This window comes from Rhipicephalus sanguineus, chromosome 9 (genome assembly GCF_013339695.2).
Source record: "Rhipicephalus sanguineus isolate Rsan-2018 chromosome 9, BIME_Rsan_1.4, whole genome shotgun sequence".
In the NCBI taxonomy this organism is placed as follows: domain Eukaryota; kingdom Metazoa; phylum Arthropoda; class Arachnida; order Ixodida; family Ixodidae; genus Rhipicephalus; species Rhipicephalus sanguineus.
In genome coordinates, this window is record NC_051184.2 from 101902159 (window position 1) to 101974247 (window position 72089).

The 72089-nt window shown below is 46.0% G+C and overlaps 1 protein-coding gene and 1 long non-coding RNA gene across 2 annotated transcripts; one reads left to right on the forward strand and one right to left on the reverse strand.

The window, feature by feature from the left end:
• Positions 1 to 8553: 8553 nt before the first annotated feature.
• Positions 8554 to 16439, reverse strand: LOC125759859 (uncharacterized). Its single transcript, XR_007417566.1, has 3 exons — positions 15635 to 16439; positions 13201 to 13301; positions 8554 to 8674 (listed from the first exon to the last, which is right to left on the reverse strand). It is a non-coding gene; the product is annotated as an uncharacterized LOC125759859 (long non-coding RNA).
• Positions 16440 to 26494: 10055 nt separating this feature from the next.
• On the forward strand, positions 26495 to 27139 carry LOC119405771 (trithorax group protein osa-like). The gene is given in 1 exon segment (XM_049419289.1): positions 26495 to 27139. A coding segment is annotated over 1 exon segment (645 nt).
• Positions 27140 to 72089: the final 44950 nt, after the last annotated feature.

Below are 72089 nucleotides of genomic sequence, written 5' to 3' on the forward strand. Positions count from 1 at the left end.
GCACGCACGTTTCACGAACCCGTGTGCAAGAAGTTCTTGACAGTTCTTGAACGAGGTCATCATCACCGTGGTCAGTGAGCACCAGCAGCTGGTCATGACTTGTTATAGGATCCGGTCGTGATCGTGGTGACGAGGGGTCCATGTGTAGTGAAATATGTGGTATAGTAGAGCTGTTGGAATTCGTGGATGCCTTGGTTATTTCGTCGACAAATAATCTGTCGACAGAGCCGGTGACATGTCGGAACCTGAAGCCACCCTTCGCGTTGGTGAGGTATAGGCCGTCGAGGCTGGTAGGCCTGGATAGTGCTACGTAGACCAACATCAGTGGATGGTGTTTGTCGTATTCGTAGACTACCTGGGCGTATGTGGCCTACGTAGCGTAGTTTACAAAGCGGCTGTCAATCAATCTGGCATCATCCTCGGTCAGCATGAGGCCATCGCCCAGCGTCGTAAGAAATGAAGAGGACACTGCGGCGTTCTGGTGGACGAAGTGGACCTTACGGTGCGGTGATGTGGATATATGTAACTTTCGTTAATGTATTCCTCCGAGGTCGAGCAATGCTTCATTATAGCTTGCTGAGTAATAGAAATACAAAAATGATGTTTATTAGACTGCTATAAAAGCGGAGCCACCACTGGAACTACAGATGTTAATCTGATATGACGCCTGTACCGTGGGAGTACACATCGTAGGAGTATCATGTTGTGTTTATTGCTTCCTTGTAAAATTAGATAGCCAGCACCACAACCACAATTCACGTTGCACCGCTATTATGCCTGCGTATGCTGTTTTTCCAAAGCAGTTTATAGACCTGGCGTGGCTCAGTGGTTGAATACCTGTTTGCCACGTAAAATGCTTGGGTTAGATTCCTGCTGGGATCCTAAATTTCATTCTTTCCATTCGTTGAGTCAACGCTGCCGATGTTGGTTTTCCTTAACGCTCTAGCATTTAAGTTACCAATGTCTGTTCTCGCCGTTCCTGGGTAGATATAAACTATCAATCACCTGTGGCGCGTACCCGTACACCGCGGCCCGTGGTCAACGGGTATGTGCTACACGTGTCTAGTGGAAAGGGTTTGACGACGTACGCGAGAGGATTTTAATGTTATTCATGTCATGACCCGGCAATCATATTTGTGAAATCCTCTTACCCTCTCTTGCAAATTTTGGTCTACACCAAGTTAAGGAGGCGATCATGAGAGCACCCAGACGTAGGCGGCTAGATAGATAGATAGATAGATAGATAGATAGATAGATAGATAGATAGATAGATAGATAGATAGATAGATAGATAGATAGATAGATAGATAGATAGATAGATAGATAGATAGATAGATAGATAGATAGATAGATAGATAGATAGATAGATAGATAGATAGATAGATAGATAGATAGAAACGCTCAAAGTGCCAGAGGTTCCCTAAGAAATGCTTCGCATTTAAAATGCCGCCGGCGCTGACGTAACTCTTCGGCGCCTCCTCGCACCTCCGTCCTCCCTCCATTCACGCCCCGCGCAGCTTTCCGCGCGCTCGCGGCATTGAGTCGAGGGAGAAAGCTGCGGAACGTGATCTCTATAATTTGGTAACACCACTTAGACTTGACGGAATCGAAAAATTTTTGCGGCATATGACTCGTCAAGAGTCATACGTCAATAATGAGACAATTCCAATATAACTAAGAAAGGTGTCGCATGGCCCCTTTATCGAGCTGTCACGTTTATGCTTATATTATCGTGGCATAAGTGCGAAATCGCAGCAGGCATCGCAACATGTGCACTGCGCAACGAGTGGGTTCTTTGTAGGACCACCATTTACAGAGCGTTCAGGCATAATTGATGGTCGTCATCATATGCAACAACAACAACAAAGTGTGCAGCGACGTTGGTGCGCGTACTGCTATGCACACGCGTACTGGGTACTTTTCCACTTACAAAAATAAAAACTTTCGACGTAGCGCGCACTGTCCGACTGCACTTGAACGAGGCTTTCTTAGAGAGTTTAAAACAAACAACGTCACGAGGCCAGATGCTCCTGTTCTCGCGGTACAGCCGAGGTGTGCACCGAGGAGCGCAACTTGGCAAGGAAATGAGAAGGTGATGCGAACGGGGTCCGATTACACTAACGCGTTCTACTCTTGTAGGTGAAGCTTAAGCGATCATCCAAGATTGTTGGTCTGAAATGAGGAATTTTAGCTTTCAGTTGTGTAATGTAAATATTAGCACTATCCAAAGTAATAACGCTTTCAGCGAAAACTAGCCTGAAAGTCCAAAAATGAAGTGCCGGTGAAGTGCACTTCTGGGGCGGAAGCTTATTTTCTACATTTAACTATGCCATTCGAGAAGCCCACACCGGCACACGTATGGATGGAGCCAGAATAGCGTATGCAACGTGCGTCCTAGTTATCTTAGAAGACCACCGTCGGTGCGCGAGTTTCCAGACTGATATTTTTTTCCTGGTATTGGAAATACTTTTCAGCAGGTGACAATGGACAAGTCTGGTTGAGTAAGAGTGTTAATACCTTACATCTTTTATTTGTCACGTACATTATCTAGAAATGGAATAATGCAGATTTAAACTTTTTTTCCCTCAGTGCGGCTGTCCAGCCTACGTTAGTACACCTCCTGAACGGAAGCTACGTTTCATTGTCCTTTGTTGACAATCGATGCTCGCGAATTGTAGGGTGGATATTGCTAATCCCGAGGGGGTTTGTGCCTGCAGTGCACTTAAGATGAAAATCACCATACAAGTAATAATGAAGCTAAGAAATATGATTAAATGCGTAAGCAATATAAGGCCAAGCAAACGCGTAAATCTGAGTGTCCTTCTGGACACCGAACATGATGTATCGTTATAAATAATAATTTGAAAAAACGAAATAAATTATAAAAAAAGGCCTTGGTCATAGAAGATTTCGAAGCTACGACCATATACACACAAGGCGAATGTCTTACCTACGGCGATAAACATCAACTTTTTTTTTACAGCGTAAGCTGTTATGGGCTGAAAACAACAGCCGATTTCAGAGGCAATGACATCCGCCGCCACCGCCGGTTCCCGTCGCAATGATATCATTGTGTATCATCGCGCGCAAAGATACAAAAAACTAGGTTTTATCTGGAATCGAACTCAGGCATTGTGCGAGGTAGTCAAGTATTCGGCCACAGAGTAGCACTCGCGCTTGAAATTTGATCGGAAAAATTCGTTATGCAGGGTTCGCCTCAGGCTAGAAGTCAAGCTAACGTATGTAGCATTCTTAAAGTATGAGCGGCAAAAACAGCAAGAACAGAAAGGAATTCGCAAAAAAGACGCTCATCGAGCGTCTCCTCTGTCAATTACTTTCTGTTCTTGCCATTTTTTTCCTTTCATATTTTCAGAATATGTTGCGCCATCTGGCCTTGCAGACCGCCGTCTTGAACATGTAACATTGCGTGCCAGAAGGGTGCAATCACGCCAGGCGTCACACCATGTGAATTGCACAACGAGTGGGTTGACGTCAACTTATTACAAAGGCCCACCTATTACAAAGCGAACGGGCATAATAAATGATTATCGGAGGAACAGAATCACAATAGTGTGAAGCTGCTTATGGGCGCGTATTGCCTTACAGACGCGTAGTGGCTACTTCGCTAATTCTGAAAATGATTAATTAATACGTAGAGGCTACTTCGCAACTGCACTTGCAGTACGCACGCATTCCAAGGGAGTTTGAAACAGCCGCAGGTCTTCCTTCCCTCGCGGCACATATTCTTCAATCCTGCGACACATTTGGCTTCGATGATCTCCCTCGCATCGTCTTTGTATTCATGGACCTTGTTTTCGGCTTTCGCATTTCTATGGCCCACTGCGGCTGTTTCATACCAACGCTAAAGAAACGTAAAATCGTTTGCTTTCGAGTAATGACAAATCTTGAAATGGCTATCAGCTACCACAATGGTTAAATCGACTGGTCACGTTGGCTGGTCATCCTGTAGCACTATGTTCAAGCCGCTTCTTTTCTACGTGCAGGTTAGTAACTCTTGTAGGCTTATGCCACAAGAGCGAAGGAAAGAGTGGCTGAACCAGAATCGACGCCAGCAGGGAACGCGAGCCATGGCTTCACGTGCCGCAACCAAGCGCCGTCTTTATTTTCTCGCTTGCGGTCGCGCGCCCTCCCGTTTGCGCGTCGCCCCTACGAGGGCGCTACAGTATCATCTGTTATGCTTTATAACAGATTAAAGGCCCTTGATCTTGAGCAAGGGGCTTTAATCTGTTAAAACTAGCAATTGTTATTTCTTCCAGCTGAGGCGCCCACGTAGTTTGTATGCCCAGTATCATAACATGCAACAAGTGTTTTTGTCCCTAATGATGTCGTGCGCGGACGCTGCACCCAGTCCCTCCATTTCCGAATTGTTGACATAATTGATTGCAGATCGGAGCAACATCCAGAACAGGGTTGATGATATCGAGCGCTGGTTTTTGCCGTCGCCATCGCCGTCATGTCACGTATATATATATATATATATATATATATATATATATATATATATATATATATATATATATATATATATGTGTATATATATATATATATATATATATATATATATATAATAACACCAAGAAAAAAATATTTCAGAAATGCTTTCCGACGCGCGGAATCGAACGGGCAACCTCTCGCTTCGCAGCGCGCGGTGTTAGACGGCTAGGCCATGAGCAGCACCGTATTCATGCCAACGGCGAGCTATTTATACACACCATTTACTTCAGCGTGCTTTCTTTCTCACCAATGAGATGGCGCGAAGTGCGCGCTGGGCGCGCTTGAAAGGTCATCGCCCCGCTCGTAGCGTTGCGCGCGCGTGTGCCTCTGTGCACTTCGCCCTACAGAGCGTGGTCGCCTGCGTGCGCGCTTGTCTCGTGGAGGGAGGAGGGGGGGGGTGTATGTCTTGTGCTCACGACTCGATGTCCACGCTGAAGTTACAGAGCGTACGAAGGTCACTTCGTACGGCGGCCGCCTTTGCGAAACGGCGGCCGCCTTTGCGAAACGAGCACGCTGTTCAAACAGTAATAAGCAGCGACTGTGACACTTGATAGTTCGCGTTCGCCCTGTGTGTGTTGTTTTCGTGCGTCCTTTTCGCTTGAGCGACGCGCTGGAAATTTCGACATACTTTCCGTTCTTCGCGTTACATTCCAATTTGTTGCTATAGCATTCATTGCTTCGCCGTTGTGGCAAAACTGGGACTTTTTTTAACTCACGCGACGCGAGAAAGACGAGGAGGACGAAATACCCATGCTGCTGGTGCACTCACTTTTTTTCTACTATATTTTCTGTGCCACGACTTTGAAACATGGGCATTTGGGGGCTGTAAGGTCGCACTTGGAGTGACCCCTCTCTCCTCCACCACTCATACATTCCCGAGCTGAAGTGTGTTGAAAAATACCCGCGCTCCACAGGTGGATCGGGCCGGACTCCCTCCACCGCTCCTCCTGCCACTAATTCCTGCAAGGGCCCATGACCGCAGACAATGAGGAAGCGTTCGGGGAGAAGGGATAAAACGAGCGTCCAAGAAATCCGGGTCTTTGGCTACTATACCAGAGCTGGCCGGCTGGACACCGGCACTGCTGACCCCACTGCGGGTCATTCTTCCTTTGCTGCCTTTTGCTTGTAAACAGTTATGTGTTATAAAACGTCCAGCGGTGAAGGCGTCTTCCTCGGGAGCAACATTTCGAAGACGGCGGCTATCTCCATCGCGAAGCTCGGGCCCGGCGTTGCTTCGCCACAAAAAACCTGTCCGATTTTTGACAAGGTCGGAAAAATATCTACTAGCGCATTACCTAAGAAGTTACGAGACTGACAGAGCATTACGTTGAGCAGCCATCATTGAAAAGCGAACTCTTTTTAAAGCCAGTACTGTTGGCCAAGCGCATGACCTCTGAGACTCGTCGTATTCGAAGAGCATCCTCCTTTGCCTTTGTCGGCGCAGCCGTTTGGTCGAGTATGTGCGCTGCCCGAGATTTACATGCACTGAACTCATGCCATGACGCGAGTGTAGCGTGTCGGAAAGGCACTGGTTTTCTGGCTTCATTTTGGAGCGTGACGCTCCCTCCTAGTTTTTTTTTTTTAAGTACGAAAGTGTTTTATCCCGCAGTCCACTTAGAGATCAATAATAATAACTGGGGTTTAATGTACCAAAAGCACGATATGATTGTGAGAGACGCCGTAGTGGAGGGCTCTGCAAATTTCGACCACATGGGGTTCCTTAACGTCCACCTAATTAAGTACACGGGAATCAAACATTTTTGCATCCGTCGAAAATACAGCCGCCACGGCTGAGATTCGATCCCGCGACATTCTGGTCAGCATTCGAGCGCCATAACCACAAGACCACCGTGGCGGGGCAACCGACACAACACTGACATTATTTCCATCACGAATGTGACATTGGTGAAATGCACATGAACAGATGGCAAGAAAAAAGAACTATAAAAAGTATCATGCAAAAAATTATCATCAAACGATGTCACCATATAAAGTCATCATGACGTCACAGGTCACCCAAATTTATGATGTCAACATGCCGTCACTGTGACATCATATAACATCTCGTCACATGGTTACGTCATGACATGATATCATTGCCCGGTAAAAGGTGTGCCGATCTCGGAGGCTGCACAAAACAAGGCGAGATGCAGAAATCTTGCAATACATCCGATCCTGGAGGCATTGAAAACGACTTTAGTTGCACAAGCCTTTCGGAAGGGGGCGCGGCAGGTTCACTACATCGACATAGAAGAAGATGAACAAGCAGATCGCTTTCGCCTTCGAGTTGACTAAGTCGCATGCATAAGGGACACTGAGTTCTTGATGTCATCTTTGCGTGGAATTCACTATACGCTGTGTCCGAGTTTATGTGTACTATACTTCAGCTATCAAAAAAAGGTTTAGCCATGATCATTGACTTGAGTCGTCGGGATGCAGATGTGCCAGTAGCATCAACGTACGTGTGTCCATATACAACGGTGCTATAGCCGCCAAACACGAACAGACATTGTGGAAGCTCTCTTTTATCAGTACATACAATGAACAGTGAACTACTTTTGTAAAGACACGTTCCACTTTCGTGTTATACCGATTCCTATGGCGAAAGGAACAACCATGTCTTTTTTTTGTCCACCTCCACACTGCAAAAAATCTGGCCCCTAAACACGGAGAAAGCTGAAGGTATAGCGCTGCCGAGCACTTTTACGTGTTCCTAATTAAACGATTTCTCTAAAAAGGAGCCTTCTTACGAAGTGCCTTCGTTAGCACAGCTAGCACAAAGCACTCCGTCACGTCGTTTGAATGAGAACACTGTTCCGTGACCCAGAATACAACAATTTCCTTCAAAGAAGGTCTTCTTACGTACCTCCTACGTTAAGATACTAAAGAATGGTCTACCCGTACTGTCCAATATAATACGGCACATTTGCCTTAATGCAAAATAATGGTTTTGTACCACAACTGCACCATAAAATCCCATAGAAGCTTTGCCACCTATGCAGGTGGCAGTCTCAGTATACGCTGGCAACAAGTGAGTGGAGGTCGACCAGTCCACTAGCCACATACGTCCACGTACACGTTCGGTATGGGTCTGTGGTTGTTGTTTCAAGCAGATGCTTCCTGACGCATGAACCATAATTCCAATAGTTTTCCTCCGCCTTGGTTCCTGAGCCAGCATCGTCGCATTGTTAAGGTCGAAGCTATAACCTGTCGTCTAGCAGTATTCAACAAGCTGTCTTAAAATGCGCTCCATGGGTGGCTTTAGCAACATTCCCACTTTGTGTTCTTTGAACGTCTTTGGCATTTTCCTGCCCGATTCGCTGATGTAAGTGGTGTCGTGAACCCCACAACGTACTCTGTAGAGTACCCTGCTCTAATCATCCGCAGGTGTGCGGTCTTTGTGAACACATGTCCTAAGGACAAGGTATACACAAACACCGCCGAAGATTAGAGTGGGGTCATCTACGAAGTACAATGTGGAGATTGCGACACAACTTGCATAGGCGAAATGGGTTGAAGAAGGTGATCGAAGGTTAAAGAACACAAAGACGATGTTGCGAAAACCACCCGTGCAACGTGTTCTAAAACTGAGCTTGTTGAACGCTGCTGAATGACAAGGCATAACTTTGACCTAATCAATTCGACGATGCTACCTTGTGTACAAAGGTCGGAGGAAAAGAAAAATCTTGGAATCATGGTTCATTCATCACGGCGCATTGGCTTGCAACAACAACAGCGGCCATCTACGAGATGTTTACAAGGAAATGTACGACTAATGGACTGGTCAAACTCCGCTTATATTTGCCAGCGTATACTGAGAATGTCGCCTGCATAGGTGGCAAAACTTTCATGTCATTTTGTTAATAATTGTTGTGTTAAGTCAAAGTAAACATTTTACAATCAAGCTACACATCCCGAGCTGGTAGATGTGGGGGTAGCATGCCATGTGTAGATGCACTGTACTGTGTGAACTTGCTGATGACGGAAGCATACCTGCTGCTTCATGCCAAATAAACAGTGAAGTACACTACCACATGCTTCTTTAAATGCCACTTCGGCAGATGTATTCAGGAACATATTTGTCAAAAGTGTTGCAAGCCTGCTTATGAAACTGTGTGCACGGCCCATGGACAGCTCCACTTCGCTCCTTTCTGTACGTCTGAAAAGGAAGTGAAAGAAAACACCTAGAGCAACAGCAATGTTCAGAATTTATACCCATTTAAACATTGCCATGGTACATGTGCACATGGCCTCCCTTAGCATCACTGTTTCAGTAATCAAAAAAGCAGAAACGACATTTTGCAGATATTTCTGGACTCGTTCTGATCATATGAAGGACAAGCACCATGATTTCACGAAGACTTATTGCTATAGTACACAAGAATTCAGGGTTAAACACACTACGTTCTAACTGCAAGAGTATTTATGTACGTGCATTACCAATTCTATTCAATTACTGTCATGATGTTGAAGCAAAAGTCTTAACAGTTACAATTTTTGTACTTAATGCTGCCGAGAAGGCCGAGAGTTATGTGGGTGAAGAAATGAAGAATTGCGCATGAATAAAATGGAATCAGCTCGCACAAGACGAGGCAAATTGTAGACCACTGCGAAGGGCTACTGCTGCAGTGCACATATAAGGCTGAAGATGACAAAGATTAAAGCGTAAACGTAAAGGATGAGAATTAAATTGAGAAGCAAGGCTTGCTGTCAATAGCTCTTGAATTCTATCAGAACACAACATGACAGTTGTATATCCTGTACATCTTAACGCGACAAAAGTTGAGCTGAAGATGGCGGCTTGAATGAATGTCAAACCATTGAACAAAGCGTGTTGTTGGAGCCAATGTTTCAACAAATTGATGCGTCTAAGTTGTTGCAGCAACTTTGATGCAATTCGTTGCCCCTCTAAAGACCAGTCCTCTTGTTGAATCACTAGCTCCAACAACATTCGTTGTTCAACAATTATTTCATGAGCTGTACATCTCGTTACATTCATTACAAACCTCTACTGTACCAAATGCTACTATGGCAATGATAGTGGTTGCAATACTTAAGCTGCAGTGTCATAAGCAGGTGACCGGCTATTCAACTCTTTAAATATACCAGATCCATAAAGACTGCAAACCATGAGGCAAGCACAACACAAAGAACAAGCGTAAGGAAATTGAAAGAGGTTAACTTTAATAAACGAGGTATGGAATTAGTCATCCCCATTTTAAGTATACAAGGTGGTTTTTAACGAACTCCTTTGCTGTTGAAAAATATCATGCTGCTAAGAAGATCATACCTGTAGTCAAGTGATAATTTCCAGGAAGAAATTTCGTGATGCTGAGAGCATGCATTAAACTTCATGCACGATAAGCGTTAGGTGCAATGTCAGAGAGGTGGAGATGATTTAATGGATAGCAAATACTAAAAATGAAAAGCTCTGAGTAACTATCGCAAGAATAAGGACGAAGTAAGGAGGGAAGCATATGATAAGCTAGTGCAATGCCTGAAGCGAGGTAATCTTGCCTTAGAATATGCAGTCATAAAGTGAGATCCAGTAAGTAGGCGTCACATGCACTGGTTGTGAGAGAGATATGGAAATGACGGACCACTTTTTAAATAAATGTAAAAATGTCCACCCATGTGCGTGTTGGGAGCTAGCTCTCATGAAGCCCTAGGCTTAGAGAAAGCTTGATAAAGATGAACACATCCACAAGAGAAATCAGTAAAAGACAGATGGAGGATTGGTAGTGGAAAAGCAGCGAGAACAGCCAAGAATAAACTTGCAGGGTCTTTATGTACAATGCCGAAAAATAAGCTACCTATTATAAGTTTTTTTAAGGAAAGAAATTTAATTCAGGTAGGAAAGGCATTAAGCCAATTCAAAAATTGAGCTTGGCCACTTGCATGTCAATGCTTCGCTTTAAAGGGAACACACATAGCATCCATCCATCTACAGATGTGAAACTGCGTCATGCAAGATAACTTATACAAAGTTATTGCTTTGAGCAATTAGAGCAAAATATTTCAGGAGAGCACCTAACTGTGCTGGTTAGTACATGATTACGATGGGAACAAACAGCGCTGGGCACGGGACGGAAAAAAAAGGTAGACGAGGGCGACAGCACCCTCGTCTATTGTTCTTTCTTCGTCCCATGTCCAGTGCTGTTTGTTCCCGTTTTAATGCAGAATATTTCTTTCTTTAATCTGAAGGTGGCAGTGTTTCATGGCTAAAATAGTTTACTAATTTGCATTTTAAGTTACATTTTTTCAGCCATAAGGAAACACTGCAAAATGCTGAAGTTCTAATGTTAACATTTATCAGGAGAAAGACCAATTCTTTCGTATGGAATACCGAAGGTTGATTTCTAAAGTTCATTGCCTTTGTATTTTGTGCTGTTCCCTTATCATTTTCCTTAAGACGGTTGTATAGATGTTCTTGGTTTATCTTGTGTTTTGTATATGTTATGCTCCTGTTTTTGCTTAGCAAGATCATTTTATGTGTAACTTATCACTGTAGCCCACTTTGCAATACTGCTTACTGGTGTCAGCAGTATTGTCAAGTAATAAATAAATAAGTAAATAGATATCCACTTTGTCATAAAACTACTATGAAAACAAAACAGAAACGTTGCAGCCAAACTGTAACAGAGTCGGAAAAAATAGCTTTTGACCCATATTGCAGCTTAGCTTTTGATATGTAGCATTCCAAACAGAAATGTCGCCAAGACATTATTGTGTGGTATACTTTGCTGGCAATTTATATTCCATTTAAAAAATATATATACTGCTTGGTTGTAAGCAAGGAAATATTTACTAAAGTGAATAATCCCTAGCCTGCACAGAGTCTCGTTCCTTGACCTTCGCTGCACAGCACATTGGCACAGGATTCACGTGGGTGCCCCTGTGCTCATATAGTGCAAGTCTAAATGTTGCAGATTTAAGCAATACTTCTGTCTGAAATACCATGCAAGAACAATGATGTGCTGTGCAGTGAAGGCAAAGCTCCAAGAAACTTCCCACAGCCTTGTTATTTTTCATTTGAAAAAATTATTTTTCGCTTGAAGATAATATTACACCTTAAAAACTTTGTCTAAATTATCGCACGAGGAAAGCACACTATGATGTGTAGGCAACATTTTTGCTGGGATTGCTACACAGTGAAAGAGAGCCCGCAATATGGGTTCAAACACTACTTCTTCCAAGTGTCAATTTTGAAGACATTTTTGCTTCTTTTTGCCAGCAGCATTTTCAACCCTTGGTATATGCACTGAACTCATACTGTGAATATATTTCACATGAAACATTCAGTCTTTTTTACAATATACTTAAAAATGCTGCATTTTGCAATGTTTCCTCACGACTGCAAATAGCATAAATTGAAATGAAAATAAATTCGACTATCATAGTCATGAAATATTGGTGACTATGTTAAAGAAACAAATGCTTTGTAGTAATAGCTCGACGCAATAATCATGTGTCAATTAATTTGCCTGACACAGCTTCATTTCTGCGTGCGAAGTTTGAAAGGTCTTTGCTGCATCATGCAATTCTTTCTCCGAAAATAACGCTTGAATGACTACTTCCCACACTGAAACATAACAGCACCAGTTTTACAAAATATTGGAAATGGTCAAAAAACGACCTGGCACACTGGCGTGAAATGACCCAAATAGGTACTAAAATAAAACAGTGTGCACTGTCAGACACTATAATGAAGCACTAATCTGCTTGTATTGCTAAATTACTTCAAAACCCTGCTCTGAATAACTGCCCACAAGAAGTTGATTGCGAAAAATTTACTTTAACTTCTGACCTATTTTTATCTATTTCTAGTATAATGACTCCTAACCTTCGGCACACACACAAAGGCACAAAGCATTTCATATGCTTCAATGCCTTCGAACAGTACGGAAGGTCATATGTTAAGAAATAGCGTAAAATCTGGACTAATTTTAACCAACTATGTTTTTATAACATGCAAACATCGAAAAATACACAATAATTTAGTAACTCGCCCCCTCTAAAAGTGTTGCTGTCACAGCTCCAAATTCTATTCACGAGCTATAATGGCTAAAATATTAAAACACAGCTGCATTTCCATCTCAATGGTGGATGCACACAAGTCTACAATAATTTAGTAACTCGCCCCCTATAAAAGTGTTGCTGTCACAGCTCCAAATTCCATTCACGAGCTATACTGGCTAAAATATTAAAACACAGCTGCATTTACATCTCAATGGCGGATGCACACAAGTCTACACGAACAGGCATGCACTTTAGATTGACTTCACAAGCCAGATATCCGGTAATCCTGCCGTTGGAGAACGTTACCAAGTGTATGAGCTGGACTACTACATAAGCTAAAATGGATGCTTGTGTGTTGGTATGACAGAGCGTAAACAAAGCAGTGCAGAAGACTGAGCACACGAGCACAGCACTGTTTGTGTCTTCCTTTTTCTTGTGCTCCGTCTATTGCGTTTTTTTACACTAATGCATTAATTGTGGAAGCAACTGGTGCCGCAATTTGGTCATCTAGGTCGAACTTTTTGGGCCTTGTACCAGACTAAAGAGCTCTGTTGTGAAAGCAACAGGGTGTAACTATTGCACTACAAATCAGGGAATACAAAGCATCGATAAGAATGTTCAGCCAAAATAAAAGGCTTCAGCAAATTGTTTAAGACACATACTCACATGTTAATGCTCATTCACAGCTTCTACGGCAGCCCCATGATTTCTGTGCGTCCATCTGTGCGTGCCTTCCTTCTGCCTTTGGGCAAGTTCGTGTAGAATGTCTGCCAGGAAAACAAAAACATCAGAAACAAGTCGACTTGTTTTAGCATGCCTCACATAACCCAAATAAACTTTTCTCTCCCCATGAGGTAGCTGTTTAGAAAGCATCCAAACAGCCGCTGCTTTGTCTATGTATAGCTCATAACCAATTAGTAGCATCCAACACGACACCTGGTCATTGTCAAAGCATACGAGACAAGAAACTGAGACAAGTATAAGCAAAGAGCAAGCGGCTATATTTCGCCATTATATCGTTTCCTAATCCAGCCCGATGCATTCATCGCTTAAATTTAATTTACACTGCTATTTTGGTGTTCGCCCTAAACTTACTTTCCAAATAACTCACTAGATAACCTATTTCTCTTACGCACTATATGAATACATGTTAAAAAGATGGGGCATGCAAACATGGACACAAGAGAGTCAAGACGCCTAAAACGCTGAGATCACTAACTGGAGGCTCATCACCTAATCTACCTTTACATTGTCGAGAGCGTAAATGCACACCAAAATTCGATGAATGCAGTTTTGTACAAGCACATGAATGAAGAAATGCGTCCAATAGTCGAGGCCTGGCATATCGATAATGGCAGTGCACAAGAGAGCCCAACCGTCGATTAACTAGCATAAAGAAGAAATCAAATGCTTAAGCAGTGATCTCTCACGTAGACTATCGCGCGTGCCAGATTGATAGGTATCGCCTCTTGCCTGGGCATGCACAGATAAGTTTCTGTGTCTACTTTATTTTGTGCCACTGTCCACCTTTCCAGTTGGCGTTAGTGGTGTCTTGGTTTCTCTCTTGTGTCCATGTTTGCATGCCCTGCCTTTGTAACATGAATACCTACCACCAGCTCAGCTGTCTGTTATACTAAATATGTATACAATCTAGGATTACCACTCTGTCCACTTGCTGATGTAATATTAACAATGGGGTTCTGTAATGTAAGCGTCAAATTAAAAGCACAGGAACCTCTAGGATTTACACCTCCACCGAAAGTGCAACCACTCCATCAAGGATCGAACCCGCACAGTTCAGATCAGCAGCTGACCATTATAACCACTGTATTGCAGCGGGGGATGTTCACTTGGTAATGTCGGTTAATGTTAAGGATTATGGAAAGAGCTGTAGGTTGAAGAAAGACATGCAATTAAGCAAGGATCTGCAGACATTATGCAGTTTAGATATTTCTGTAATCCAAAGGGCTGGTGCTCAGGGCATGTACCTAAGGAACTCCTGTTCAGCGTCACTTTTCGAACCAAAGCTTAGTAGAATTGATGTTCCTGTCTAGATATGCCCCTGAAAACCACAGTTAAATAGCTGCAAAGTAAACACTAGAAGACAGAAAAAATCCATCACTTGTATGATATTAAACACATCAAGATGCAAATACAACAAACACCCTGGACTGTGAAACGCATTGATTGAAAAGATATCAGTTAAACAAAGCAGCATAGCAATGAACTGCCATGTAGCTGCCACAGGGCAAAAAGCAGGTGGCTCTGGTGCCATGAAAAATCTATAATAACACTTGTTGAATATAGCAGGATGTTTTGTATGATAAATGTATAAATTACCACTCACAGAAGCTGATATGCTATTTTAAAAATGAGCATTGCAAAAAATAAAGCAATGAAAACCACGTGACGTGTGAATTTACCATTCATAATTTAAGGCTAAAGGGCCCCTAAACAACCCGGAGTCTAAAATTTGTGACAACTGCACGCTTGTACAACATGAACATGTTGTCACATTAATTTTTTAATTAAGTGGTGTAATAATGAAGCCACAGGGGATAGAACAAACATTCCAACTGGTTTCAGTTTCTCGCTCAGCCTGACCATCCTGAAGAGGGGCTTCCTCGGTGTGCCACTGTGCCAAAGCGGTGCGGTGAGGAAGCACAGTCAAAGCACTGGCGAGATAAACCAATTCGCAACACTTGTGACAACAACAGATACTGCATCATCACAAAGCCAAAATGCCGTTTCGTATTGCAGAGGACTATTCAACAGTCAGCGTTACTTAATGTTGCTCATAGGCAACATTACACCACTTCGCTATCAAAGAGGACTGGTCAAGCGCTGAAGAGGAGGTGCGGTTATTGTTTTTAGAAGTGTAGTGTCTGATATTCGCATAATGTGATTCCTGCGGCCCTCTGTACGAATTAGCGAGCTTGTTTGGGAGGTCTAAAAAAAAGAAGTAGGAGCCTGCTGACTGGCCCTTTAAGAGAATGTAAACATACACTGGAAGGAAGTACACTTGTAGACATATTACTATAAGCTATAAAAAACAGGCAATTAACAGGCTCAATCTATGCAGCATAGGGATGTCTCACACCTTTGCAAGAACTTGACTATGGTGGCTGCATGTTTGTGTAGGCCAGAAGCAGCAGGCACGTGGCTTCCATGAATTTGACCCGTTCGTTGAAGGGAAACTGCTGCTCACATCCTTGTAGCACTGCTTTTTGAAGATGCTTCCTGCGATAACAAAATGACCACAACACAATTATGGTCTGCAAATATCCACAGATGACCTACATTGCTGCCCTTTCTCATTAAATTCAGCTCTAGACTAAACACTGCAATAGCAGCATCCTCCTACATTACAGGGCATCATACTGCTTTCATTGGCCTGGTTTTTAGTTCAATAATTGTTTTCACCCATAACAGAATGTAGCACTAGTAAAGATTCGGTTGGGGAGGGTGCAGTCGTAAAGTGTGTATGCAAAGTAAGAATATGAAAAAAAAACAATGGCATAATTTCACATGAGATATAACAATTATCATAATTCCTGTAATGTCAGACACCACGAAGTGTTTAATTGAGCAAGTTTTGACTTTAAACTATCACAAAACAATGCCCTTTATGGAAAGTGGGATTTGCAGAGTGAACTCTGATGATGAAATTGGCTGTCTTTACTGGCTCTGTAGCTGCAAGTGCATTGCTAAAGCCGCTTATATGCACTTAACAAGCCTGTGTAATGGTATTGACAAATGGACAGAGAAGACAAACTCATTCGTTCTCACTTAGCTGCCATCACAGCAATACGTTGCTTCGTGTCAGGTTTCCTGGTATGCAGAATGCACGAACTTGGTGGCCGTGCCATACCACAGTAAACATGATCGACATCTGCTCCAACTGCGTAAGTAGCTGGAAAGTGCTAAATTTCACAATCAGCTGTACCATGCACACATAATGTAAATTCTAGCAGTGGCAACATTTCGCACCTCATATTAGCCTATGGGCATTGTACTCGTTGATGCTGCCAGCTGCATGCATAGCACATGCACACAAAGCACCCAATAACTGTGGGAAGCAGAATAGATCGTCCGAGGTAATCAATAAAATTGATTGACAAGAATTCCACACATCACTCAAGCCTGTTGTTTAGCATAAGTGATGAGAATGTGCAGCCAAATGTACACAGCAAATTCAGTATTGGCCTTGAAGAATTGCAAGATAGGTTGAAGCTTTCCAGAAACAAACCGTATACAGTAAAGTCTGTCCCAGATACTGAAATCATGAAGTTATAAATTTTAAAGTGGGCCGCTATATTCTTCAGGCGCCATGCATTGCATTTATGAAAACGCTAACATCCCTGTACAACAATGCATGCTGCAAGAAGTCATAAACATTAATATTTTTGGCACAATGCCATTTCCCAGTGCCACGTTTTACAGAAAGGCAACATTTTCCTTTGCAAAACTAAGCCATGTTCCCAGGCAAAATGCACTGTCCATGGTGACAAACACATGGAGTATACGCTCTTCTATACAGCTTAGCTGGTTTACTGGAACTAAAAGCTACGGTAACGCTGTCTTAATCGAACTGGCTAGCAAGAGCCTTCTCGCTGCTGTTTATGTGAAGTAGTTTCACCTTGGTGGAACGTCACAAGAGTAAGTGGCACATAATAATGAGTGCGAGAACACAGTAACAGGTTGTGCAACGGCTACCAGGTATGCCCATTCGTGGAAACTGTGGGCTCTTCCCCCAAATGAACCAGTTGGAAATAACCCTTTTGCATGAATAAACTTAAGTTGGTTGCTGGCATACATAACATTGTTACTCTGCATTTCCATCTCATTTATCTAGCGCTCATTGTTTCCCTTCGACAATAGCTCAAAACAAGATTCTTCTTCATTAAATGGAACTTTGTACATTACCTTTACGTTGGCTGCAGAAGCTTATTTCTTCTGCCTGAATAAGCACCTCCTATAGCATACTTGCCTCAGCCACCTTCTGGAGTGCTTGGTCAGCACTCCACTGTTTGTCGTGGCACTGCTGTTTGCTACCTGCAGTACGTTGCAAAAAACTTCAGCATTAAAAAAAAGGTTAAGAAAAGCCGAAACAGGTGTGCCAGCAGCACCTTGCTCTTTGAGGAGGGAGGAAGAGCTCTGATAAATGGCTAATTCAAGACAAGCGTTGTTCTTCACAAGCTATTATTATGCGATGAGAGGTGGGACTTCAATACACGGACGCACATATATTGCTAAAAGCAATTGAAAATTCAGCTGAAAGTACGGCTTGTCAAATTAGGTCAACGTGCATAAAGGATAAAATTGGGGCAAACCAACTGAACAAAATACAGTGTCATGCTGCAGAAATTGCATTTTTAGCAAATCTGTTATCTATTGCTTGAAAGATGATAAGCAATGTCCAAGAATGCTAACCTAGACGCTTTTGAGGGTCATGTTACTTAATGACAAATAAAATGCACGCCTAAAGGAAACATCCCTAAATACACTTTATTTCTCCCACTGCACCGATTCACGATTCACACGGTGGCGGATGATAATTCCTTCAGAGCTCGTGCGAACGAAATGAATGTTGAAGCTTCGGTTTCATGGCGTTACTCCAAGTAATTTGTCAAGAGACATGCATAAATTTGACATGCACAAACCGCATGACAATGGTGAGCCTGACAAAAATGTTGTCTCCTTTCAGCAAATATTAGCGTACAGCAGTGCGTGCAACCGAGCTAATTACCAAAACTTTATAACACTACCGACTACGTTCTTGACAAATGTCATGCGCGAGCACAATCCGCACAACTACAACCGCATTACACTACCAACACGTTATGCGATTTTCTTCGGCGACAACGCGTACTACAATAAGAACAACTCACAATGTACGAAGCGTAACGTTCACTTACCTCTGGCAATAAAAATACGCTGGCAGCGTACCCTGCTGGATGACCGCCGGTTTTCAATGGTGCGCCAAGCGAGGAATCGCCGAGCTACCGGCCGTCCCTGAGCGTCAAGGCTTTTTCCAAGGCCACAGAACGCGTCGTCGAGAAAGGATTGCAGCGCTGCTACTCACTGCCGTGTACTGTGCCTCGATGTGAGCGGACAAAACGCGCATCAAGGCACCCTACTGACGTGCGGAAACATTTGAAGAACGTGTTTTTCAAAACTATGAATCGCCTCCGTCGGTCACACTGAACAAAGCAGTCGCAGACTGGAGTCGCGCGGCCGGCATCTGGTGACTATTTACCAGCTACCGCGTATAACACTGCGTGACGAACTTGCGCTTAACGTCAGTAACCACAACATACAACACACAATGCGAGGCAGCGCGGTAAAAGTCGACCGTATGAACAAAACTCGGCACGACGACACACACACGAACGCAGAACTATCGTGGCTAGAAAGGTTTGCCTAGTGTCGTGAACGAGGCAGCGAGCCTGCCAGGCGGGAATAGCTTACGATGAAGCGTCCAGAGGGCGCGGCGCTCGCTGGGGCGCCCAGCACTGGTGCGCCCTGAGGAGTTTCTCGTTTAAAGCTTTGTATTTGCGGTAAAAGCTCGTTGTGTAGGCCACACATGGCGCTGATAAATTGTAAAACGAAGAAAAGAAAACTCTGGAGACCATGCGGGCCGGTTAGCTTCTTCTGAACGGCACATGCTGGCGTAGAGAACAAACATGTAGGAGATTCGGGGTTTCCGTTCTAGTTTATTAACATTATTTTTCACGCAGTTATGTTTGAGTACAATGATTGAAATATTCATTGACAATTATAGCGGTTACTTCAAGAACAAAAATACAATGAACGGTGAATGAGACGCAAAGACAGATATTTTCGCGCAGAATGTGAGTAAACAGTGAAAGGAAAAGATAGGTGCATACAAAAAAGAAAAATAAATAATTAAAAGTAAGAATCAGCGAACAGTCAAATGAAATTTATGTACACATGAGGGACCTCCCTTGATGTTTCACGCCCACTCTTGCAGGCGTACTGGATCCGTAGAAGCTCTGAATGAGAATCGATGCCTTTTCATTGCACGAGTTCTTTTGCATAACGTCATGGAACAGGTTGTTTTTTTTTAGGCATGGTGTGTTGGAGAGGCTAGAAAGATTTGCAGTCGCACGCGAGCATGCACGAACCTCTGAAGACGCAGCTTGGAATGAAATTGCAACAACCACGAAAATTCCAGGGTCGGATCTAAGAGGAACAGGGTACCGGTGCCCGTATACCCCCTCCCCCCTTTAATTTTCGACGACCGTAGCGGCGGTTGCTACGAGTGCCTGCACCCTAAAGCTTTACTGCACCCTAGAGTTACTGCAAATGTTACTTTTATGTGGCGGAGTTGCGCATCTGTTTTCGAAACGCCGCTAGCAATCGTGTATTGCAGAGAAGCTGATGCGCAGGCCGCTGCCGCTGCAGCGAACCGGTTTGTACTCCCGTGCCACAGTCCCGAAAGGAGGCTTTCATAAAGGGACGCTTTTCACCAATACGAAGCAGCGCCGCATGTTCCTTGTGTCCTTGTCTATTAGGTACCGTGGAACGCCGCACAGAACCCTTCGCGGTAGGGATGTCCGAAAAGCAAATTTTAGGTTCGAAGCGAACAGTGATTACGTGGAATAATTTTGAATCGAATAGTTGGAATAGTATGTATCACACATTATATATAAAAATTAGCATAACTATTGTGGAGGCCCAACTAACCTGCACAGCGTTTTTTTTTAATTGGAACGAGGCATGTGCGACTGTCATTCTTTTTGCTGCAAGTAAACGCTACTAAACTAAGCGCTACGCAACTAAACGCTACGTTTAGTAGCGTTTATAGCGTTTAGTAGCATCAAATAGTAGCAGGATTTCAATTTCAGTAAGATGCAAGTGATAACCGATAAAAGACGTCACACTTTAAAAATTACTATACATATAATATATTATAACATAAATGCCCGTATAACGAGCTTTTAAACTTAAAAAATGATCAGGGGCGTAGCCAAGGGGAGGGTTGGGGGTTTCAACCCCCCCCCCCGAAATTTTTCAATTTTGCTTGCGCATATATACACGCACACATAAAAACACACGCGCGAACATACATAAAGTGTGGTTGAACCCCCCCCCCCCCCGAAAAAGATTTCTGGCTACGCCCCTGAAAATGATTAATCTATGTTGGAGTAATATGCTAATTTAACCTTGAAGTGGGGCTTCGCGACATTGCGCAATTTTGTTGGTGATGTGCTTTCACGGCATAGCACTTTTAGGCTGCAGTGAAACCACCTCACAGGTGGGTTACATGCCGTCCAATATACGCCTATTTGTTCATTATGAATACTTTGAAATTTCGGAACCTTAAATTCGTGTCGAAGCGAATTCGAATACTGTAATATTCCTTCGAACATTCCTAGTGCTCGAATATTCGCACATGCCTACTTCGCGGCAAACAGACGCAGACAGTCTGCCAGTATGTCAGGACGGCAGCAAAATATTGTCTACCCTCGTTGCTCGCGAGGGTAACATGCACAAAACAACAAATTTAACCACTCTCGGTTGACCTGAAAAAAAGGTTAAAGATTTAAACCGCTCACATAGAGAACAGTGCTAGTTGCACGCTCCCCAGGCCTTCTGTAAACGCATCGTGTCTGAAGAAAAAAAGATCACAGTTTCACCGCAAGCGCGAAGCAATGAATGCGAAGGCAACAAATTATACGAAGGAAGGCTGGCAGCTAACTCTTTTGGATCCGATCTCGCGTAACTACACAAAACTACTGTAACAAAACGTTGGTGTAAGAGAATACGGCCGCTCCAGGGAGAGGTGCGCTTTTCGCAGTCTCTTCGCGTTGAGAGCGCGCGTAAAAGAGTATACGAGCCGTTTGCTGATGCCTGCGAGATAGCGAGCGCGCAAGCGATCGTGAACGAGCTTTTAGGATCAAAGTTCGCAGTTGCTGCTCAAGCACCCTCCCCCCCCCCTCGCATCCCTCCATGCTCATTCAAGACGGGCGGGGCGTTTCGTTTCTGCTTGAGCAGCATTCGACGGCAGGTCTAACACGCGGGGGGATGTTATCGCATGCGCCCTCCGAGTGACGCAGATAGGCCAGCTCGTTTGATATCTGCATCAGCCGCGATCGTCGCCGCTGCTCGCGAGCTTTTACTCGCGGGTAGAACCTACGATGCGCGGTGGGATATGTCCGTTGGCAGTTACGAACATGTGCTCCCTATTTCCATATAATGAGAGCCATCTGTAAGTTCTACGTAGAGCTTGTTCGTGGATCTCAAGGACAGTTTTTGCAGTGCATAGGATGAGAATATGTGGAAGAGAATATTATAGAAAGATACGATACCACCGAGTGCAAAATGTGGGCGCACCTGAACTCGCGTTTTCATTTCATCTATTGAGGCAAACAAATACAAGGAGACAGGCAACACGTCTCCTTAAAAAAAAAGTATATAAAATAATTATTAAGCGTTACCTCCTTCAGTTGTGGTTTTTTTTCTTCGCGTTTCTGCGAAATCCTAAACTGCAGGAAGTGCATTATTTATTTTGCGTCTTTTTTTCTTGATTTTATTATTTTTATTTGATTTTATTTTTATTTTATATTGTTATGTTCCACTTCGGCGGTGATGTTTGCAGAGTAATACAGTCGGCATCTTGTTTTCCTCTTTTTTCTAAAAAGATTACCTACTTTATTTATTTAATATCATGTCTTAATTTGCTGTTTCCGCGGAGAAGGTTCCAAAGTAATCCAGTCAGCTTCGGCAAAAAAAGAAAGAGAGAAAGGCGTCGCGTAGTTTGTGGCGCCCGAGCCAGAAGAGTATTCGCAGTGTTCGTTCCATCGGTTAGGTCGATATACAATGAAGATCAACGCAGGAACGGACAATGAGCTGCGCTGTATAATTACTAGGGGACGTGGCGTAACGCGTAAAGTTTTGACGTGCCAAGGGAAATTGTCACAATCGCGGCCAATTTTAGTACTTGTTAGGGTTTTACGTCTGCAAACCACGATATAACTATCAGGAACGCCTTAGTTCAAGCCTTCGGAAACTTCGACCATCTGGGGTTCTTTAACGTGTACCTAAATGGAAGTAGTCGGGCCTCGATCATTTCGCCTCGATCAAAAAGGGACCGGCGCGGCCGGATTTGAGCCCCCGACGTTCGGGTTAGCAATCGAGTACCTTAACCTTGAGACCACAGCGAGGGGTTGGCCGTCTAATAGGTACACGGTTTAGAGTAGCGCACACTGAACGATAGAGCACTAAGCTGTCCCTATTATGAAAAGTGTTAACATTAGAAGAGTAACAACGCGATTGAAAGTACTACAAGCTCTCTATTGGAAGGGCTGCACGCATGTGCCCCTAGCGTCCAAATCGGTGACTTTGACGCGGCCGCAAAGCGAACGAAGAATATTTTAGCCTTCAGACTCAATTGAAGGAGTTAGGTTTTCTTCCCACAACAATAAACGTCACTCACATCACAAGTCTTTCCTTGCGATATCACCACATTCCCAGCACTTTCTGCTAAAGAGCAGCATAACCGCTTCGAGCATGACCTAGAATTCTAAAAGGAGATTGGCGACCGGCTAGTTTTCACGAAAGGAAACGCAAGAAGCCACATGACGAATTTTGTTGCGGGACAGAAGGACACCTCAAAGAGCGCGAAGTGTTCGACGGCGAAGCTGTATGTAACAAAGCTATCCTTAACTCAGAGAACACTTACTTGCTCAAAAGAAAATAAACATCATCAGCGGCCTTTACATTCAAATTACAAAAACAAATGCGAACACTTTGCGCTAAGTCGCGCAAAGTTTGCCACAGGGAAGTACGGGCCCGTTGCCGCTCGCACTCCCCGTCGACCGGCACGTCTAGCTTCGAGATGCGCGGCTTCCTCCTCGGGAGTACGCAGCTAGGCTATGCACTGTAGAGAGGAGCTTGCGCGTGATGTCTCCGTCGGGGGGCGTGGCTTAGTAACTGCGCATGCGCGGCTTGGCCAGGTGGGCGGTATCTCGTCGCTAGACGACGCGATGGTTGCTTCCTCCTTTTTTAAATTTTTTTGTCTCTCTTTAGTTGGTGTTCTCTCTGTCGCTTTCTTTTTCTCTATTTCTCTGTTTATCATTCTTTCTGTGCTACGCTTCACTTTCTTCCATACTCGCCATCACATCTATTCTCCTCATGCTCACTTCCATTTCCCACCCCCTTGCTACACTATACTATACAATGCTATGCTCGGCTAGCGTGCCTGGATAGCCGAGTGGTTAGGATGCTCGCCTTCGGATCGAGGATACGCGGGTTCGATACCGCCGGGTGAAGAATTTTTATCTTTCTTTATATCTTTCATTCCGTCTCTCCGTTTGCTTGTTTTTTTCTTTCTTTCTTCATTTCTTTCTCTTTCTTCCTTTATTTCTTTCTTTCTTTCTCTCTCCGTCTCTGCACTCGTCTTCAGGTAGTCGCACAATGGCACGTAACCGTTAAGATGATAGTTTTCTGGGATCGACTCAGAAGTAACAATATGCTAAACAGGTTCGCTGTAAAAAAGCTACAGTAGCTATTAAGACTGAGCTAAAACTGCAGCTGGAGAAGCGGCCGAATCGACTGACGCGACTGCGACCCCGGGTTAACAAGAAATGTGTACGTATGTTAACTTCGCGGACAGTTGCTTATCAACAATTACCTGCTCAACAGGAAACTCCTAGCAGGTATGTGCCACAGAAATAGCAGGTACGTGCTACAGAAATCGGGGATCCCAACTAAGATCCCCCCTTAAGAGCAGCCACTTCTGGGCTATCCGGCTATCGTTGCCCTTGCGGTCAAGTTTGTCGGCGCCGTCACATCAGCTCTGCTGGAGGCACCACCTCGTGAAGTCCCTCCAGCCCTTTTCAGCGGCCTGGGCACGTTTCCGGAATAGTACACGATACGTATGAAGCCTGACGCGGTACCGTATGCCCTCAGCACAGTCAGGCGTATCCCGATACCACTACGAGACGTAGTCAAAAAGGAGCTCGACAAGATGGAGCAGGAGGGCGTGATCCGGCACGTCAACGAACCGACGGACTGGTGCGCGGGGCTTGTCGTCATCCCGAGGCCAGCGGGGGTTACCGCCTATGCGTTCGGTTGACAAAGCTCAACCAAGTCGTCCTGCGTGAACGCCACGTACTCCCGACCGTCGACCAAACCCTCGGACTTCTCGGCGACACACGCGTTTTTTCGAAGTTCGACGCAACTTCAGACTTCCAACAAGTACGCCTGGCGCGCGACTCCCAAAAGCATACGACTTTCATCACTCCGTTTGGCAGGTATTGCTACTGCCGCCTTCCTTTCGGCATAACATCGGCCCCGGAATACTTTCAGCGTCGGATGTCTCGCCTGCTGGGAGGGTTGGCCGGTATTGTTAACCTTATGGACGACATCTTTCTGTTTGGCCGCACCACAGAAGAACACGACCAACGCCCCAAAGCAGTCCTCGGTCGCCTCCAACAAGCGGGGGTCACACTCAACGCAGCCAAGTGCACTTTCGGCGTGACCAGCGTGCGATTCCTCGGCGTTGTCGTCGGTGTCAATGTCATCACTCCGGATCCAGACAAAGTGGCGGCCTTTCAGCGCATGCCAGCTCCTCAGGACGTTTATGGTGTCCAACGCTTTCTCGGTATGCTCAACCATGTCGGTCGCTTCCTCCCGGGCCTCTCTCAAACAACTGCGCCAATCAGAAGTCTCCTGAACAAGGGGAACAAGTCGCCTAGACATGGGGACCAGCGCAAGCTTCAGCATTCGAAAAGCTCAAGAGCATGCTGTCCTCAGACATCTGCCTCGCAAGGTATCCTGCACTGTTGATGACAGTCTCCGCAGATGCCAGTTCTTTCGGGCTGGGTGCTGTTCTTCTTCAAGAGCAGCCATCAGGGGAGCGCAGACCAGTTGCATACGCCTCTCGAGCGCTGACTGAAACGGAACGGAGGTATAGCCAAATTGAAAAAGAGGCACTGGCTACCACTTGGGCCATCAACCGATTCGACGAGTTTCTTCGGGGTCTTCGTTCCCCCTGGAGACCGACCATAAGCCCTCAGTAAAGCTCCTAGGAACCGCGGATCTCGATCTCATGCCACCACGAATCCAACGCTTTCGCATCTGCCTTCTTCACTACCAGTTTGACGTCAAGTACGTTCCTGGGAAAGAGCTGGCCACTGCAGATGCACTCTCAAGGGACCCAGTCGTCCAGCTGCCAGCGACTCCAGCAGTTGACAAGGTGGAGCTGTACGTTCAAGAAGCACTCCGTGCTATCCTTCCCACATTTGTAGTCCTCCTCGACGACTTCCGAGCTCACCAGGCTGCAGATGGGGAGTGCGCGCAGCTCAAGTTGTACTGTGAGCAAGGTTGGCCTCGGAAAGAGAATATGCCTCTCAGCATGGCTCAGTTCTGGGCTCATCGGGCCGAATTTAATATCGGTGACGGCCTTCTCCTCTGCGATGGACGCCTGCTAGTGCCCGCTTCTCTACGGAAGCACGTCCTCTCCCTTATCCATGACGGACACCTCGGAGTGAATCGCTGCCGCGCCATCGCCAGGGGAGCTGTCTGGTGGCCAACCAGGGGGAGCCAGATCAAGAGCATGGTGGAGAACTGTCGCAACTGTGCTACCACGCGGGTCCAGCGAGCAGAGCCACTGCTGCCTACTGTGACGCCTAGCTGTCCCTAGGAGCGAGTCGGGGTGGACATCTTTCATCACGAAGGAGCCGACTACCTTCTTCTCGTAGATTACTACTCGAGGTACCCAGAAGTGCTGCCCCTTCGCTCGACGACGTCTACAGCGGTGATCTCCATCATCAAAAGTGTCTTCGCAAGGCATGGGATCCAAGAGACCCTCGTCAGCGATAACGGGCCTCTGTTTTCGTCGGCAGAATTCCGCGTCTGCAACCAGAGCTACGGCTTCTCCCACGTCACCAGCAGTCCCTGGTACCCGCAGTCTAATGGGGAAGTCGAGCGTATGGTGCGGACGCTTAAGGAACTGTTCAAGAAGTCTCCGGACTGGCTTTTGGCCCTCTTGGCATACCGCAATGCACCTGGCGTGACCGGGTACAGCCCTGCTCAGCTGCTCATGGGGCGCAGCCTTAGGACTCGCCTTCCGGTCCCAACGGCCGCGTTGCTTCCAGAACCGCCTAACGCCGCCGACTTCCACCGGCGTGACACTGCCCAACGACGTCGTCAGCGTCAAGATCTGGATCGTCGACATGCTGCACAAGATTTGCAGCCCGTGAATGAGGGAGAGAGAGTGTAGATTCGCGACACAGATTGAGCTGGCACTGTTCTCAGCCCAGCTAGCTCCTATGTGGTCCAGACGAATGCAGGTGCACTCGTCCGCAACCGGAGACATCTGGTTCCGCAGCAGTCTCCGTCATCAGGGGGTCTAGACCTCGGCAGCTCCAGTCCAGTGACACAAGGATCCGAAAGCCTGCCAGCGACTCCAACTCGCCCAGAGCCTATGTGCAGTAGCCCAACGCCCTGGGCACTTACTCCTCTACCAGTTGCATCGCCACCGGTTGCCCCAGCTACTCCCTCAAGACCGCCTGTGTCGGTGGTGCGCACTCGGTCTCGACGTTGTGTTAGGCCACTGGTGCGGCTGAAATTGTAGTGCGTGCCATGAGACATTTGTCATCAGGTTGCTTACCTGAGAGCGAGGGGTTGCTTTCTGTTACTTTCCCAAAAGTGGGATATAGCGGGCGCGAGGGCCAAACCGAATATGAGGCGCCCTCTATAGAATGTAGTAGGTAAAGGGTGTACTGCCCATAAACAGGGGCACTTCTGCTGGGGACTCGGAGCGTCTGTTTGTACTCCGCAGCCCTCGGGCTTCAGACTGCCTTCTCGGCCGGCTCGGCACGAACCCTCCCACCACACTCACCACCAGCGGTCTAATGATAATGAAAAACATTTTCCCACGGGCGTTCGACCGCATTATGGATATAGACATCATAGATGAAAACGACGACGACGAGGCACAAGTAAGAACCACTATTCTTTCTTTTGGGGCCACTACTCTGGTATTTTCCTTTTTTTTCCTTTCAATGCACCATATGCAAATGTGTCTATGTATTGTCTTTTCGAGTACACTTGTGCCCCTCCTGCTAGGGCCCAAGTCGGGCCTGCAGTATTTTGTAAAGATATAAATAAAACTAAATAAAATACAGCTACAGTGACATTTTGTCATGGAGGAATTTCTCATTGAGGATAAAAATACGTTGCTAAATGTCGCCGGCTTTCAATATTTTATTACAGATAATCAGCAATTGAAATCAATATGTTAGATAACAATACCATTAGAAATGTTACCCTATTGAATATAAAGAAAAACTCCACCCGCTACTCGGCCAATTCCGAGCATTGCGAATCAGCCACGGTAAGAGGACAACTACTACTACTATGCAGGAGGCGTTGATGACGCGACTTCAACGCACTGAAAAAAATGGGAGTGATAGCGAGCGTGGAGCACGTGTTTTTGACGCGTACCACACTGCAGGGAGTCGCGTGCGCGTATCCGCGGGTTTGGCATTGGACGGCCACGTGTCGTGTGCACGTCTCCCCAAAAGCAAGCGTATACGGCCAAGGCCGCCGCGAGTGCGACCGTCGCCGTAGCTCTTCGCTGGTCAACCGCCTTCACAGAGTGGAATGGCTCAGGAATTTTTCCAAGTTTCGTTGTAAAACATAACGAAAGATATTCCGTACTAATTACACTACGGGACAGCCGCAAGCTTTGACTACGACGTTCACATCACCTCTGAAAGAATGAACTGTTTAAATATTAAGCTGTACGTAGCTTTCCACTTGCCGAGTAAAGATGGATCTACGAACAGCTCACGGTTTTCGGAGCCGAGTCATAACAGAAACCAATGCTGCTGTCTTCTTGTTCAGCACACATAGAGACACAAGTTTTGTTACTGAGCATTTCTATAACTACGCTTCTAAACTCAAGGCTTGTCTGTTATAGAAAACTGCCAGTCTGTTCTTTCCGCATCGCAAGCTTTACCTTAAATTAAAATTTCTAAGAAAAGCAAGCGAAACCGTCTTAAATCTTACCATAGCCATTTCAGAACGAACAGTCGCTATCAATCTTTCTGTGATGAACTAGTATCCTTGTATTTAGGATATCAAACTAGGACTGCAACCAAGGTATCGACTTAACTCGGCGAGATGAACACGCGAATACTATTTCAAAGCAGGCAGTTGCATTTCTCCCGTCATTTACGAAGTCTGAAAATATCCAGCAGCAGTAGCAGCGTCGGATCCCAAACGCGCGAAAAACGCGCGTAGAAATACACGGCGTTGGCTAAAACGCGGAGGGTGGCGGGAGAACGCCACCGCTTGAATAATATCCAAGATGACTTTCATGGGCTCGCTGATGTAAACGACGGCTGCCGGTAGAGCACCTGCACCAAAGTGATGCGCTCCATCTCAAGGCGCCCAGCGAATGATTATAACGAAGAATCGTAAACCACGGAGATGGAAGAGGGGTTGGATGAAACTTCGTCTTGCGCTACCCGGAACATACCACGCAGGCGGCAGTTTCGAATGCCAATTTTGAATGCAAACAGCCAAGCAGCAACGCAATGTGACCGCAAAAGTCAGGGCAGTCCAGTCTCCGAAGCAACCTGGCTAACCACGTAAATCCACATTCAATCCACGTAAACTCGAAAAAGTTATTTTGCGTAATAATATTAAATTCTCAGCTTACTTATTCACTTATGCCGGGTACTACCGACGTATATGCGAAAACTGGCTGGTTATTGTAGACGTTACGTTAACAAAGATCAGCAATGACATTCAGGGTTTACTCCTAGAACGAGGAGCGCAAAGCTGCCTGTCTACCAGTATCGCTGAACTCAGTCACCCTCACCGTTGACATCATTACAATTACTCACAGAAGGGACACATGGGTAGTCGTTTCAATAATGGAAAGCACAAAGGAAATCTGGAAAGCACACGATACATGACAAGGATCCTTGAAGCAATGCGGAGTTCCTGGTGTTCACCGCTTGCCTTTCTCATGCGGAGAAGCTGCCTAGCAGCTGAGTTCGTTTGTGTTGTGATCACGCTATGGGAAGTCGACGAATAATTAGAGCTCACGAAGAAAGGTGTGAACATGAAGGTGCCGTGTACTTAACTTCATTGCTGTCAGTCAGTTCGTGTAGCCCATTGCTCAATCGTTCAGTGCTATGAAACGTTGGTCTATCGAATCGAAGGTACCACAGCTTAGCTGTCAAACCAAGCAGCCAGTCTCAGAGAGCCTCGCTAGCATAACATCATGCTGCACTCATGTCTTAAATGTGGTAAGCGAATGCTCGGCAACACTTTCCATATATCGAACATATGATTACTTACCGATGCACTTGCGCCGTGATAGTCTAATGGGTATAGTGCTTGACTGCTGACCATTAGTACGAAAAAATCCCGGCTGCGTCGGTCGCATTTCGGTGGAAACGGAATGCTAGAGCCACGGGTGCCTAGAATTATTCGGCTACACAAGTGGTCGAATTTCTGGAGCCCACCATTACGGCCTTTTTCATATTCCCGTCGTAGTTTTGGGACTTAAAACCACGACAATGTAGAGGTGTGCGCCCCCGCCGCCGCCGCCGCCGCGCTATAATTGCAGCGCGCCGCCGTTTGCCTTTTCTTGTAATATGAACGGGACATGTGGACATAAAATGCAACACATCCCTGGGGGAGCTCTTCTCGATGTACCCATGTTATGGACTGTGCATTTCGGCCGCCGCTGATTGGCGGGAGCTTGGCGAGCAGCGCGCCCTCTGATTTTTTTCCAGTTCCTTTTTTTTCCATTTTGAGGTCATGAAGCTTTCACAACTACCGACACAAATGAGAGGAACAGAATGAGCTTCAAGCTTGCGCTTCAACTTTAGAGAAACAAATGCGGAGGGAGCGCGCCTAGTGTCCACAAGCCAACATCCTATGACGCCGCTGTGTCCTCGGGTTCTCTTTTCGAAAGAATTCAGCGCTAAACTTTAAACACAAGCACACAGAAAGACATCACGGCGTGGGCGCTGTCATGTCTTTCTGTGTGCTTGTGTTTAAAGTTTAGCGCTGAATTCTTTCGAAAAGAGAACCCGAGGACACAGCGGCGTCATAGGATGTCGCACACAGAAAGACATGACAGCGCCCACCCCGTGATGTCTTTCTGTGTGCTTGTGTTTAATGTTTAGCGCTGAATTGTTTCAAAAAGGCAAATATGCATCACCAACTAGCTCCACAACGTGTTTTGTTAAAGGGGTACCCACACAAAATTTCGCCGCCGAGATAGGCTGCGGCATCAATTCCCGTGAACATGCGTATATCATCTGCGAAATATCAACAGTGAATATGGCTTGGAAGGTATTTTGAATGAATTTTGAAGTTTGCGTGAGCGATCGACACCCTCAGGCTATTGACACCCTCAAAGTGACCCTTAGTGACCCCCTACTTCTCTCACGTGACCACGCTACAACAAGTTATGATGACGTCATAGCCCCCATTTTTCTTGCCGTGTTCGCTCCAGCAGCCTACTTCTGGGCGGCTGCTCGCGAACCGCAGGGAAGTGTGTCACAGTTTTGTGTGCTGACGTAATCGAGCGCTGCACTCACTAGGAGGTGATAGTTGCACCTGGAACCTTGTTTTTGAAACCGAAACTGCCACTGGTCGGTAATTAGCAGCCTATAATTATTTATCTGTCCCGCGCTGCAGCAAACAAGCTGCCGTGGTATGCCTCACAGGCCCCCAGTAACACATTGCAGCAAAAAAAAAACGCGAGGCCGAACTTTTTGTGTCAGTACCCCTTTAAGTGAACTCCTCAGGTTCATGTCACAATTTCCATCATGTTCTTTTTTCATTTCTTTTTTTGTGACGGGCACATGGGGAAAAAATGACGAGCGCGTGCGCCTAGCGTCCACAAGCGAATCTCCTCACGCCGCTCCCCCCTCGTGCTCCCTCCTCTGGTCACAATTCCTAGCATGCTGCTATTTCATTCTTTACGGCTGAGCTACAGTGAACTCTTCTAGTTCCCTGTAGCTGGGAAGTTATTCTCGATGTGTCCCCTAAGTGGACTGTCCATTTCGGCTGCCGCTGATTAACTGGAGTTCGGCGAGAAGCGCGCTCCCTGTTTCCAGCTCGTCTTTCGTATGGTAATTTTCACGTCACGAAGCCTTGACAGCTGTTGACACAAATGAGAGGGACGGAATGGTCCACCGCGGTGGAGCTGTGGTTATGGTGCTCGGCTGCTGAGCCGAAGGTCGCGCGTTCTATCCCGGCCGCGGCGTCGCATTTCGATGGAAGCGAAATGCTAGTGGTCTGGGTACTTGGCGATGTCAGTGCTCGTCAAGGAACGCCAGGTGATCAAAATTTCTGGAGCTCTCCTCTACGGCGCCTCTCATAATCATATCGTAATTCTGGAACGTGACACCCCCAGATAAAATTATTTAAGGACGTAACGCGCTTCAACGCTGCGAACGCAGCCCCCAGAGATCCGCTTTCGGCCGCACTTCTCGGACGAGGCCGTGCATAAACTCTAATCGCACTAGCCATCAAATTAGGTTTCATGCGGCCGCCCGTCTAACGCACCTGTGAAGGTCGGTACGCATTCCGTGCATCGTTCTCAAACATCTGGGACACATTGATATGCAAGTTCAGACTTGACAAGTTCCTGTTTCTGTACATTTCGTCCACTTTCTTTTTGCTGTGGCAAGGTACTGGCGGGCTGGTGGGTCGACGTGGTCAAGAGCGAGCTGTCATCACGGCTGAGCGCTTTTTCGAGTGTCTGAGTGTTCTCTGGGGAAATGGTCTGTGGATGTCTCCTTTAGATGGACACACCGATAATAGCTCTCCGGAAGTTGCATCTTTCTCTCCTTCATATTAATATATTAATAGCTCGGGTTTAACGTCCCATAACCACGATATGATTATGAGAGACGCCGTAGTGGAGGGCTCCGGAAGTTTTGACCACCTGGGGTTCTTTAACGTGCCCCTAAATCTAAGTACACGGGCTTAAAAAAAATTTCGCCTCCATAGAAAATGCAGCCGCCGTGGCCGGATTCGATCCCGCGACCTTCGGGCCAGCAGTTGAGCTCCATAACCACTGGAGCATCGTGGCGGTACCTTTCTCTCCTTCAGAAGTCTCACGAGCATTGCCTGGCCTCAACTCCGCGGCGTCCTCCAGCCCTAAAGGCGACAACCCAACTCCCTGTATAGCATATTTGTGGAGCCTTGGGCCTAGCGTATTCTGCATGGATAAAAAAATACATAAGTAATACATATATATGCTTAGTGCACTTTTTTACTTTCGTTTTTACAAGAGTGAATCGATAAAAAAGTCAGTTTCGCCGCAACCACGAAGCAATGAATGCAATAGCAACAAATTGTAGTGTCACACGAAGTGAGGCTGGCAGCTAACTGTATTGTATCCGATCTCGCGTAACTACAAAACGCTGGTGTAAGAGAACACGGCCGCTCTAGGGAGCGATGCTCCCCCATAGTCACTTCGTGTTGAGAGCGCAGCACGCAGAAGGATATACGAGCCGCACGCGCTGTGATGGCTTTCGAGATAGCGCGCGCGCCAGCGATCTAGACCGCGCCCTTAGATTCAAAGTTCAATGTTGCTCGTCGCGCGACACTACCCCACCCCCTCGTGTCTTCGCGTCATTTAAGGCTCGGTAAAGAGGAGCGGGGCGTTTCCTGCCTGCTTCGCCTGCAGCTGTACAATTTTTCAGTTGGTACCGATGTTTGTGGTGCCGTGATTACTCTCTTCTGTTCATGTTTGCACGCCCAGTCTTCTTAAATGGCCGCAAAACAGCCTCTGGAATACAAAATCGAGCAGGCTATTCACAATTGGCGTTTCTCGCCTTTTTGGCGCACTACGTGGCGCCACAACAGTGATTCACGTGACATCATTAGGGTACGAACCCCCGATTGTTCCGTGTACGAGAAATATCAGTTGTGAATTGTCTCCCACTCTGCTTTGCCATCCAGTCGCCCACCCTTTCTTCGTTGCATCGAGTAAGTATATATGGTGTGCAATCAACTGACTTCGCTCCATTTCGCACGCTTCCAACTGCGCATGCAGAAATAACAGGATGTAGCTGACAAGCGCGAAATCCTGATAGGCTCAATGCTTAGGGCTGACATTCTGTACAATGTCATGCGTGCTGCATACGCATCTTTCATAAAGCACCCGTATACGCGGGCTTTATGAAAAACATATGTGGCCAGAAGATATCGCTTGTAAGAAGGGTAGTGAAGGCGAGAACGAAACCAATGCAAAAGGCGTAGGAATATTTTATTCTCCCAGCGGACGAACTCCTTAGAGCGGAGACGATGCAGGTCTCCAGAAAAAAAAAATCCGGCAGATCCCACGCACTGTGGGAATCGATGTAATGCGAAGCAGCCAGCAAAGAGCTGCATACATCGCTTTGTTTATTTTTGAGCCAAATGAAATCATTCATGCCATGGCATCTAGTTCACCATATATCGCGTGTTTGCCATGCACGCATGCATGCACAATGTGGTATATACCATGCCAATGAAACGTATATTCTGGTAAATACACTGCATGACCGGTCAATTATGTTCATCACGCACTCATGTCATGCCATACCAATTTTGGTATATATCCATTTATCTAAACGGCCGGAGGCGCACTATAACAGTGTCATGTAAATCATACCGTACATGACATGCATAACATAATTCGCATGTTAGGACCTGTCATTTATGTTCGTCATACAGTCACATCGCACAATACCAATTTTGGTGTACATCGAACGATCGAAACGGCCGCGAGTCAACCATGAGCGTGGCATGTAAATCATGTCGCACATGACTTGCCTGTAACGATTTTCATGTTACCACCTCTCATTTACGTTCGTCATACAGGCGCGTCGCGCAATACCAATTTTGGCGTATATCAAGCTAGTGAAACGTCCGCGAGTGCACCATGATCGTTGCATGTAAATCATGACATGCATGTCATGGTTTTCATGTTACCACCTGTTATTCATGTTCTTGATACAGTCACATCGCGCAATACCAATTTTGGTGCATATCAATCTAGCGAAACGGCCGCGAGCTCACCATGAGCGTGCCATGTAAATCATGTCGTACATGACACGCATGTCATGATTTTCATGTTACCACCTCTAATTTACGTTCGTCATACAGTCGCGTCGTGCAATACCAATTTTGGTGTATATCAAGCCAGCGAAACGGCCGCAAATGCACCATGAGCGTGGCATGTAAATCATGACACACATGACATGCGTGTCATTGTTTTCATGTTACCACCTGTTATTCATGTTCTTCATACAGTCACATCGCGCAATACCAATTTTGGTGTATATCAACCTAGCGAAACGGCCGCCAGTTCGTCATGAGCGTGGCATGTAAATTATGTCGTGCATGACACGCGTGTCACGATTTTCATGTTACCACCTCTAATTTACGTTCGTCATACAGTCGCGTCGCGCAATACCAATTTTGGTGTATATCAAGCCAGCGAAACGGCCGCGAATGCACCATGAGCGTGGTATGTAAATCATGACATACATGACATGCATGTCATGGTTTTCATGTTACCACCTGTTATTCATGTTCTTCATACAGTCACATCGCGCAATGCCAATTTTGTTGTATATCAACCTAGTGAGACGGCCGCGAGTGCGTCATGAGCGTGGCATGTAAATCATGACATACATGACATGCATGTCATTGTTTTCATGCTACCACCTGTTATTCACGTTCTTCATACAGTCACATCGCGCAATACCAATTTTGGTGTATATCAACCTAGCGAAACCGCCGCCAGTTCGTCATGAGCTTGGCATGTAAATCATGACGTGCATGACACGCGTGTCATGATTTTCATGTTACCACGTGTCAGTTATGTTCGTCATGTCGAAATGTCTCGCCATACCAGTTTTCGTATATATCCATTCATTTAAACGGCCGCGAGCGCCCCGAGACCATGTCATGTAAATCATGCCGCACATGACATGCGTGTCATGATTTGCACGTTAGGATCTGTCATTATGTTCGCCATGAACTCTTGTCACGTCATACTAGTTTTGGTATATATGAAACTAACGGAATGGCCGCAAGAGCCCCAAGGCCGTGGAATGTAAATCATGCTGTTCATGACATGACCTGTCATTTATGTTCGTAATACGGTCATGTTATTCTATACCAATTTTGGTATACATCCGATTAACGAAACTGCCAGGAGAGCACAAAGTCGTAGTCGGCTAGATAGATAGATAGATAGATAGATAGATAGATAGATAGATAGATAGATAGATAGATAGATAGATAGATAGATAGATAGATAGATAGATAGATAGATAGATAGATAGATAGATACGCTCAAACTCGCAGAAGTTCGCTAAGAAATGCTTCGCATTTAAAAGGCGAGACCTCATCCACGGTTTTTGTATTTTTTTTATTGCCATAACAATTATATGAAAACTCTGGACATTTTTTCACCGTCACCGTACTGTTTCGTATCAAGTTCAAATTGGCAATATCGCTGCGCGCATCGTATGTTGTGCCTACCCGCGAATAAAAGCACGCGAGCGCTGGCAAGGAACACTGCTGAAGCAGAGATGAAATAAGCTGGCCTTCTCTGTCGCATGGAGGGCGCATGCGATAACATCAACCTGCGTGCAAGGATTGCCGTCAATTGCTCTTCAACCAGAAAGGAAACACCCCGCCCGTCCTTCGCTGGGCGATGGAGCATGAAGGGACGCCGGGGTAATGGGAGGCTGCGTGGCTCGAGCAGCATTCGTTAACTTTGACTATAAGGGCACGGTCGCTATGTCGGCAGACATCAACTAACGGCTCGTATACCCTTCTACGCACTGTGTTTTCACCACTTCGTGCTGTGTCCACTGAAACGGGAAACTGCACGAAAACCGCTTCTCTCCCGGGAGCGGCCGTGTTCCCATGCACCAGCGTTTTGCAGAGTTACGCGAGATCGGACCAAAAAGAGTTAGCTGCTAACATTAGTTCGTACAACATTACGACATGTTGCTGTCACATTCACTGCTTCGCCTTTCCGAGAAACAGATTTTTTTCCAAAATTCAAGCGACAAAATTTCTCCCCACCATCTCTTGAATCTACACCTCTCCCTCCTCCTCCTGCGCCACGCCGCCGCCGATCCGCTGAACCCCGCGCCGTTCACACGCCGCCGCCGGCGATTTTGCGACCGGCGCACAGGTCTACGACAATGATTATTAAGCGAATGCACGTACGTCTGCAAATTTTAGTGATCACGAAAACATATAACAGTCATCGGCGTCCGCAACGCTTTTTTCAGTTTGAAATATAGGAGTGCATATTTAGTAACTTAAATGGACACGAATCACATCATTCCTTCTGAGTATTATGGACACGATCTACGATGAAAGCGGCCAAACGTGCATGATTTGAAGATTTTCAAAAAATTAGCGGAGCACCTAGCACATTTTTCTGGGTCTGCATTCAGCTTGTGCTGCATAGCAACAGCGCACCTAAACGGCATGTTCCTATAATATTAGAGAGTTTCAGAATTGGGGCCCCATGGAGCTTGGGGACGGAAGAAGCTTGCCAGCTGCCAGGGCGCATTCGCAGAACCCAAGCCACTCTTGGGCTCTTCCGCTCGCGTTGCCCCGAGACGCAAAAATCCAAACCTAGCTTGGGGACCCAAGGCGTCTTGGGTCACCAGCCGGAAGACACAGACCCAGCGCGGGCCACGGCGCAGTGCGGCCGGCGTCTCGCATGATTTTAAATTTTGTCATTCGTGGAGCTCCGTGCGCTTGACCCAACGCTGCCTGCATTGGACCAATTCTCAAACTCTGCTGATCATCCGATCGCAAGAGCAGGCTCCCCAACGCAGCTTGGGGGCCCAGCGTCTTGGGTCCCCAATTCTCAAACTCTCTAATAATTTGTGGTCTTGCATCACATAACCACCATGTGATACTGAGGGAAGTAGTAGTGGAGAGCTGCGGAATGTTCAATAACATAGGCTTCCTTAACGTGGACCTGAGCACGCGGGCCTCAAGCGTTTCGCCTACATCGAAGTGTGGCCGCCGTAGCCGATATTCGGTACCGCGACCTTATGGATCAGCAGTCTAGCGCCATAACCACTGGACCACCACGGTGGGTCACCTTCATGTGCAGAGTGCTAATGGTGACAGTTCGCGTGCTCAGAAGCGCGTTGCTGCCGCGAGGCTACTTTTATTTGCTCCGTCTTATGTTCTTACTACTGCGCAGGCCCATAGCCAGGAGGGGGGGGGGCGAAATTTTTATGATACATACTGTTTTACCGAAAATAAATAATGAAAATAGTCGATTTGCTCCAATAGTCAAAGTTTTCAGCAAGTGCCCCCCCCCCTTTCCCGAAAAACATTCCTGGCTACGGGCCTGCGACTGCAACGCACTGCTGTGTTTTGATTCGGGATGTATTCTAAACGAATGTTTCAGATCGAACCTGATGCATGAAGGCTTCCGATCAGTTAGTAAACATAACCGGCACACTGTACTTTTCCCGCATACGCACATGTAATGTTTTTTTGTTGTTTTTTTTGTAGCAGCACATTGGATCAAACTGGTAAATACCGGCTGAAGCAAAGGAAACTTTCCATGAACTTTCTGTGGTGGTTACAACCTAAGAGAGAAATAGTCATTCCAATAGGACACTGGTACTACTGACCTAAACCTCTATAAAAAAAGTCGTGCGAGATGGTTTCATTCCAAGAGTGAGGTCTTTCTCTCTGGTAATGCAGCTACTAAATATTTTAGAAAATAATTTTCTCGTTTCGTTTTAAGTTTCTCGTTTGGCTGATCAGTGCTCATCTCAGAATCTGTGGGAAGGCTTGCCGGACGCAAAGGCTTCCTATCCAGAACCAGCGACACAGTTGTATATCTATACCACAAAATCGGCTATGCACATCATCCTGCTTGATATACTTGAAGATAAGTAACAACTTAGATTAAAGACTCAAACCGTGAGTGGTGGTCGTCCATGTCATTTCACAACACCTAGTGTGAGTATTATAGCTTTTGTAAACGAGGAGAAGGAATGACATGACTGCCCTGTGTATTGAAGGGGGTTGTTTCACATAGGAAGTGTGCAGATTACGCGAACGAGGCGGCTTCATTGGCAACGATCTTAGTCCGTGAATCCTAGTCTCTGAGTAGAAGTTCGAGTACTCGAAGTAGTTTACGTCATTCTTAAACTACCTTACCGCTGTCCCATAGTAGTGGGGCCATTAGAGATGTTGAAGAAGTTACTGGAAAACGCTCGCACGTTTAAAGGGCCCCTCACAAGGTCTGAAAATTTTAATGCGATCGCTGGAGATCACGCAGTTGGGGAACATGGCATCGGCTCTAGAAATGCCAGTACTCTAAGTAGTTTACGTCATTCTTAAACTACTTTACCGCTGTCCCATAGTAGTGGGGCCATTAGAGATATTGAAGAAGTTACTGGAAAACGCTCGCACGTTTAAAGGGCCCCTCACAAGGTCTGAAAATTTTAATGCGATAGCTGGAGATCACGCAGTTGGGGAACATGGCATCGGCTCTAGAAATGCCAGAGGGGGGTTACTAGTATAGTTCGCAGAACGCAATAATTTACCGATCTTGAATACCTTCTACAGAAAACGGACTACTCGTAAGTGGACGTCGATGAGTCCTAATGGCGAAACTAAAAATGAAATAGATTTCATAATGTGCGGCCACCCGGGCATTGTACAGGATGTGGAAGTAGTTAACAAGATCCGATGCAGTGACCATAGAATGGTAAGATCTAGAATTCAACTAGACGTGAGGAAGGAACGGCAGAAACTGATACGCAAGAAGCCGAATAATGAACTAGCTCTGCGAGGGAAAGTACATGAATTCAGAGTTGCACTTCAGAATAGGTACGCGGCTTTAACCGAGGAAACCGACCCTAGCGTTGACGCAATGAATGATAATCTGACTAGTACCATTAAGGAGTGTGCAGTGGAAGTCGGGGGTACAGTCGTTAGACAGGACACTGGTAAGCTATCCCAAGAGACGAAAAACCTCATTAAGAAACGTCAAGCCATGAAAGCCTCAAATGCAACAGACAAAATAGAGCTGCCGGAGCTTTCAAATTTAATCAATAGGCGTAAAGTAGCCGACATAAGAAAGTATAATATGGAGAGAATTGAGCATGCTCTAAAGAACGGAAGAAGCGTCAAAGCTACGAAGACAAAACTGTGCATAGGCAAAAATCAGATGTATGCATTAAGGGGCAAGGAAGGCAAGGTCACAACCAATATGGATAGAATAGTTGAGGTAGCGGAAGAGTTCTACAGAGATCTGTACAGCAGCCAAGACAGTCAGGATGATAACGTAAGAAGCAGTAATACCCCAGAGGAATCTGACGTCCCACCAGTATTGACAGGAGAAGTAAAGAGAGCCCTAAAGGGAATGCAAAGAGGCAAAGCGTGAGGATCAGGTAACATCAGACCTGTTGAAAGACGGTGGAGAGATTATGTTAGAAAAACTGGCCACCCTGTATACGAAGTGTCTCTCGATGGGGAGGATACCAGAATGTCGGAAGAATGCCAACATCATCTTCATCCATAAGAAAGGGGACGTCAAGGACCTGAAAAATTACAGGCCCATCAGCTTACTGTCCGTTGTCTACAAGCTATTCACAAAAGTAATTGCTAACAGAATTAATAGGACATTAGAGTTCAATCAACCAAGGGACCAGGCAGGATTTCGTACAGGCTTCTCAACAATAGACCATACTCATACTATCAATCAGGTGATAGAGAAATGCGCGGAATACAACCAACCCCTATACATAGCCTTCATAGATTACGAGAAGGCATTTGATTCGGTGGAGACATCAGCAGTCATGCAGGCACTGCGGAATCAGGGCATCGACGAAGCCTATATAAACATAATGGAAGAAATCTACAGCGCATCCACAGCCACTATAGTCCTTCATAAAGAAAGCGACAGAATCCCAATAAAGAAGGGCGTACGGCAGGGAGACACGATCTCTTCAATGCTATTCACCGCGTGTTTACAGGAGGTTTTCAGGGCCCTAGATTGGGGAGAATTAGGGATAAGAGTTAATGGAGAGTATCTCAGTAACCTGCGATTCGCTGATGACATTACATTGATGAGTAACGCGGGAGACGAATTACAGCTCATGATTACTGAACTGGATACGGAAAGTAGAAGAGTAGGTCTGAAAATTAATATGCATAAAACTAAAGTAATGTGGAACAATCTTGGCAGAGAACAACGCTTTGCGATAGGTGGCGAGACACTGGAAGTTGTAAAGGAGTACGTCTACATGGGACAGGTAGTAACCGCGGAGCCGAACCATGAGCGTGAAATAACTAAACGAATAAGTTGGGATGGGGCTCATTCGGCAAGCATTATCAAATCATGAATGGTAGTCTACCACTATCCCTCAAGAGGAAGGTATACAACAGCTGCATCTTACCGGTACTTACCTACGGAGCAGAAACCTGGAGACTTGCAAAGAGGGTTCACCTTAAATTGAGGACGACGCAGCGAGCGATGGAAACGAAAATGCTAGGTGTAACCTTAAGAGACAGGAAGAAAGCAGAAGGAACAAACAGGGGTTTAGGATATCATAGTTGAAATCAAGAAGAAGAAATGGATATTGGCCGGGAACGTAGCACGTCGGCAGCATAGCGGGTGGTCATTAACCCATTAAGGCCCAAGCAAAAACTATTTGTTGAATGTGATTGCAATTTCGCGCACTTATCTAACTACAATAGACAAAAATATTTGGCAAGTTTCATGGCGTTACATCTATTCCTTCAGAAGTTATGATACTGTACTTTAGAAAGTACGCTGGGCTCTTGCGATAGCAATGCAAGCTGGCTGGGCACACGAATAGCCAGCATGCTTGGCCCTTGCCATACTAATACAAAAGTTGTTTTGGCACATGCAACTTGTCGAAGCAGCGACGCATCATGCAAAGCGTTGCACCATACTTTTCGCAGCATCATTTCTATTTATCACAGACAGTGCACTTCAACCGTTTTTCAATCTTCTTGTGAAATGCCCATATGGATGTAGGGGACTGGCAGGCACACTGGACACGGAAGACCTCTTGATAGTTCTATTTTGTACACGGCACAGGTAGTGTCTTGCAATTGTGCAGGTGAATGACAGCATTCGACTAATAGAGGGTCTGCTAACCTCCAGTAGGTTGGCAGATCCTCTATGCATTCAGTGCAGCAATGTTGATGATCTGTGTAAATAGGTGCTTCCATCTCATTTTCCCACGAATGAAAATTCTGAAGTTATACGCAGCCTGATTGTGGAGGTGAATCTCTCCCATGCCAATATTTCTCTAGCTGCTGACGATGTTTCGTGATGGCACTACGTTTTTCTTTTGAGTTGATGATCATCTGCTTACAGAGCGTAGTGGCTCGACTGTGTCATAGTTCATCGCCATAGCAACTATGCTATTGTCTTTGCCCTTTACGAAAAGAAACTCGTTTCCCGGATCAAAACAGAAGCAGTCTTCCCGATTTCTTTCGTTCCATCAGGCAGAAGGCATTCATTCGCACAGCCGTCTTCCCCCTCCTCCTCAGCCATTTTGGAGTGACAATTACTTCACCAAGAGGCTCTCGTATATCCCTGCCGGCATATGTTGCAGTCTCCCGAGTCTCAAATGACCGTAAAAACGGCATTCTTCTGAAGAAAATACCTGATTTGATCTCTGAGGCAACCTACAACGCAATGCACATGTAAGCTCTCACAAAGGCCCAGTGTACTACAAAAAGTACACCAACATTTGATTACCCCTCAGAGCAAAACTGTGCACTACAGCTGATTCTTGCGCTTCGCCGTGATTATATTGTTCCTTTTGAAGCACAACCAATCTGTTTTTCCAATATATACAGTGTGAAACCTTAAATTATCTGAAAAAATGTAGTAGTCGTCACATGCGTTCGACGGGCGCTCGTTTTCCAAAAGTTTAACAACTCGTAGCACAGAAAAAATTGACCTGAGTCAATATGTTCGATTAGGAGTGTCTTGCTGCAACCTTTAGCATCAAAAATGCTAATCAGAAAAATTAGAATATTGGATAGTGTATTTGCTATTTCAAAAAAATGAAGTGTACTTTGTAAACTACGCTGGGCGCTAATGGGTTAAGGGTAACTGACTGGATTCCAAGAGATGACGAACGCGTGAGGGAGAGACAGAAAATTAGGTGGGTAGATGAGATTAAGAAGTTTGTAGGTATAACGTGGCAGCAGAAAGGACAGGACCGGGTTGATTGGCGGAACATGGGAGAGGCCTTTGCCCTGCAGTGGACGTAGACAGACTGATGATGATGATAATGATGATGATGATGATGGTTATAGAGCTCGTTTCGCAGAAATTTCGGTGACGGCGTCAATGGTTGTGAGCGAAAAATCATGTTGTCCGTGACCGAAAAGCCGAAAGAGATGCATATAAAACAAAATTCGCCAGACCCCACGTACCGTGGGAATCGATGTTATCCGAAGCATGCGCGGCATGGTGACTGTGGCGTAGTTTTAAATGCGGAGCATTTATTAGTCGCACCTGCGGCGTTGGCGGCCCCGTCCACACCCCCACTGTGCATGCTCGTCTCGTCTCGTGCCGGCAGCAAGCCTCTCCTCTCCCTCCCTCCCTCTTCTCCGTCCCTCCCCCTTCTCTGTCCCTCCCTCCTCTCCCTCGAACGCGGGCGGTCTGTATATAAGCGGCGGAGCCCGCGTTCGGAATTCAGTCAAGGGCATCTTTACTTGGCTTTCGCTTGACTTGACGCTTTGCTTGACTCGAGTAGATGCTGTGGAAGCAACAGTACCTTCAATCAGCGTCCCACCACTCGTTGAAGGCAACGTTACCCCACCCTCACCGTCGTCGGCGTCAACAACAGCAAGCAACGCAGAAGACAAGGCTGCGAAGAGACGAGCATACGACGCCGAACGCAAGCGTTTGAAGCGAGCTGCGGACCCGGAACTTCGTGCACGCTGGAGCCGTTCAAGTCGTACTTGGTGTGCGCATCGTGTAACAATTAAGCATTCCCAAACCCTACCCAATTACGCAACATTCACGCGATACCCCCACCACTCTGCGACGCATTTACTCGAGTTTCCCCGTGGGAGTATGCGGGCGATTTATTTTAACATTGAGCGAAACGTTACGCAATGATGCTAGATAAATGTAGAAGTGGTATACGCACACTCATATGTTGAAGAGTCGCATATGTATTATATAACCAGTTATTTACAGTTGCGTAACCGATGCCAACAGCAACACGGGCGTTACCAACACCAGACGCTGTTAGCTGATATGTAGTGCTTATATTCTTCAATACTGGTTAGCCCGAATCCGAACAGGACAAAGAAGGAACACAGATGAACAGGGCAGGCGTTACTCGCTACTAGGCTTTGTTTAGGAAAATGTCCCTAGATATATGGTACGCAGCCGAGTGGCACGCGCAGGCGCACTGCACGTACGTTACAGTCACAATTGCAGTTGTTACAGTTGCGTTACAGTTGTTCTGCTTATACGTGTCCGTTATGACGGAGAACACACGCACGTTTCACGAACCTGTGTGTATGTGTAAGAGGGTTCCTGACAGTCCTTGAACAAGGTAAGCGTCACCGTGATCACTGAGCACCAGCAGCTGCACCGGACTTGTTATCGTATCCGTTCGTGATCGCGGCTACGAAGGGTTTAAATGTAGTGAAGTCCGAGGTATAGTGCCGATAGAACTTTTTGCTGGGCTAGTTGGTGCATGTTTAACGAAAGGTATCAGGCGCAAAAGAGACGAACACAAGAAGTGACATGGACGAGTTGTCAGTAGGCGTTCGTCCATGTCACTTCTTGTGTTCGTCTCTTTTGCGCCTGATTCCTTTCGTTAAATACAATGCAGATGATTGCAGTTGCGGACCACGTGGACAAGTGGATGGTAGTTGAGCGTCTTCCAATGGTGTTCTGTCTTCAGCTCTGTCACTTTCCTTGCGTCGGCCGCGATGGTGTAGCGGTTACGGCGCTCAGCTGCTGACCCGAAGGTCGCGGGTTCGCGGTAGTGACGTAGAACAAGGAATAATGTCCCTACGTAGTAGACGGTGCGTTGCCATGGCTCCTCTAGGAGCCATGTCAACGGCACGGTGTTGTTATTGGTGTTGCGACGTCGCCCACAGTGGCACGTGACACTGCCAGAATTATTCGAGGCGACATATGTAATTCGTGCAAACTGTTGCTTGAATTGGTGAATTGGTGAAATAAGCCTATACGCAGCTTTTCTTTCACCGCGAACACAATGCCTAACAGAATATAACGTCACTGAGGGGAGGACGTTACGTCGGGTACACTGAGAACTTCATTATGATAAATATAAACAGTAAAATTTCGCATATAGGACAAGCATCATGCCTACAGATGAATTCTTAGAGCGGTTTTTCCATATATAATTACAAAGATAATACATAAACACGAAGACTACTTCTTCAGCCGTAAGTACATAGCATATTCGCGCACCGAGAAGGAGCACTGGGGCAAGGATAGAAAGCTGGTCCACTTGAGTTGCGGATCCAGAATTCGCAGAGAGCATATTCTACAACTGTTTACCCCTTATTGGGCAAACGCACCAGTTCTTGCCTTCTCGAATACTCCGAAAACGTTTCCGTCCTGAAATAAAGCAATTGAAAACTAACAATTCCAACGATACAAATTACGCAGTCGCATGAGGCAAACTTAGTTTCGTCGTCTCGGCTCAGTGCAAGCTGCGATACGTTAAGCAGTTATAGAATAGCGTATACGCGAAGTTAGCGTTTGCGGCCCGTTATTTCCGTCACTTAACGGAAGCCCACAAGCGGTTAGCGTACGACGCATGCGCATTTGCACGAACAGCCAGCGCAAAGCAATGCGTACGCTATTCTAAAATTGCCTACTGAGTCTCAGAAACGCGTATTTAAACTATGGCGAGTGATAAACAGAGAAAAAAAGCAAAACACACTTTCATCCCGCAGTCATGTCATGGACGCAACAGGTAAACTATGAGTCTCAAGTGCTTTAATTTCACTGCTTCCAAGAACAACGATATTAACTGCAACATTATGCTGTTCACGATTCAGCCATATTTAAAAAGACAGTAACTGTGTTGTCCAACTGCAACTCGTATATGTGTGGCTGCGAACGCAAGCCGCATGCTCACGTTTCGTTTTTCGGAACATGGAAGAACATTGCGGAACTCGGCCGGTCTTTAAGTATTCGTGCACCGCTGCATGGTGTGCGAATGGTGCGTGCCGTTAACCACCACGGCGGCAAGAGCGCAAAACACGCAAACACCGCAAAAGCTGCACACGCCGGCGAAAGCTCGCTTCATGTAACGTAACATCTCGAAACTTCTTACCAAGGCAGGTGACTAGGACGGGCGGCGGCGGAGCACGGCTGACATAACGACCACTCCGATAAGTCTCAAGAGGGCAAAATGACCCGCCAACCACAACGGGAGACTTGCAGGTGTCAAGCATAGCCTCCCTGCACAGCCGCCTGGCGCCCGCGCTCCACTCGCTTCGGGCTACAATGGAACTTTCGAGGAATTCAAAACTAGCATCGCGGTGCGTGCGCGGCCGGCGCGGGGCGCACGGCTTTGTCGGCCCGGAGGCGGGCCCGCCAGGCTCCCATTGGCTGCTTTAATTTTGAATCTTCATCGACCCTAGCGCCAATTCCGCCTTCAGTTCATATTCAAGATGGTGGCGATGGCGTAATTATTTGGAAAAATTGAGAAATTGAGAAATTCATCAATGGCAGAAGAAAACATCTGTGTGGGTACATATCCTGGTAGTGGCCTCAAAGGAAAGAATAGAAGCTGTGACTTGTGACTCGTCGTCGTCGTCGTCTTCCTCTATGACGGTCTTGGCTACGTCCATAATGAGGTCGAACACACGATGGAACAATTCCTTCATTTTGAGTGGTCCAGTGGACAGTAGTGGGGTTCACCCAATTTCACTCGCACATAGCTGCTATTTCTGCGGCAGAACCCTGCTAGGGTTGCGGAACGTCTGCAGATCTTGCCCCCGTTGTGCGGAAGTAGCTAATTTAGAGCACATGCTCAGGCGATGCCCCTCGTTACTGGGCAGTGATCAAGCCAACCAAGCCTAGCGATCAAGCCAACCAATCAGAAGCCCCAACAACGGGGATCAGCTTTGGTCCGTCCAAAGAGCCCACGATGCGGCGGCCGCGCTTAGCCTGCCCGTCCCACCGTGGTAGGAACCCAACGCGCGCTAGTCGCAACTCCCAGCACTACTAATAAAGTTTTGCCAACCAACCCTGCTAGGGGTTTCCTATTGAGTAGGTAATTATTGACTATACAACTGTTCGCCAAGTTAACGTACGTTGACATTTCTTGTTACTCTCAGGGTCGATTCGACCACTACTCCACCTGCAATTTTACTCAGCCTCGGTAGCTACTATTGCTTCCTTTAATTTGAAAGTAAAGGCTTTTCATGACGATGTTAATTTTCTGTTGAGCAGGTAAGTTTTTATCTGAGTTAGGGATAGCTCAATTATACACAGCTTTCCCGTAGAACACTTCGCACTCTCCGAGGTTTTGTTTTGTCTCACAACAATAATCGTCATGTGGCTTCTCGCGTTTCTTTTGGTAAAAAGTCACGCCATATCCACGAAGTGAATGATGTTAGAGGAGCTTGCTCGGAGATGATCGGGTAACCCTCTATCGTCATATAAAGACGTGACCACGTTGTTGTATATATACGCAACGTTTATTAATTTACGAGCAGCGACAAGTGACCGTGCTGCTTAGGCTGCGCGAGCCCTCGCCGCTGCCGCCGCCTGTGGAGTAGCGGTAGCGAAGTGCACTGAGTGAGCTTCCGGCGAATAGAAAGGAAGCGCGCCAAAGCAAGCGCTCTATACCTGCGCGGCCCTCTAGCGGTCACCTATCTAACGAGAGCACGCGCCGAGTATGCAGCGGAATGTGCGGCGCCGCCTGAGTGGCAGCGCGCCATCTGTTGAGCACGCTCGAATCACCGGAGTGAGCACAGCTGCGCCTCTAGCGGGAGCAATGAGAACTAGCGGATAAGGCACAATAGGCAAGGCGCGAGCATAAAGAGCTTGGCGAGCCAGCTCCTAAAACCAGGCGGTCGCCAATGTCCTCTTAGAATTCTATGTCCTGCTATAAAAGGGTATGCTGTTCATTACCAGAAAGTTCTGAGAACGTGGTGATATGTGGGTGATGATTAATGTTGTGGGACAAAAACCTAACACTTGCCGTTGAGAGTGAAGCCTAGAATCTGCTTCGTTCACTTTGCGGCCGCTTCAAACTCAGCGATTTGGATGTTTGGGAAAGACGCGTTCAGGCCATTCCAATAGAGTGCTTGTAGTACTTTCAATCGGGTTGTTTCTGCTTTAGCTGTAACACTTTTGGTAATAGGGACAGCTTACGGCTCTATCCCGGTTGAGTATATGCTACTCTAAACCGTGCACCTGTTCGGTGGCCGACCCCTCGCGATGGTCTCGTAGTTAAAGCGATCGACTGCTAACCCGAACGTCACGGGCTCAAATCCCGGCCGCGGCGGCCCCTTTTCGATGGAAGCGCAATGATCGAGGCCCGCGTATTTCAATTTAGGTACACGTTAAAGGAACCCAGGTGGTCGAAGCGTCCGAAACGTTGCACTACGGCGTTAAATATAATCATATCGTGGTTTTGTGACGTAATACCCTAACAAGTATCATTATTAAGCCGCGATTCATGCAAGGCCTCTTGGCACATAAAATATTCAACGCGTGACGCCACGCCCCTTGGTAATTTTACAGCGCAGCTCCTAGGTCGTTCCTGCGTTCAGCTTCGTTGTCCATCGACGTAACCGATGGAACGAGCGCAGTGAATGCTCTTCTGGCTCGGGCGTCACAAACTACACGACGCCGTTATCTTTTTTAAATGCGAAGCATTTCTTAGCGAACTTCGGCGACTTTGAGCGTATCTATCTATCTATCTATCTATCTATCTATCTATCTATCTATCTATCTATCTATCTATCTATCTATCTATCTATCTATCTATCTATCTAGCCGCCTACGACTTTGTGCTCTCCTGGTCGCTTGGTTCATCGAATGTGCACCAAAATTGGTATGGCGTAACATGACTGTATGACGAACATAAATGACAAGTCAAAACATGAAAATCATGACACGCATGTCATGTACAGCATGATTTACGTGCTACGCTCATGGTGCGCTGGCGGCCGTTTCGCTAGTTTGATATACACCAAAATTGGTATCTTGCGACGTGACTGTGTGACGAACATAAATAACACGAGTTAACATGACAATCATGACACGCATGTCATGCACAGCATGACTTACGTGCCACGCTCATGGTGCGCTGGCGGCCGTTTCGCTAGCTTTATATACACCAAAATTGGTATCTTGCGACGTGACCGTGTAACGAACATAAATAACACGAGATAACATGAAAATGATGACACGCATGTCATGTATAGCATGACTTACGTGGCACGCTCATGGAGCGCTGGCGGCAGTTTCGCTAGCTTGATCTACCCCGAAACCGGTATTGCGCGACGTCACTGTATGACGAACATAAAAACTCGAGTTAACATGAAAATAATGACACGCATGTCATGTACAGCATGACTTACGTGGCACGCTCATGGAGCGCTGGCGGCAGTTTCGCTAGCTTGATCTACCCCGAAATTGGTATTGCGCGATGTGACTGTATGACGAACATAAAAACTCGAGTTAACATGAAAATCATGACACGCATGTCATGTACAGCATGACTTACGTGCCACGCTCATGGAGCGCTGGCGGCAGTTTCGCTAGCTTTATATACACCAAAATTGGTATCTTGCGACGTGACCGTGTAACGGACATAAATAACACGAGATAACATGAAAATCATGACACGCATGTCATGTATAGCATGACTTACGTGCCACGCTCATGGAGCGCTGGCGGCAGTTTCGCTAGCTTGATCTACCCCGAAATTGGTATTGCGCGACGTGACTGTATGACGAACATAAAAACTCGAGTTAACATGAAAATCATGACACGCATGTCATGTACAGCATGACTTACGTGCCACGCTCATGGAGCGCTGGCGGCAGTTTCGCTAGCTTGATCTACCCGAAATTGGTATTGCGCGACGTGACTGTGTGACGAACATAAAAACTCGAGTTAACATGAAAACCATGACACGCATGTCATGTACAGCATGACTTCCGTGCCACGCTCATGGGGCGCTGGCGGCGGTTTCGCTAGATTTATATACACGAAAATTGGTATCTTGTGACGTGACTGTGTAACGAACATAAATAACACGAGTTAACATGAAAATCATGACACGCATGTCATGTACAGCATGACTTACGTGCCACGCTCATGGAGCGCTGGCGGCAGTTTCGCTAGCTTGATCTACCCCGAAATTGGTATTGCGTGACGTGACTGTGTAAAGAACACAACTACACGAGTTAACATGACAATCATGACTTGCATGTCATGCACAGCATGACTTACGTTCCACGCTCATGTGGCGCTGGCGGCTGTTTCGCTAGCTTGATATACACGAAAATTGGTTTCTTGCGACGTGACCGTGTGAGGAACATAAATAACACGAGTTAACATGAAAGTCATGACACGTATGTCATGTACAGCATGACTTGCGTGCCACGCTCATGGGGCGCTGGTGGCCGTTTCTCTAGCTTGATCGACCCCGAAGTTGGTATTACGCGACGTTACTGTGTGACAAACATAAATAATGGGAGTTAACATGAAAACCATGACGCGCATTTTCCTCAATGACTTAGAAGACGATGTATGCAGCTCTTTGCTGGCTGCTTCGCATTACATCGATTGCCACAATGCGTGGGATCTGCCGGCTTTTTTTTTTGCTGTTTTCTTTTGCTTTTGCTGTACTGCGCAAAAACAAGAACGTTGTTCTTTTTTTTTGCGCAGTTTCGCTCATAATGAAATACCAACTAGCCCAGCAGTATAATCTTGTATGTGCTCACCGATATGTTAGTCGTAATCTTTCAACATGCAGCTCGCACCAGGCGACCGCTTTTTATAACAGACCAGGAAATTTCTGCCCGATGCAGACATCATAGCGAGCTTGTCCTTCCAACCATAGAAATATAGAATTTCGCTAGCGCGCGCCGAGCGCTGGGGCAAAGAAGTAGCAGACGACGCTAGACAAGGACCGCTCTTGTGATTCTACGCGCATGCTCCGCGTTTCCAAACCTTGCGAACAGTTAGCGCTCCGCGAACAGCCGGTCGCGCGCTGGCGTGTTCCCTCTAAGAGTGCACCGTACTGTACATTCATCACGTATATGATACGTACAGTTACAGATTACACTTAATTTTATTTTATTTTTTTCAAGGAGACGTGTTCTATGCCTCTGTGAAATTATTTGCCTCAATAGATGCAATGAAAGCGCGCGTTCAGCTGAGCCTACATTTTGTATTAGGGCGTATCGTAACCGTCCGTAATATTCTCTCCTACATATTCCTATCCTGTGGAGGTAGACAAAAAAACAACAACATGGTCGATCCCTCCGTCATAGGAATCGGTATAACACGAAAGTGCAACGTGTCTTTACAATAGTAGTTGAATGTTCCTTGTATATTGATAAATGAGAGGTTCCACAATGTTGGTGTTTGGCGGCTATAGCACCGTTTTATATGCACGAAAGTACGCTGATCCTAGTGGCACATCTCTGTCCCGACGACTAAAGTCATTGATGATGATTAAACCTTTTTGGTAGCTGAAGTAGTTAATATAATCTCGGACACTGCGTATAGATGATCCCACGCAAAAAATGGCATGAAAAACTCTCAGTGTCCCTTATGCAACTGTCTCAGTCGACTCGAAGGCGAAAACTATCGTCTTATTCATATTCTTCTGAGTCGATGTAGTGAGCCTCACGGCTCCCCCCCCCCCCCCCCATGCCGACAGGTTTCTTCAAGTAACGTCGTTTTCATTGCCTCCAGGATCGGAGGCATTGCAAGATTTCAGCAACTCGCCTTCTTTTGTACAACCTCCGAGTTCAGCCCACCCTTTCCCAAGCATTGATGTCATGTGATGACATGACCATGTGACGAGATGTTATATGACACCCCAGTGACGTCATGATAATGACACAAATCTGGTTGATCAGTGACGTCATAATGACGTCATCACTTCATGATGGTCTTTTTGCAAGACATTTGTTCTTCTGGTTTTTCCTTGTAATCTGTTCGTATGCATTTTACCAAAGTCACATCCGTGACGGAAATTATGTCAGCAATATTTGGTGGACTGCGGGATAAAACACTTTCGCACTAGAAAAATGGAAAAAGCTTCGCACCGCAAAATGAACACACAAAAGTAGTGTCGTTACGATACGTTACACTCGCGTCATAGCACGCGTTCACTGCAGGGTGATTCCACGAGAGATTGAACATGCCTGTCCGGTCGGAATTTTTGTTTTGCCTGGGTTTTTTATATGTTATGTGGGCACATTCAAAGTGCACGGAACTGAAAATTTTATTTCCAAGAAACGCTCCCAGCGCGCCAAAAAAATATTTGAACGTGGCGGCGCGGGTCTCCTGTTTTTCCTCACTGCAATGTTTTCCGATTTCACGGCCGAATTTAGCGCGAACTATAAGTGATGTGTCAAAAAGTTTTTTTGCTGGTTTTAACACGCATTACTGTGAATTACATCCATGCTTTTTTTATGCCGTCCTCAAAAAGAAGAAAATGTGAAAAAATAGCAAACATGGCCAAGATAAAAAAGGGTCCTAAGTTTGAGGCACCCTGGCGCCCTTGCTATTTCAAACAGAAACTTGAAAACAATGTCAACTATAGAAAGGAGCCTTTGCAACATTTATACAGAAAATATTTTCCTACGGGCAGCGGAACAAAATAAAAAAATATTGTTAAAGGAGCTGGTTGTTTCAAAAAAGTACATGTTCAAAAAATAAAATACAAAAAAACTCCTGTCTCAATTTTGACGACAATTTTTTTATCGAAGAGCGCTTATGTCAGTGAACACACGGTTATATCATATGTCCTGATTTGCTTTGTTTACGAGATATAACTGGCAAAATGACCCTTGCTGTGTGTGCTCACTTCAGTGCGACTGATAGTTTTTATTAGCTTGCATTGTGCGTAAATCTCAGTTTTAATTATTCTGCTGCAGCAAAACCTTGTTCTGGTAGCTTTTCGTCAAGAAAAATGTGTTCTCAGATTATATTTGTGTCTAGCGTGTGCAGAAATGGGCTGCTGCCGCCCTCTAAATGGCGAACGTGTAAACAGTCTGCAGCCTACAACCTCGCCTACAATCATCAGAGGAAAGATGGGCGCGCCTGTTCAAGATATCAATCGCTTCTTCTTGCTGAAGAAATGCCTAGTCTGCCTCATCGCGGTTAGATGTAGACAGGTTTTGCTTGAGGAGCGTAAAGCAATGCAAACAGACTTCGCAGGTGTCGCGAAGATCCTCAGCCTATGACAGTAGCTTCTGGAGGTAGGCAACAACAAAAAGAGCAAAGAAAGAAAATTTTCCCAACGAAAATGTTTTCCTCAGCAATCTTCTTTTTGTGAACGCGCAAATAATCGGCACAAAATAATAGGACGTAGCCATGGGCCGCGCGCATCGCGTGTAGTGAACAGCTAGACCTAGAGCAAGGCGAAACGTTTATACTTAACGGCGCCGCACAAATTATCTCACATCTGCGCAGCTGTCATGAATGCATTTCCAGAACTGCTTACGGTTTAACATTTTATGACTAAGGGTGTCTAAGCGCTTTGGGCTGTAATAATTATTTTGTAGACCACACTCATTCTCAAAACTAAGGGTAATGTCCGTCTGGCGCTACCAATGACCTCTGCTGTCCTCTACGTGGGAAAGCACTTTAGTAAAGTGGCAACAAAACATCATCAATTGGGCAGGTTCGGCCACTCATGGCTTAATCATGCCGCACCACACATTTTCTGGCTGTTGAGACGCTGAGGTAAAGGTCGAGATGATACAGGAAGACGTTATCGGCGAGGCCGAAAACATGCGATAGCGGGAAGTGAAATAAACGGGTCGGAAATAATTGAGCTAACTTTTTACAAATGTTGTTTAGGCACAGTGCGTCGAATGGGGAAGATGGTTAGAGCGTACAATGCACGTAATGGAAGGGAAGCAAGCAGGCAGTGAGAAAACAACTGCATAACAGCGCGCCTGCTGATTGTGGCATTTAGTTAGATTAAGCTGGCCTTCGCTGCATACAGATGCTTTGTTTGGTGTGCAAGGAGAGTTTTGACAAAGCCACCTAAACCATGAGCTCGCGGTGTCTCGTGTGTTTCTGATTAGCGAATACTGGCTGGGTAAGTCGAGGTTATAAGCTGCAAACTGCGTAGGCGTTAGGCCTTTAGAGAGCGGCAGCAGCCCACCCCCGCACACGCTAGACACAATTAAAGGGTGAGAATACCTTTTTCTTGACGACAAGACACCAAAGCAAATTTTTACTGCAGGAAAATAATTAAAACTAGATTTACGTGCAAGCAAGCTGATGACAACTATCAATCACACTGAAGTGAGCACACACAGCAAGGGCAATTTTGGCCCGTTAAATCTCGTGAACAAAGCAAATGACAACATACATATTAGCATGGTGTTTTCACTGACATAAGCGCCCTTCGATAAAAAAATGTCGTCAAAATTGAGGCCTGCGTTTTTTTTTATTTTTTGAAAATGTACTTTTTTGAAAAAAACTCGCTTCTTTAACTATTTTGTTCTTATTTTGAGCTGCCTGTAGGAAAACGATCTTCCGCATAAATGTTGCAAAGGCTCCTTGAAATATTTGACACTTTTTTGAAGTTTCTGTGTGAAATAGGAAAGGCGCCAAGGGCGCATCAAACTTAGCAAACTTTGTTGATTTGGACCGGGTTTGCCATTTTTTATTCACTTTTTTTTTTACTTTTGAGGACGGCATAAAAACACATGCACACAATAATGCGTGTTAAAACCAACAAAAAGTTTTCGACACATCATTTATAGTTCGCGTTAAATTCGGCCGTGAAATCCGAAAACATTGCAGTGAACAAAAGCAGGAGGTCCGCGCCGCCAACTTCAAACATTTTTTTGGCACGCTGGGAGCGTTTTATGGAAATAAAATTTTCGGTTCCGTGCACTTTGAATGTGCCCACATAACATATAAAAAACCCAGGCAAAACAAAAATATCGACCGGACAGGCATGTTCGATCTCTCGTGGAATCACCCTTTAGAGGGCGGCAGCAGCCGACTTTCGCACACGCTAGACACAAATAAAATCTGAGAACACATTTTTCTTGACGAAAAGCCACCAGAGCAAGGTTTTGCTGCAGCAGAATAATCAAAAGTGAGATTTACGCACAATGCAAGCTGATAACAACCATCAGTCGCACTGAAGTGAGCACACAGAGCAAGGGTCATTTTGGCCAGTTATATCTCGTAAACAAAGCAAATGAGGACATATGATATTAAAACCGTGTGTTCAATGACATAAGCGCTTTTAGATAAAAAAATTGTCGTCAAAATTGAGACCGGAGTTTTAGGAGCTTGCTCGCCAAGCTTGTTATGCTCGCGCTTTGTCCTCACCTCTGTGACCGTCAGCGCGGCGGCACACACCACGCTCGGCGCAGCTGCGCTCTCTCCGGTGATTTCAAGAATGCTCACTAGATGGCGCCGCCGCTCAAGGCGGCATAGGCGGCATACACCACACCACGCTCGGCGCAAGCGCGACTGCTCGCTGGCCGCACCGCTCGTTTCGCTGGCTTCCTTTCTCTTCGCCGGGAGCTCTCTATAAGTGAACACTCTTCGTTGCCACTCCGCAGCATGAACGGCAGCAGCGCGACGGGCTCGCAACGCAGCAGCAGCTCGGGAAGATCTCGCCTTGCCAATAACCAGCCAACACATGATGTCACGTTAAGCTCTCCGACGCGTATCGTACGACTGCAAACATCCCACCACCATCAGGGGCGCTTGTATCGATGTTGCCTTCTCGAACTTTCCATTGCGTCCCATCATCGATGACCCCTTGGCAACATACTTTACTGATCATAAAGCAATCATCTTTAAAGGGAAACGAGTCCCCAAGCTCATCGAGGGACGCCCTTCTTGTACTCTGTAAAAGAACATCTCTTGTGTATATGTAATGCATATAGTTCAACCATCATAAAGCAATCATCTTTAGAGGGAAACCAGTCCCCGAACTCATCGATGGACGCCTTTCTTGAACTTGGTAAAACAACATCTCTTGTTTATATATAATGTTTATTGTTCATCCAAATGTATATATACTTTATCGAAATGTATATAGTGCATCCAACCGTACATTAAAAAACATTGTGGATGTATTGTATGTATAATAACGTCGTCACATCTATATATGATGGTCGAGGAATGTGCAAGGAGCATCCGCTGGTTACCCGATCATCTCCGAGCAAGCTCCTCTAACATCATTCACTTCGTGGATATGGCGGTGATTTTTTTTTATTTTATTTTTTGAAATTGTACTTTTTTGAAAAAACTCGCTTATTTAACAATTTTTTCATTTTTTTTGCGCTGCCTGTTGGAAAGTAATCTTCCGTATAAATGTTGCAAAGGCTATTTTCTAAATTTCACATTGTTTTCAAGTTTCTGTTTGTAATAGCAAAGGCGCCAAGGCGCCTCAAACTTAGGACCCTTTTTTGATTTCGGCCTTGTTTGCCATTTTTTCACATTATCTTCTTTCTGAGGACGGCATAAAGAAAGCATGGATGTAATTCGCAGTAATGCATATTAAAACCAGCAAAAATATTTTCGACATATCACTTATAGTTCGCGCTAAATTCGGCCGTGAAATCCGATAACATTGCAGTGAGCAAAAACAGGAGGTCCGCGCCGCCAACTTCAAATATTTTTTTGGCACGCTGGGAGCGTTTCCTGGAAATAAAATTTTCAGTTCCGTGCACTTTGAATGTGTCCACATAACATATAAAAAACCCAGGCAAAACAAAAATTCCGACCGGACAGGCATGTTCGATCTCTCGTGGAATCACCCTGCAGATAAATCTTGGGCAGCGCACATATCAATCAATCAATCAATAAGTTTATTATCATGATATATAAGAATATTACATGGAGTAAAATATACAGACGAGGGTCCCAAAGTACACGACTGCAACGGGACCCTCGGTAATGATTACAAATAAATAAAACAACAATAAGCAGTTGTTAGAATCGTAGAAACAAAGAATACACAAAGCAGATTGAAAAACAAAAGGGCATGGCATCAAAAAAACAAATAATAAATACATTGTGAAGTAACAAAAAAGACCGATCAACTATTTAACAGATGCTCTTTTAATGAGTTTTTAAATGAAATAAAAGAAACTTTACATTTTAGTGAAGTGGGCAAGCTTTTCCATATGGAGATGGTACAGAAGAGAGAAGATGATTTACCATAGTTAGTATGAACCTTAGGAAGTAAAAAGTTATTGTTATCTGCAAACCTGGTTGTGTTAGTATTAACTAACATCTTGGGATCAATGAAATTAGCAGAAAGTTGATTTTTTTATTTGTTTATGCAGAAACATAATTAGATTAAACCGAAATAGGTTGCTAACCGTTAAGATGTCATGGCACTGAATAAGGCGAATGGCGCTACTGTCGCGAGAGCAGTTAAAAATAACGCGAAGAGCTCGATTTTGTAGATGCTGTAAGGATGAAAGATGACACTGGCAAGTATTCCCCCATGATGCGATGCCATAAGTGATATGAGAATGAATGAATGCGAAGTAAAGAGAAAGGAGTGCTTTATGAGAAAAATATGAGCGAGCTTTGAGTAATGCGCGAATGCCGAATGCTGCCGTTTTTCTAATGTGAGCAATATGGAGAGCGAAGATAAGGTTAGCATCGAGGTAAACGCCAAGAAATGATACGCTGTCGCTGACATTAATCAAATGAGAGTCAACTGTGATTGCTGGTGAGGAGGTTAACTTGCGTTGAGCTGATCTAAAAACCGTAAACTTAGATTTATTTGGATTAATAATTAAAAAGTTTTCGTGGCGCCACTTTGACACGCTACGAAGTACAGCATTTAATTTATTAGTGACGGTATCAATACATCTATCAGCAAAGAAAATGGTAGTATCGTCAGCATATAAAACGCAGTGAGCCATGTGTATAATGTCAGGAAGGTCATTAATGTAAAGTAAAAAAAGTAAAGGACCCAGTAATGACCCTTGAGGAACCCCTTGATTTATTGTTTTACTAGAGGAAAATGAGCCCGATATGTAAACAGTATGCTTTCTGTTAAGGAGGTAACTGTTTAAGAATTTGAGGGATGGACCTGTAATACCTATGCTTCGAGTTTCCTGGACAGAATGAGATGATTAATGGTATCGAATGCCTTTGTGAAGTACAAGAAAACTGACCCAAGTCCAAGAAGACTGACCCAAAGTCCAAGAAAACTGACCCATTTAAAACGCGCGGACAATAGTCGACCAATTGGCTGCGCCTCCAAAGACAAAGATACTAGGCGAATACGACGAGTCTCAGAGGTCATGTGCTTAACCGACAGCACTGGCTTTAAAAAGAGGGGAGGGGAGGGGGGAGAGGGGGGAGGAGAGGGGTAGGGGGAGGGAGGGAGGGGGAGGAGAGGCCTGCTGTTGGCGCGAGACGAGCCGAGCATGCGAGGGAGGGAGAGGAGAGGCTTGCTGCCGGCACGAGACGAGCCGGACATGCGCAGTGGGGGTGTGGACGGCGTCGCCGACGCCGCAGTTGAGACTAAAAAATGCTCCGCATTTAAAACGCGACACGTCCATAATGTTAAAGCAGTGGACGTATTTAGTTGAGCGTCCGCAACAACGTACGGACGCAGCCTGCCATAGGAATTGGCTGGCAGGCTGCGTCCGTACGTTGTTGCGGACGCCCAACTAAATTTGTCCAGTAACTCAGCGAACGAACGCAATTTTCCTGAGACTGGTGTCACGGTCTACCGAACGTGGGTGAACGTCCAGTCTAAAAACCATCGATGTTTAAATAAGGGTTTAATTCCCTGGACATGTTACACTTTCTCCTGTATGGAAACCAAGCAATGGAATGCAGATATGACCTATAGCCGGCAAATGCGAACACGCCGCGTAATTTGCCAGTCGTTAGGCAGTCATCTATAGGTGTATATGTGCGCCGAATGTAACGAAAGAGTACCCGAAAAGCTCAGATATAACCACGCTGAAAGAAATAGACCAGAAAAGAAGAGGCTTACTTTTATCATTAGACGCAGCCTTGTGCATTGAGCAGGAAAAGTAAGCGGCACACATTCAGTGCAATTGAAAGATCCGCTGAAGTTTCAAGCCACCATCGCAGTGCCTGAAGAAGAGGCATGAGCGAGCTGTTCCGGCGTTCTTGTAAAGAAAATAAAAGTTAAAGAAATGCTTCAGCAACCAGGCTATGTGCTTGTCACTTGTCCCGTCAATCGGGTGGCAATCGGCGGGTAGATTCCAAGGGCTGACGTATCGGCCTCCAAAACGCACCATGAAAGCGCGGACAATTTAGAGTACGTCTTTTTAGTGTGAAAGCGAACGCCGGTTGTGGACCGAAGACCGAGTCAGATCCAAGAGTTAATAACACAAACAAGATATATTCTCAGTTAAGGCAGTACAAGCATCACACAAACATGCACACTCGGCTGGTTTCAATTACAACCAACAATATAACTCAGATGGCGTTAACACACGGGAACAAGACCACGTATCGCGCGCTACAAATGCAATCTCAAGCAATTCCCAGAGTGAACTGCATTCGGGTATTAGGCTTCCTTCGTGAATTCGACGGCAGAAACACACAGGTTTTGGCCCGCATCACCTCCAAGACGGAGAACATGATTCGGCTTATTTTACGGGTTTCAAACCGCAGGGGAGGGCTGAGGGAAAGTAATCTCCTTCGGCTCTACCACGCGTTCCTCATGAGCCATATTATTTACGTCGCATCATCTCTAAATTGGTCTAAACGCGAGGAGGATAAACTCGACACTTTAATGCGGAAAAGTATTAATAGGGTGCTAGGACTCCCCATGAGTACCGGCACGGACAGGCTCATGAACCTTGCCATGCACAACACCCTCTAGGAGGTGATTGAGGCACAGCAACTAGCTCAGGTCGTGCGGCTCTCCTCCACCAAGGCTGGGCAGCGTCTCCTACAGTCGCTTGGATGTCATCATACGGGCAGTGCGGAACAGAAGATATTTTTATCACAAACAATGAAGGGTACATATGAGGTGGAACCCTTCCCGCGTAATGTACATCCGCGGTACAATGTTGGCCGGCGAACGGCACGGGCGAAGTCTCTGCTTGACTTCGTAGTTAAATCCCCGGGAAAGGTGGCTTTCGTCGATGCGGCGCAGTATGGCCGCTCGGACAGCTTTGCGGCCGTGGTTGTTGATCATCGCGGTCCCGTACTCAACTCAGCTTCCGTTAGGAAGGTGTCTGCCTCCGTAGCAGAGCAGGTAGCGATAGCTCTAGCTATGAAGGACCCTTCGCGTCCTGAGGCTCTAGGTTGTACAGTGAAGGTTGCGGCCCAAAAATAAGAACGATAATGGAAAAATATTTCGCGGTTGTTCACCGGTGAGGCAATTAACACACCCCGTTTTAGAGGTCATCTTGTGATTAATAATTGCGTCGAAAGTATTGCTGATGTAGCACAATGCTCCAAGTACTGACCAGCTGACCCTGCGATAACATTCTCAGTCGAACACAAAGAAAAATTCTAATTTGTTGCAACGAACAAATTGAATCGAACGTTGACGTTTATTCTTCTCCAGAGAAACTTTAGAGAAGCGGTAAATCTTCAATCCACGTGAAATATTGTAAAAGTTGCGGAAGCACAAGAAGTCAAGCTGCTGCATCGCGAGACCGATGATTGATCGCGGAAGCGCGTTCGTTAGCAAAAAGTGACCAAGAATGCAAGCAAGCAGCCGCGAAGATCGCCGCTAGCCCGAAGCTGCAATCACCCCAGCGACGAGTGCGCCGCCGCTTGGGGCGCTGTAGAACAACATCAGTGGATGGTGTTTTTCGTATTCGTAGGCTATCTGGGCGTATGTGGCCTACGTAGCCTAGTCTACAAATCGGCTGTCACTATATCTGGCATCTTCCTCGGTCAGCATGAGGCCATCGCCCAGCCTCGTAACAAACGAGGAGGACACTTCGTCGTTCTGGTGGACGAAGTGCACCTTACGCTGCGGTGATGTGGATATCATATGTAACTTTCATTAATGTATTCCTCCGGGGTCGAGCAATGCTTTAATGTAGCTTGCTGAATCATAGAAATACAAACAATGTTCATTAGACTGCTATAAAAGCGGAGCCAACACTGGAACTACAGACGTTAATCTGACATGACGCCTGTATCGTAGGAGTACACATCGTAGGAGTATCATGTAGTGTTTATTGCTTTCTTGTAAAATTAGATAGCCAGCACCACAACCACAATTGACGTTGCACCGATATTACGCCTGCGTAGGCTGTTTTTCCAAACCAGTTTATAGACCTGGCGTGGCTCAGTGGTAGAATACCTGAGTGCCACGCAGAATGCTTGGGTTCGACTCCTGCTGGGGTCCTAATTTTCATTCTTTGCATTCGTTGAGTAAACGCTGCCGATGTTAGTTTTCCTTGACGCTCTAGCATTTAAGTTACCAATGTCTGTTCTCGCCGTTCCTGGGTAGATATAAACTGTCAATCACCTGTGGCGCATACCCGTACACCGCGGCCCGTGGTAAACGGGTATGTGCCACACGTGTCTAGTGGAAAGGGTTTGACGACGTACGCGATATGATTTTAACGTTATTGATGTAATGACCGGGCAATCATATTCGTCAAGTCCTCTTACCCTCCCATGCAAATTTTCGTCTACACCAAGTTAAAGAGGCGATCATGAGAGCACCCAGACGTAGGCGGCTAGATAGATAGATAGATAGATAGATAGATAGATAGATACGTAGATAGAAACGCTCAAATTGCCAGAGGTTCGCTAAGAAATGCTTCGCATTTAATAATAATAATAATAATAATGATGATGTTTATTTCTCATCAATACATTTGATGAAGGATAGCTGCAGGTAAAAGCTGCTCTCCGAAAGAGGCAGCTTGAAAAGGGCCCACAGCCACCTTTGAACACGACAGCTCTGGCAACAGTCAGCATACAAACTCACATAGCATGCAACAAAACAAACGAAGCCCAAATTCCAAAAAAGAAAAATAACAGCACTAATAACAATATAGCAATTGCAGAGGATGATCAAAAACTGAACATGTGCATTTCGCGCAATTGGTTCTGTGTACAGATTAGGAAATCTATGCCAGCTTTCACATATCTATTAAGTAACGTAGGAACTATGTAGGATAACTTATATTTGGAGTAGTTTGTTTTGGAAGTTTTTATTTTCCATGTTTCCTTATTTCGTGTGTCGAACAATGTAGTGTTTGGCTGTAGTTTTGAGAGGTCATGCATATACCGACGAATATGCGAAATCTGGCTCGTTATTGTAGACGTTACGTTAACAAAGATCAACAATGACATTCTGGGTTTACGCCTAGAATGAGGACCGCGAAGCTGCCTGTCTACCAGTATTCCTGCACTCAGTCACCCTCACAGTCGACATCATTGCAATTACGCACAGAAGGGACACATGGGTAGTCGTTTTAATAATGGAAAGCACAAAGGAAACCTGGAAAGCACACGATACATGACAAGGCTCCTTCAAGCAATGCGGAGTTCCTGGTGTTCACCGCATGCCTTTCTTATGCGGAGAAGCTGTCGAGCAGCTGTGTTTGTTTGCGTTGTGATCACGCTATGGGAAGTCGACGCATAATTAGAGCTCACGAAGAAAGGTGTGAACATGAAGGTGCAGTGTACTTAATTTTATTGCTGTCACTCAATACGTGTAGCCCATTGCTAAATCGTTCAGTGCTATGAAACGTTGGTTTATCGAATCGAAGATCGAGCGCTGCACCCACTAGGTGGTGAAGGTTGCACCCTGAAGCTTGTAGTTTTTGAAACCGAAACTGAAACTGGTCGGTAATGAGCATCCTATAATTATTCATCTGTCCCGCGCTGCAGCGAACGAGCTGCCGTGGTATGACTGACAGGCCCCCAGTAACACATTGCAGGAAAAGAACGAGAGGCGAAACTTTTTGTGTCAGTACCCCTTTAAGTGAATTCCTCAGGTTCATGTCACAATTTACATCATGTTCCTTTTACGTTTCTTTTTTGTGGCGGGCACATGGGGAAAGATTGAGGAGCGCGTGCGCCTAGCGTCCACAAACGAACCTCATCCGACGCCGTCACAATTCCTATCATGCTGCTATTTCATTCTTTAAGGCTGATCTACAGTGAACTCTTCTCGTTCCATGTAGCTGGGAAGTTATTCTCGATGTGTCCCCTAAGTGGACTGTCCATTTCGGCTGCCGCTGATTGACTGGAGTTCGGCAAGAAGCGCGCCCCCTGTTTTCAGTTCGTCTTTCGTAAGGTCATTTTTACGTCACGAAGCCTTGACAGCTGTTGACACAAATGAGAGGGACGGAATGGTCCGCCGCGGTGGAGCTGTGGTTATGGTGCTCGGCTGCTGAGCCGAAGGTCGCGGGTTCTATCCCGGCTGCGGCGGTCGCATTTCGATGGAAGTGAAATGCTAGAGGTCCGGGTACTTTGCGATATCATTGCGCGTCAAGGAACGCCAGATGATCAAACTTTCCGGAGCTCTCCTGTACGGCGTCTCTCGTAATCATATCGTCATTTTGGAACGTGAAACCCCAGATATTATTATTGAAGGACTCAATGCGCTTCAACGCAACGAAAGCACCCCCCAGAGATCCGTTTTTGGCCGCACATCTCGGAGGCCGTGCATAAGCTCTAATCACACTAGCCACCGAATTAGGTTTAATGCGGCCGCCCGTCTAACGCACCTGTGAAGATCGGTACGCATTTCATGTATCGTTCTCAAACATCTGGGACACATACATATGCAAGTTCAGACTCGACAAGTTCCTGTTTTTATGCATTTCATCCACTTTCTTCTTAGGGTGGAAAGGTACTGGCGGGCTGGTGCGTCGACGTGGTCAAGAGCCAGATGACATCACGGCTGAGCACTTTTTCGAGTATATGAATGCTCTCTGGGTAAATGGACTGTGGATGTCTCCCTTAGATGGACACACCGAGAATAGCTCGCCAGAAGTTGTATCTTTTTCTTTTCCAGAAATATCACGAGCATTGCCCGACCTCAACTCCGCGGCGTCCTCCAGCCTTAAAGGCGACAACGAAACTCGCTGTATAGAATATTCGCGGAGCCTTGGACGTAGTAGATTCCGCATAGATAAATAATATAGATAAGTAATACATATCGATGCGTCAGTACACTTTTTTAGTCTCGTTTTTACAAGAGTGAATCGACAAATAAACATAGAACTAAAGGCAATGAAAAACTTAGAATAACAGATAGCTGAGCCAGTTGGTAGATATTCATGTTAAAAACACAGGGCGTGCAAACATCGGCACAAGGGAGAGGTCAAGAGAAGGAGCAGGTATCTCTCACGTATACTACCACACGCACGTGACTAACAGGTTAAGCCTCTTGCCTGGGAATGCGCAGATAAATATTTGTGTCTACCTTATTTTTCGCAGCTGTACCATGGTGTCGGAACGAAATGTTTTTCGTTTCGGTTTTAGTTTCGTTCCACCGCAAAAAGTTCCGTTCCGTTTCTGTTCCGGAACGTAAAAAAAGTGTTCCCTAACGGTTCATAACGGTTTTTTATGCAAAAATTTGAAGTTAACGTGATCATAAAAACATTGGATTTGTGATGTAGTTACTTGCCCTCACGTTCTTCAGAGGGGCGGAAGTAACTGTATCACGAATTCCTACCAAGTAGCACAAACCAGTATTAATTACAAAGTCATAGTATTTATTTTCTCAAAAGACAAATACGAATTTTTTTTTAGTGGGCTCAATGCTTTGTGTCAAGGAAGTGAGCACGATCTCAGAAGCAGCACGTCATTGAGTGCACTCTGTAGTGTGAGAGACCGCTGTTCTGATGAAAAGATCACCGGGCGTGCGCGGAACGCGCAGCACAGTCACAGCGAAAGCTGGAAGAGCGGAGTTTGTAGAGCCCGTTGTAGAGTCTCATGGGGCAACTAATACAAGTACACATGCAAGGTACCGACTACGCCATAAATCATCGTAGGTTCCCACTATGCCATTTTTCGTCATTCTTCAGAGAATCGTGGTACCCGCTACACATCTGTAAGGCAATATGTCCACTGTGTGCTGTAGCTGATGATGATAACACATTATGGCTGAGCACTTTGCAGTGGGTGGGAAGCAGTGTTGCGGAATGGGCGCCTTCATTCCATTTCACTTCTATTCCGGGGAATTAGAACTTACCACAATTTCATTCCTTTCAATCCCTCATAATGAAAAAACTTAGCCCATTCCCAATCCGCGAATGGCCGGGCAGTTCAATTCCGTTCCTGTAGTTACGCAACGTAGGAAAGCCATCTTGATAGCTTTGTCGAGTTATAAATGAACGCCCCATAAAGCTGATGCCATAAGATGCATTAAGAACAGCAAAACTACGCAAAACACGTTACCACGGTCGAGGGATAGTAGCTTGGTGACGCATCTCGTGCAGTAGAACCACCCTACTAATTCCTATAGAAGCAGTTCTCCCGCTACCTATAGTATTTGCATGGTCGGCATGTTTGAACGAATGTTGACGTTTCAATATTGTTTAAGCTCAAATGCGTTAATGCTAAAATGACAACACAGCGCATTTTTATGCTGACAAAAGTAGTATTCAAGAAGACTACGCAGTTTTGCCACGTGTCTGGAGCGGTCGTGAATATAGAGAAAGCTAAGATTTGGTTAATGTGGAACAAACCCTTCTGGATCTGTGGGTATTAGTAGGAACAGTGCACCGCTCGGGCACCTTGTGCCTTTGCATCGAATACGGAACACTGGGCCGCACTGCCTGTCATCACTCACGCCTGTCAAGCGCGCCTCGCAAGAATGGATGGGGTGAGGAGACGTTCCCGTGTTCGCCTGTGCGCAGGTATGCATAGTCTGAGACTGTGCATAGAGTATTCACGAGTTTCGTGTGGGGGTATCAATGGGAACCAACGCGCAGGGGTAATTTGTTTCTCCCTTCAATATCTGCTGGGATAATGCATTTGTTTGTACACTAACTTATGTCTCGGTTTCTAGTAGGAGCGTTGCTTATACATGTACCTTGCTTGTAATCAGCCAAGCCATTTGAAAAATACAGCTTTATTGTTGAATTCGAGTCACCGACTTACTAGTGTTTGAAGTTTAAAAAAGAGCACGTAGACGAAAACGTACTCTATTCTCGGTAAGAGACGTAATTCAATTCCGATTCCATTCCTCCAAGCGTTGTCGCCATTCCATTCCCATTCCATTCTGGGGTCACGGATATGCGGAATAATTCCGGAGTCATACGAGTTCTGGAGTGCAACTCCGCAACATTGGTGGGAAGCAATAAACCACACACTCTTTGCACTATTAGCATTGTGTGATTACAGCTTGTTATTTTGCTCTCCTGCCACGCTATATTACATATGTTAACACGATTCCTCGCCTGACATGACGCCTGTATAGAGTATTATTTTTTCGAAGCAGTTACAAGCACCAACGGGGCACTGTGCTGGAAGACCCACCTGCCACGCAGAGGGCGCGGGTTAAAATCCCACACGATTCCAGAAATTTCTTTCTCATTTATTTTTTTACTAACCTGATGGTCCCCGAGTGGGCCTAGCCAGGTGACGTTGAGTTTACTCGCGTCTATTGTGGACCGAATAAAGTTGTTTCACTCACTCACTCACTCACTCACTTACGTCACGAGGTAGCGGTCACGGACACTGGCGGCGGCAGAAAACTATGGCGCCAAAATCAGCTTCAACTTCAGCGCGGACAATGCCCTCTCCCTTTGGCGTGCGTGACAGGCGCGCAAAAGTCCACTTTAATACAAACATCTCTAGTTTTCATTTTTCGCACTATTTCAACATTGCTTTGGAATTCCTGTCTGAGGTACGCAAAACTACTGTACCCAGATACATGCTCACATTGTATGAGCTCGGTTGTTCCGGATTGCGAAGTTTTCTCGTACACCGAAAAAACGATTGAAAAAATTTCTGTTTCACTCCGGAACGAAATAATAGATAACGTTTCGGTTGCGTTTTCGTTCCGGTCAAAAATATCGTTTTTTTTTTTAGTTTTTGGTTTTCGATCCGTTCCGACACACTGAGCTGTACGATGTTTCAATTGGTAGCGGTGTTTGTGGTGCCTTGACTACTCTCTTCTGTCCATGTTTTCACACCCAGTCTTTTTAAATGGCCGCAGAACAGTCTCTGGAATACAAAATCGGGCGCGTTATTCTCACTTGGCGTTTCTCACCTTTTTGGCGCACTTCGTGGAGCCACAACAATGATTCAGGTGACATCATTAGGGTACGCAATCTCGATTGTTCCGTGCACAAGAAATATCAGTTGTGAATTGACTCCCACCCTGCTTTGCCATGCAGTCACCGACCCTTTCTTCGTTGTATCGAGTGACTACATATCGTGTACATACAATCAACTGCTTTCGCTCCATTTCGCGCGTTTCCAACTGCGCATGTGGAGATAACGGGATGTAGCTGACAGGCGCGAAATCCTGATGGGCCCGATGCTTAGTGCTGACATTCTATACAGTGTCATGCGTGCTGCATATGCTTGTTTCATAAAGCACGCGTATACGCAGGCTTTATGAAAAAAATATATAGCGAGGAGATATCGCCTGTAGGAAGGGTAGTGAAGGCGAGAACGAAACCAATGGAAAAGGCGTCGTATTATTTGATTCTTCCAACGGACGAACTCTTTACAGCGGAAACGATGCAGCTCTCCAGAAAAAAGGCGAGCCCTATTCCACGGTTTTTGTATATTTTTTTTATTGCCATGACTACTATATGAACACTTTCGAAATTTTTTCGCCGTCACCGCACTGTTCCGGATCAAGTCCAAATCGACAACATCGCTGCGAGCATCGTATGTTGTACCTACCCGCGACTAAAAGCTCGCGAGCGCTGGCGAGGAACACTGCTGAAGCAGAGATGAAATAAGCTGGCCTTCTCTGTCGCATGGAGGGCGCATGCGATAACACCAGAAAGGAAACGCCCCGCCCGTCTTTCGCTGAGCAATGGAGCATGAAGGGACGCAGGGGTAATGGGGGGCTGCGTGGCTCGAGCAGCAACTGTCAACTTTGAATATAAGGGCGCGGTCTCTATGTCGGCAGATATCGACTAACGGCGCGTATGCCCTTCTATGCGCTGTGATTTAACCGCTTCGTGCTGTGTCCACTGATACGAGAAACTGCACGAAAACCGCTTCTCACCCGGGAGCGGCCGTATTCCCATGCACCAGCGTTTTGCAGAGTAACGCGAGATCGGACCAAAAAGAGTTGGCTGCCAACCTTAGTTCTGTCGCATTCACTGCTTCGCCTTTCGGAGAAACAGATTTTTCCAAAATGCAAGGGACAAAATTTCTCCCCACCATCTCTTGAATCTATGCCCCCCCCTCCCCTTGCGCCACGCCGCCGCCGATCGCTGAACCTCGCGCCATTCACACGCCGCCGCCGGAGGTGGAAACACCGGCGCACCGCCGACGGCGATTTTGCGACCGGCGCACAGGTCTACGACAATGATTATTAACCGAATGCACGTACGTCTGCAAATTTTAGTGATCACGAAAACATATACCAGTCATTGGCGTGCGCAACGCTGTGTTCAGGTTGAAATATACGAATGTATATTTACTACGTTAAATGGACACTGATCACATCATTCCTTCTGAGTATTATGGAAACGATCTACGATGAAACCCGCCAAACGTGCATGATTTGAGCATTTTAAAAACATTAGCGGAGCACCTAGTACATTATTCTGGGGTCTGCATTCAGGTTGCGTTGCATAGCAACAGCGCACCTAAACGGCATGTTCCCATAATAATCATTGTTTTGGTCTTGAGTCCCAAAACCACGATGTGATATTGAGTGACGCAGTAGTGGTGAGCTGCAGAATGTTCGATAACGTTAACGTGGACCTAAATCTAAGCACATGGGCCTCAAGCGTTTCGCCTCCGTCGAAGTGCGGCCCCCGCAGCCGAAATTCGGTACCGCGACCTTCTAGTTCAGCAGTCGAGTACCATAACCACTCGACCACCACGGCGGCTCAACGTCACCTTCAGAGCGCTAATGGTGACAGTTCGCGTGCTGGGAACCGCGTTGTTGCCGTGAGGCTACTTTTACTCCGTCTTATTTTCTTACTAGTGCGACGCACTGCTGTGTTTTGGTTCGCGTTGTTTTTCTAAACGAATGTTTCAGATCGAACTTGATGCATGAAGGCTTCCGATCAGTTAGCAAACATAACCGGCACACTGTATTTTTTCTGTATACGCACATGTAATGTTTTTTTTTTTTGTAGCAGCACATTGTATCAGCCTGGTAAATACCGACTGAAGCAAATAAAACTTTCCGGGAACGTTCTGTGGTGGTTACAACCTAAGAAAGCAATAGTCATTCGAATAGAACACTGGTAGTACTGACCTAAACATCCATAAAAAAAGTCGTGCGAGATGGTTTCATTCGAAGAGTAAGGTCATTCTCTCTTGTAATGCAGCAACTATATGTTTTAGGAAATACATTTTCTCGTTTCCTTCTAAGTTTCCCGTTTGGCTGATCAGTGTTGATCTCGGAATCCCTGGCAAACTTGATGGGCGCACAGGCTTCCTATCCAAAACCAGCGACGCGGTTGTATATCTATACCACAAAATTAGCTCTGCACATCACCCTGCTTGATATACTTGAAGCTAAGTAACAACTTGAATTAAAGACTCAAACCGTGAGTGGTGGTCGTCCATGTGGTTTATAGCTTATAGCGAGGAGAAGCAATGACATGACTCCCCAGGGTATCGAAGGGGGTTGTTTGACATAGCAAGTGTGCAGATTACGTGAATGAGGCGGCTCCAAATACGAATTGTCTGTCGGAAGAATCCCAGGTTACTCGAAGTAGTTTACATTATTCTTAAAGGACCCCTAAACCAACCAGAGGTCAAAATTCAGTTGTGGCGTTGCAGTTGTGCACGAGTCTACAGCGAACGCTGGCGGAGTTGCACGCGCTTTCTCGTTTCACTCTTTCCTTCGCCAGGCTGCGTTCGTCGGCTCGTCTAGCCACCTCTCCGAGTGCCCTTCCTCAGCGTTCGAGGTGGAAAGTGGAAACGCAAGAAGCGCGCGCATCTGCTAGCAGAACACAGGCTCTTGTTCGCCCAATGGCAGCGTCTCTTGCTGGCGACGTCACCAAATCATACAGGTGACGTCACGGCGGCTGTTGTCGACAGAGCAAAGGCACGCAGAGGAGCAGGCGAGCGTCTGTTGGTGGTTTAGTGGCCCTTTAAATTTTCTTGCCACTTGTGGGGCCATTAGAGATCACTATACCTGGCGACAACTTTCTGTGGCGTTGTACTACATGGAACGAGATCAAGTTCCTGTGAGAGCTTCCGCGCTTGCGATCGCGTGAGGGCCATGTACGCAACGCTAGAAAAGAACGATTTACCCTGTTCTTTAGGTAGCTGCTCCGAGTTGTTCGAAAAAAGATAAGGAAAACAATCTGGGAGAGCGGCCGACACAGCCGCTTCGGTGTGAAGCTTACCGAAAGAGCCTTCAATGATCACCGGAGCGATCGGTAAGGAAGTGCTCTGCTCTTCGGCCACTTGCCTGATCCATGCGCATTCTCCTGCCAAGTCGTTCGGAGACACCAACGAAGGATGGACAACGTCCATAGTTGCGCTGAGTCTCGAAGTGCTCGCCACGTTTTCCCATTGACGCTAATCTCCTGAATATACGGTTCTTACAACCGCATGTTCTTTTCTGATTCACGGATCGTTGTGAAAGCAACCTTTTGTTTACAATTTACCGCGATGTGCCCTTCTTTTTTGCAGTTGTAACAGATTAGCGGCTTCCATGACTCAAACGCCCGTGTAGTATCAGTGCGCTGTTTGGGAAGCTCACTCGACTTATGCGCTTCCGTTTGTCCTTCCCTCACAGTCTCCTTCGTAAAAGACGGGTCTTTTCTGAAATTACGGTGCGGAGCAGGTTTCCGGTCATCAGGTTTTTTTGAAAAGCCCTCTTTTCTCTCAGCATTTTCAACACGCACGGCCCTACTGTGCAAGTTTCTACGAGTGTAGTACTCTTCAACTAACTCTGCTGCCTTGTTTAGCTGTACTTCTCCAAGCATATCCTGCATCCAAAGCTTGACATCATCCTCGATACAGCGGTAGAATTGCTCCAATGCTACACAATCTACCACTTTATCGCGATCGTCATAGACATCTTCGCCCTTGAGCCATTCAATTAAATCGGCTTTAAGACGAAACGCGAAGTCAACGTGTGACTCATTACCCCTTTTTGCATACCGGAACGTTTGCCGGAAAGCCTCGGGTGACAATTTATATCTTCTCAAGAGAGCCTCCTTAACCACGTCATAGCTCTCAAACGCCTCCCTCGACAAGCACGTTATCACGTCGGATACTTCCCCGGGAAGCAGAGCTAACAGGTTCTGTGCCCAAAGAGACGGCTTGATGCCATTCCTATCGCAGACGTGTTCGAACTTCACGAGATACTTCGCCATGTCCTCGCCCACTACGAACGGTGGCGGTTGGTGCCGAATTCTATGTCCACTAGCCTGAACCGTCGCAGAAACTACGCTAGGCGCTTGCGGACACTGACGGAGTGCCAGTTCTATAGACGTCAGACTCTGGAGTTTCCCAGACGCGTGGCGCCACCTGTCGGAGAAGTATTGGGTAGTACAAAGACCGACTCCCTCGCACAGTTTGCTGTGGGACCATGTGCAACTAGTCAGTACGAAACAACAATTGAGCTTAATATTGCGTGTATTTGCGTATATAACACTCAGAAAGAGAGCTGTGAATTTCTCTCCGCTAGTCGGTCGCGCCACCGAACCGCCATGAAGTGCTTGCTGGATCACTTGCCAGAAAGACGGCGAAAACAACAGCAGACGAGACCGCTCCGCACGCTACGAAGAAACGCCGCAGTCGACGCTACTGTTGCGTTGTGAATTGCCACGGACGTAAAGGACTGAATAACAACGTTCAGTTTTACCGATGTCCGTGGTTGTCGTACGAAGCAGAAAGGCGAGAGCGCTGGATCCGGCCGTTGCGAGCGTGTTGGGTAAGCGAAGTACCCGCGTTCTCCACAGCCGGTCGCATGAAATGTGATAATGTGGCTCTGCTGTTGTTTTGTGTAGTCCTGATGGAGAACCGTGGTAACCTTGACTATGAAGCTCAGCAGAGGCTCTGACCGCGGTGCGTGCTGTGTTGTAACTCAGAGTGAGCAGCTAGAGGCAGACTGAAGACACGTGATACGCACACCGCGACATCCTATAATCTGAGTTGGTCGTCACCACACAGCATCGCGGACGTACGTTTTGAAGGCTCAGAG